Genomic DNA, 72,089 nt, shown 5'->3' with positions numbered 1-72,089 from the left:
ACTTTGGAAAATGCCGTGTTGTGTAACACTTTTTAAAAATATTATATTGACATAGAACTAAAAAAAAAAGTCAGGTTTGCAAAGCTAGGGAAAAGTTATTAGAGCTAGGGGAGCAACAAAAAAAGGATATATATATATATATATATATATATATATATGTGTGTGTGTATATACACACAATTAGACAATGTTGGTAAATGATACAAAGCATGCCAAGTTCTTTTGCAAAATATAAAGTAAAATAAGGTGAATATGTTTTAGAGTAATAATAAAGTGCAAAATGTTAAGCTTTTTGAAATTTTCCTATGAAGTTAAATAACATCTATTGCAGAAAATCCATGTTATATATGCTAGCGGCAGCCAGACAGATTTGAAAGGCACTAACTCTGTTGTCAAAGCCCCAGCTTAAAAGCTCCAACGCTCCCAGCTGAGCTACTGGCATGAGCAGTTTGCTGAAACTCTCCACTGCTGTGTTTCATCATCTGTAGAAGGGATGTTACATTGCTTTTCAAAGAATTGGTTGACAAAAAATAAAATAAAATAAAACAAAATAAAAATAAAAATAAAACATGGTATAGAGTAAAATATCCATGAACATTGGCTACCATTACTAATGATGGATTGTGGGATTGTGTGTGTGTGTGTGCATGTGTTTTAAAGAAAGCTTTGTTACAGACACATAGATAATATAATTGAGTAATTTCTTTCTCTATAGCTGTATTTCCTTGGATCCATAGATTCAAAGCATTGTGTAAGAGTATTTGCATGCCATTGGTTTCAAAAATGTTTTTTTCCACAAATTTGCATTTGTACAGACATTGGTTTCTCAGTCTCAGTGCTACTGACATTTTGGCCCAGATACTTCTTTGTTGTGGGGGGATGTTCTGTGCATTGTGAGATATTTAGCAGCATCCCTGGCCTCTACACTTAGATGTTCATGGCATATCACACCCCAGCTGTGATGATTAAAACTGTCTCCAGAGATTGCCAGGTGTCCTCAGTAGGGCAAAATGCCCCAAAGTTGAGAAGCACTGACAGATCCTCAGACAGGCTCCGGGAGTCTGAGAGCAAAGCATTCCCATGCTTCAGTGTCCAGTACTTAACCACTAAGCACGTACGCAGATTTGCTTGCAGATCAGCTCTGAGTAGCTCTGTGTCCTGAATAGAAAGTGTCCTGTGGTGTAGTTTCAGCATGAGCACGTTTCAGACCTTACCTGTCTTCACATGCCACAGGTAGGTGGGGACATACACCGTAGCGTCCAGTAGGCTGGCTTCAAGGGCCAACCTGCTGCTGTAATGCAGATCAAATAGAGACCTGGACGATTTTCAAGGGCCCCAAACATTGCTTCTGCGTTTTTTTCTTCTTACACAACTCTGAAGCTGTATAGTGTTTCTAAAAGAGCATGGTTTGCTCGCCTAACAAAGTGTACGACAGGATGGATGTGAAACCCTCTAAATCTCCAGGGGAAGGAAGAAGAGGCACATCCTGGTGGGGGTGCAGTGACCTCTGTGCTTCCATTAATCAGTCTGGATGTGACCCTCTTTGCTGGTCTCTGGAGATCCTGGGCTGGAGGAGGAACAGCTCAAGCCATCAAGAAAATCAAGTGGGATCACTGAGTTGTCCAGACACTTAAGGACCAAATCCATGCTTTGGAAGACTGAATAAAACTTAGACTGATTTGGTACCTACCTTCTATAAGCAAACTTTCTTCAAACCCTTTCATTCCCATTGACAATATGGCCTCACTGCACAGATTGTGAGGAAATGACCCAGCCAACCTGTAGGATGGTTAGAATCTTGGAATTGAGAAGTTTCCTGGACTGGCCCAGAAATTTTTAAAAATGTTTTTAAAGGTTAACTTTTACACATAATTCAATTTATTCTACAAATTGATATAAGATCAAAATATTCTTTAAAAATGAAAGACAATAGTAACTAAATTGTAAGGAAAAGGATTATTGAACTTGATTTGTAACCATTTGCCATTTTCTAATGAGCTGGTCTAGTGCATATGCTAATATTTTAATGTTTTCATAGCAAAGATGAAAGTGTAAACCTGCTACATATTATTTGTTCGAAAGGAGGAATAAAGGAGGGAACTGGAATTCAGAAGATTTAAAACATTGGCAGATTTTGTTTGTAATGAAGTCTCCAAGAAACTCAGTGAAACAATCCAGGAGAAACTTATTCTTCTCAATTATCTCAGAATATGGAAAAACAGAAGCAAATGGTTTGTATAAAAATATATTCTTTCACACAATGTTGTACATTCAGAGGAATATGTTTTTCATTTAAACAATTTGATACCCTTATTTCTATGTAATATCTGTGAAAAAACAATTTTTTTAAGGGATGAAATTTGCTGGAAGCTCTATGCATTTGCTAATGAATACAGTGAACATTTTATGTGGCTTTTGTGTTAATACAATTTTTCTGCAATGTATGATCTTGCTGATAATTTTATCTTAAGATTAAATTTTAAACTGATTTAAAATGACTTATTTTGTAAAAAAACCTTGAAAAAAGACTTGAGTTTTATGTTTCTGCTTATGATACTGCATTTTTAAGATTTGTTTTCTTTAATCATGAAAAGAGGTGACATTTAAAGAGTGCTTGGAGTACCTCACGGATTAAATTCTTTGCACATACCATCTCAATTAATACATACAATAAAAATATCATATGAATGTATGTTTCTACATATTTATTGAAATTCTCATCATAATGCATAAATGATTTATACCTTGTATTTTAAACTTAATGTTTGAGGCTGACTCTTAAATATGTTTTATTTTGTATTATTTTATTCATAAATTTATTTATTTTATATTACTCTAATATTTGAGTTAACTTTCTTTAGCTAATCTCTGTAACTGGACATTTACTGGACATTATTACCAGTTTTCCCCAAAACATAATTCAATGAGTCTCCAGCATAAATCTTATTTGATTATTTCAACGTAGAAGTTTCTCTCTCACACAAGCAATAGCATATTAATATTTATATCAGTTCTATTCATAATTGCTAAAAACTGAAAGCAATTAAGATGTCTTTAAATAAAATGGATCAACAATTTGTGGTATTTCTATTTAATAAAATATAAAATTAAATTATATTATAAAATGAAATTAACAATTGTCACAAAGTATGGATGTCTTCAATGTATACTTCTAAGTGAAAGATACCAATCAGAAAAGCCCACTAACTATATGATTACATTTATAGAACATTCTAGAAGAGGCACTGTTATAAAGATGGTATAGAGATTAACAGTGGCCAGAAGTTCCAGGGGTTGAATAAGCAGAAGATATTTTAGGGCTATGAAACTAGTCTGTATGAAATTGTAATGGTGGATACGTTATACTATTCATTAGTAAAAATCCATAGAACTCTACATCACAAGGAGTAAATATTAATGTATCCAAATTTTAAAGGTTAACGCAGGAGGTTGAGAAATCCCTTGTTTGAATGCACAATGTTATCAGAATCTAACTATATTATAAATGTATAAAACAATCTCACTGGGGGGGGGATAGGTGGAAAGGTGCTGACCTACATCTCTTTGGAAATGAGTGGGACTTATAGGCTAGAGACAAAATGGAACTGTACATATACACTGTACTATAGTTGATAAAGTCTTTCCCACAGTGATGTATGTTAACAATTCTGAAAAAACATATACATGTACACTGGCATTGAACAATTACATAAATGGGTGGTGGATGATGGGAGCCAGGCTATTCAGTGTTGGAGTGGAGGGTTACAAACAAGCAAGGGGAAATGCCTAACGTCATCCATATGGTGATGGGTGAAGATTGGATATGTCAGTGGGAACCCATATACAACTTAGTGTAGACACAGATAGGGTCACATACAGAAGTACATACAAATAAGTGAACATACATAGGTTGGTATACATTCACTCATTTCCTAGCTGAGAGGGCCTTGAAGGAATGACACCCCAGTAACAACAAGAACACCTAAAATTTGTTTTCTACTCCCTTTCTCCAGTACACAGAATCAGGGACGTTTGTAAAATAGCTGATTCTGAGACTAAGGCAGAAAATGGACAAGATGAGCCTAGACTATTTTACATCTTGTGGTGCCAGAAAATTAGGAAGTGCTCAAAGGAAAGAAGGAAAAAGAATCTATATTGATAGAGGTATGTCAAAGGGACACAGAGACCCCTGCAATACCAATAATTAAGCTGGAGCAGCTTGAGTAATCAAATAAATAAAGTGGTATTAGATCATAATCCAAAGTATAAAATAGGGGTACCTGGGTAGCTCAGTCGGTTAAGTGTCCAACTCTTGGTTTTGGCTCAGGTCATGATCTCCTGGTTTCCTGAGTTTGAGACCCACACCAGGCTCTGTGCTGATGATGCAGAGACTGCTTGGGATTCGCACACATGCTTTTTCTCTCTCTCTGCCCCTTCCCCATTCACACTGTCTCTGTCTCTCACAAAAATAAATAAATAAACTTAAAAAAAGTATAAAACAAATATCCATGAGTTCAAACTGATATAAATAAACAAATAAACAACAACAACAACAGCCAAACATTATTGAATAGGTGAGAAGTAATAGAAAAATCTTCTGTGCAGGAACATTCCAAATGATGTATGTAAATATTTTATCTTAAAAGAGGTGGAATATAAGTTTCTACACATTAAATGGGAAGTGCACGTAATGATAGTCCAAAAAGTACAATAAAAAAGGGAAGGGAAAAAAGGTAACTTTGCAGTGGAGAAACCTGAGAAATACTAGCTCAGTAAGGTCCAGCAAGGTTAATATGAACAGTTTTAAGTCATGTTGATGCTATTCGCCCTTGATATGATGCCAGTTCACCTCTGCCTTCCTCCCTAGAACCTGGAACCTGTCTAAGCATGAGAAAGAGTTAGATAAATGTCAATTGAATATTATTCTACAATATACCTGCCCAGTGATTTTCAAAACTCTCAAGATTATCAAAAACAAGGAAAGTCTGGGGCACTGAAATGGCTGAGCTGGTTGAGCGTCCAACTCTTGATTTCTGCTCAGGCCATGATCCCAGGGTCATGGGATCAAGCCCGTATCAGGCTCTGTGTTGAGAGTGGGGTCTGGTTAAGATTCTCTCTCCGTCTCTGTCTCTGTCTCTCTCTCTCTCTCTCTCACCCACTCTCTCTCCCCTCTCACCCCCTCAAAAAAATAAAAAAAAATAAATAAATCAACAAGGAAAGTCTGAGAAATTGACACTGCTATAGGAGACATAGCAACTAGATGTAATGTGGTATCCTGAATGGGATACTGGAGTAGAATAAAAAGCTATCTGGTAAAAACTGAGAAAATTTGAATAAAATATGGTCTTCAGTTAATAATAATACATCAATATTGGTTCATTAATTGTGATAAACTAATGTAAAAGTTTACTAATAGGGGGAGCTGGGTGTGAGCTTTATGGGAATTCTCTGTTATTTTTCAGTAAAATTAAAACTGTCATAAAATTAACATCTATTTAAATAACTCACTGAATGGACTTACCAGAACACTGGAGTCTACATCAGAAAGTGTCATAAATTTAAATATAGACCAATAGGGGCGCCTGGGTGGCTCAGTCAGTTGAGCGTCCGACTTCAACTCAGGTCACAATCTCGCAGTCCGTAGTTCAAGCCCAGCATCGCGCTCTGGGCTGATGGCTCGGAGCCTGGAGCCTGCTTCAGATTCTGTGTCTCCCTCTCTCTCTGCCCCTCCCCCATTCATGCTCTGTCTCTCTCTGTCTCAAAAATAAATAAACGTTTTAAAAAAATAAATAAATATAGACCAATAGTAATTTTCTAACATGAAGAACAGAAGGAAGAAGTATAGAATATAGATCTTCAGTAATGTGTGGAAAAAATGTTTTTCCAAAAGATGTGTAATTTTAGACCCAGAGAGAGAAGGAAGAAGTTGGAACAAAACAAATAAAAAAAACTAATGACTAAAAATCCCCCAAATTTGGTAGAAAATGTCAAGTTAGGCAATCAAGAAACGTATCAATGGCAGAATATACATTCTTCTCATATATACATGAAATGTCATTGAAAACACTGAGAATATCTAGAATATTCTCAATAATATATTAGACAAAGAAGAAATTACAGAAGAAATTAAGAAATGTTTCAAACTAATCATAATGAAAATACACCATATCAAAATTTGTGGGATTCAACTAGAACAGTGTTTACAGAAAAACCCATGTATTAAAATGCTTATGTTAGAGAAGACAACAATGGTTGTTATGCTTATTTTTGAAAAGATTAAAAAGTAAGTCAAAGAGTGAATTAAAAAAGAGCAAAAGTCATTAAAATAAACAATTTAAAAAAGGGAAAGAATGATAAAGGCAAAAGTTGGTTCCATGAAATCATGACTAAAATAATACACATTCAGCAAAAGAGAATATATATATATATGTATATATATATATATATATATATATATATATATATATAGACAGACAGATATACCATGTTCATGGATCAGAAAACTCAATATATTTTTTAAAATTTATTTTTGAGAGACAGAGTGCAAGCGGGGGAGGGGCAGAGAGAAAGAGGGGGACAGAGGATCTGAAGTGGGATCTGCACTGACAGCAAGGAGCCCCATACAGGGCTTGAACTCGGGAAACATGAGATCATGACCTGAGCTGAAGTCAGACGCTTAACCGACTGAGCCATCCAGGTGCCCCTGAATATTAATTATTATTTAACATATCTGTAGAATCTTATCTTGAAATATAGACCCAAATGTATAATTTAAATATATAAATTTTCTGGTAGAAAACACAAGTAAACTGGATAATTATCCATTAAAATAAAACTCTATCCCTTACCTTATAGCATGCACAAAAATTAATTCAACATGAGTCATATACCTAAACATAAAATCCAAAACTCTAAATTTTTTGGAATAAAATATAGAAAGATATTTTCATGGTCTTGGGGTAGGCAAATATTTCTTAGAAAGGAAACAAAAGAACAAACCATAGAAGAAAACTAAATTGATTGATTGAACTTACCCAGACTTTAAAACTGGTTCTCATCAAAAGATATTTTTGAGGGAATGAAACAATCAGTCACAGACAAGGATGAAATATTCACGATATATATATCAATATTACATAGTGATGTTTTGTAAACCAATTATAAAAAACAAGAACCCAATGAAAAAAAAAACAGGCATATGGCTTGAACATACATTCAACAAAAGAAGATAGATACAATGGCCAATACATTCATGAAAATATGCTCAACATCATACTTTGCTAATGGGAATATACTACCTATTAAAATCACTTGGGCATAATGTCTGGCAATTGCCCGTATACTGAAGCTCACGGCTATTCTATGATCCAGGAGTTCCACTCCTGTATATTTACCCAAGAGGGATGAAAACATATATGCGCCAAAGAACTTGCTCAAGCATCTTTATTTTGGCTGTATACATAATAATCAAATGCTGGAAACAATTCAAATAACTATCGAGACAAGAATGGTTAAACAGATTCTCTATGCTTATGCAACCCTTACACTACTCAGTAATAAAAAATGAACTTCTAGTACATATTTCAACACGGATAAATCTCACAAACTCTATGTTAACTGAAAGAAACCAGTTATAAAAGAGTACCTGCTGTATGATTCCATTCATATAAAGTTTAAGAACATGCAAAGCAAACCCATGTTGATAGATATCTGAAGGGCAGTTGCTTGTGGGGGGTGTGGCGGCAATAAAAGAAATTTCTGAGTGCATGGGAATGTCCTAAATTTTAACCAGGATGTGAGCTACACAGACCAATGCTCTTATAAAACCCATGTAATTGTACACTTACCAGTATTCATTTTACTCTATGCAAATTTCATCTCAGTAGATGCAGGAATTTAATGCTCTATTCTCTCTGCAACCTACAGCTATCTGTACACTATGTCACATTACCTATTTCTTCAAAGGTAAAAACGGATACAAGTAAGTGTAGTTTTCTTATAATTAAACTGCTTCTTCTTCACATGTTTTCATATTATTTGTAAATTTTGGTGAAGTTTTGATCACCACTTTACATGTACATTTTATCAATACAAATTATTGTCTCTGGACAATTTCCTTTCCGGTTTAATTTAAAATCTGCTTGGGGAGCCTTGGACGCTTGGGGTGGCGTCCAACTTCGGCTCAGGTCATGATCTCACAGTCCATGAGTTCAAGCCCTGCGTCAGGCTCTGTGCTGATAGCTCAGAGCCTGGAACCTGCTTCGGATTCTGTGTCTCCCCCTCTCTCTGTCCCTCCCCCACTCACACTCTGTCTCCCTCTCTCTCTCAAAATAAATAAACATTAGAAAAATTCAAATCTTCTTCATTGGGCATTGATATAGCTACTCTATTGATGTTAAGTCTTTCATTGTAATCCTTCTATATTCTTTAGTTTTAAGCTTGTCTCTTGTAAACAGGTTAATTTATTGAGCTTAATTTATTTTTTAAATGTGGTTGTTTAATTCTTTTGTAGTTATTTTCACAAGTAAATACATTTGATCATTTGGATTACTATCTTCTCCTATGGTTTGTTTTTCTTAGACTGTATTTGCTATGCTGCCCTCTCATGACTTCAAAGTTGAGATCTTAACTATTAAAGTCAAGATGCAAAGTTTCTCAAATTCCACATGTGAGCGAAAACATATGATACCTGTCTTTCTCTGACTGACTTATTTCACTCAGCATAATACCCTCTAGCTCCATCCACATTGTCGCAAATGGCAGAATTTCATTCTTGTTCACTGCCAAGTAGTATTCCATTATATATACAAACCACAAGAGACTCGTAAATACAGAGAACAAACTGAGGGTTGATGGGTAGGGGAGAGGGGAAAATGGGTGGTGGGCATTGAGGAGGGCACTTGTTGGGATGAGCACTGGTGTTGTATGGAAGCGATGAATCACGGGAATCTATCCCAAAAACCAAGAGCACACTGTATACACTGTATGTTAGCCAACTTGGCAATAAATTACATTTAAAAAATAAATAAAATTTTAAAAATAACAATAAAGTCGAGGATGCCTACATGGTAGTGTTTTTCCTTATCCACACAAAGAGTAAAGTAGTATCTACCATTATGAGAACACATAAGATGAGAATTTCAGGAAACTCACTTGTTGACCTCACCTTCTCCACTTTTTAATTTTCATTGATGTAATATTAAAGAGTTGCTTTAATTACTATATTACATTCCTATTCTCATCATTTTTCCCAAGCTTGTATTTGGTGTCTACGAATTACAGTTTGACTAGAATACCCTCTGCTGTTGGAGAGCTTAGAATTTAGGTCTGTGTCTCCCAACCTCTGGATTTTAAAAAAGTGATCAAATTAATTGTATAGATGCTGTTAATCATGCAGATTAGACATCTAAGGCTTTGAATCCATTTCTTAAATTTTATTACATTACTTTTGAATAGTGGTTAAAGCAATTCTAATTGCATGTAGGTCTTATTTTAGGAGAAAAATTGTACTACAGAAGTCACCTACTTCCCAAAATGTAGATCGGCATCCAGAAGCTTAGGCCATATACATGCTCTGCAGCAACATAAAGGCACAGAGGAAGCGAACCTAGACACCAACCAACCACCTCCATGACACCATGTTCACTGCAACTTCCGTGACTGTAACTATCACCTGCACTGTGGACAGAACCGTCCTACTTCAACAGCTAAATGTAATAAGACACTAAGTGTTACATCCATATGGGAGAAGAGGGGTGGAATTTGCCAACGTTGTAAATAAAATTTACCTTATAAAGATTAACGGCTTAAGAAAAATCCCCCAAATTTACAGTATTTAAAATTATAAATGCAGAGGACGAACATCTATCTGCTCTTCTCATTTGTGCTAATAACTCCTCTGGCATTAAAAATAGGAAATGAGTGGTTTCATTTTAAGTCTTGGTGGCTTTTTTTGTTTCCATGCCATGTGGATGTGCTAATTGTTGGGTGTTGGTGACACCAGAAATTGGTTGTTTTCTTATATTTCTAGTGGAGAGAAGATATATGGTGGCTGCATTTAGTCTTCATATACACACACACACACACACACACACATATACATATATACATATATATATACATATATACATATATATATATACACATATACACATATATACATATATATACATATATACATATATATACATATATATATATATACATATATATATATATATATATATATATATATATATATATAGTCAAGTTAGCTAACATACAGTGTATACAGTGTGCCCTTAGCTTTGGGGGTAGATTCTCATGATTCATCACTTACATACAACACCCGGTGCTCATCCTAACAAGTGCCCTCAATGTCCATCACTCATCTAGCCCATCTCCCCTGCCCCCCATCAACCCTCAGTTTGTTCCCTGTATTTAAGGGTCTCTTATGGTTTGCCTGTCTCTGTGTTTGAAACTATTTTCCCCTCCCCCTCCCCCATGTTCTGTGAAGTTTCTCAGATTCCACATGAGTGAAAACATGTAATATCTGTCTTTCTCTGCCTGACTTATTTCACTCAGCATAATACCTTCCAGTTCCATCCACGTTGCTGCAAATGGCAGGATTTCGTGCTTTCTCATTGCCTAGTAGTGTTCCATTGTTTCTATAAGTCACATCTTCTTTATCCATTCATCAGTTGGTGGACATTTAGTCTCTTTCCATAATTTGGCTATTATTGAAAGTGCTGTTATAAACATTGGGGTACCTGTGCCCCTATGAATCAGCCCTCCTGTATCCTTTGGATAAATACTTAGGAGTGCAATTGCTAGGCCATAGGGTAGTTCTATTTTTAATTTTCTGAGGAACCTCCACATTGTTTTCCAGAGTGGCTGCACCGGTTTACATTCTCACCAACAGTGCAAAAGGGTTCGCCTTTCTCCACATCCTCGCCAACATCTGTTGTTTTCTGAGTTGTTCATTTTAGGCACTCTGATCAGTGTGAGGTGGTATCTCAATGTGGTTTTGATTTCCTTTCTCTGGTGGAAGAGAGAGAGGTAAGGGAGAAGTGGTTCTAGATTTTATAGAAAAATAATTACACATGAATTACATGTTTGCTAACAGAGCTAATATATTAAATGTATTCTTGTCTAGGAAGAAAATAAATCACTAAATATATATCATTAATAAAGACATATGAGACCTTTCACATTATGTCAAATTATTACATTAAAAAGCTTGAGAGAGAAAGGGCAAGCCAATAAAACTTGAATATGCTAAGTGATCATTAGAGCTGGGTGTGATAATTGAAATTTGCTTTGCAGTAATTTCATTAAAAATTCATAAGTATTCTGGCCTTTCCTTCTCTGACTGTGCTAGTGAGGAGTTAAACCATGTCAGTAAAGGATGCTTGAGCTCTACAGACAATCCTGACGACTGCTGAGCCAAGGACACAGGTGACAAAGGTGAGAGAAAGATGTAATACAAATTAGCTAAAATGGTTTCTTTGGATCTTGAATTTCAGTCTTTTTCTAGGAGTGTGTGGGTCCCTCCCATTCAGTTTTAAACTCCTAAGGAAGATATATTTTTACTTATAATCTCATATTGCCTTATACAGTGTTTTGTGCAGTGTGGAATACTTGGCAATTATCCTAGACTGATTAATGTTACAAACTATTTCACCTCTTAGGATGATATATTTCATTACCTATTCAATTTTTTAAAAAATATTATATGTGGGAGGAAGATAACTGTCACTGATGTCTTTCTTCTCCCTGGAGACTTCCTGAGAAATTTGAGTACTTGGCACGGCACATATAAACTCTTAATATGTATCAATTGATACAAGAGTTTCAAGGGATATTCTTACAGAGAGGTGTCTGATGTCATTTTATGGTCATTGTCAATCCATGAATTTGTTTTCCAAAGCTTGGGTATCAAGTCTGAGAAATCAGTTATGGTAGGATTTCTTCAAAATCCCTTACTTTGTGTTAGGAGGGGTCTTGTCGAATGCATTTTTCCTAATAGATTTTCTTAAAAAAAAAAAAAAGTCCTGTGTTTTTTAAGGACAACTGACCATGTGTTTTAATCCACTTAAAGTTAGCATACTAAAATACCTGTTGGTAAGAGCTCTTAAAAGCCCCTAAAGCCTTAAGAATTTAACCTACCACTGATTTGAAGCTTTTTCTCAAAGAAATGATAACTATCCACTGAGAGAAAACCAATTAGAATCTCTCATGACTGGGCTTTCCATAAATCCTGAATTTCAGAATGTTTTGATACATTCTAAAAAAATGTAATATTCAAGGTGATTCTTATCTGAAGGCTTTAAAAGATAGATTATAAATTTCACAATCATATAGTATACAAATGCCAATCTATTTAAATCATCCAAGATATGTATCCTAAAAATACTGATGCTTTAAAGGAACAAACTTATAATCGTATGTCATGGAAGCAAAGTTGCATCCATTCATTCATTTCCCAAATGGGTTTGATGGGTTGATGCTATTCATGAGATATAAGCTCATATCCTCAATTACGCTATTTAACACAGACTAAGCAATAATTTGTTTGGTCCAAACTTAGATTCTACTGATTTGTTTTGGCTTGGCTATATGTACTGGTACAAAGGGTTTCTAGATCAGTTTCTATAGAAGGGATATAGTAACAAAAGATAGGAAATTCTACCAAATTTTGTCACTAATTTTACTTCCTAGACAAACACTCATATACAGCCAAGCCATCTTAAAAAGTTTTAATAAGTCGTAGCAATACACATGAGCACACACACACTCTCTCCAATACTCACTAAGCAAAAATTTAACATGAATCCTTTATATTGTGTATTCGGGTTATTTTATTTTTCAACCTCCACAAATTTGGGAGGAATATTTAAAAAAAAACTATTGGGAAAACATCATTCTAAGGGAGGTTTCCTTCAGGGGCCTCATGTAATGAATTAGAAGGTAATCAAATTACTCTCCAACAACCATAGTTAATGTAATTTTACAGGAGCGAAAGAATAAATAAATGAAAGTCCTCAATGCACAGTATGAACTTGGCTGATTCTCAGTCATTTGTTCTTCTTCAAATTCTCCACATTCATAGAGGGCTTGCTCAGGCCCTTGAATCACACTTGTCTTTGTCCATTATCCTCCCCTCCACTTCCCCGGAACTCCTTGTTCTAGGAACCATTATTTTTGTCCCTCACTGCTCACCCCAGCACACAGAGGACACTGGCTGTGGGGATCATCCGTGCTGAGCACACGCCACATTCTGGATTTTCTTCTTGTTCATACAGTGTGTCTAGCAGAGTTGGTGACAGTCCCTCAGCCAAGAACACTGTTCCATCTACACGTGTGTGGTGGCCAGCTGGGGCCACTGAGCTCCCATCTGCATTCCAGAGCCTCCTTGCCTACCTTGTGTCAGCGATTCCTTTCCTCTTGCCCGCTGATACTCCCGAACTTTCCCCTCACTGTGTTTTAAGAACATTGAGACACCTGGGAGGAGAAATTTGCCCACTCCTGTTCCCTTCCCACGGAGAGTCTACATTTGCACTTCCTCCGTCCAGCGCACAAGCCTCCTTCTATGTGCTTGTAAGCTCATGGGCGTTCTTCTCTTTGGATGGCTCTTCTCCCAAGCCCATGCCTCATTCTTCTCTTGTGTAACCTACACGTATCATGTAAATTTCCCTTGAAGAGTCCTTTATACTCTTGTCTTGTGCGCCCTCAGAACACTCTTCATTTGCACGTCTCTATCATGGCACTGGTACCTCGTGCTAAAATTATCAGTATATAAATGTCTCCTCCATGCATAACCCTCTAGAAAAAAGACCATGAAGCCCTAGGTAATAAGGATTATTTTTTACCCATCTTTGTATTCCCTCACTGCCAAATCATGACGGTCCCAATGTTTATTTCATTATGTATTATGAGGACCGAAACTTGGTGTTGTTTAGTGAATGAATGAAGAGCAGTGTCTTCTTGAGGTCAAACAAAAGATTGACACTCTTCTAAGCACTCATTTTACCTGGCATGGAGCTTACGATTTGAAACAGATTGTTGAACATGAATTGCTGTATTTCCAGAGTTAAGAAGGCCATTATTTAACCAACCTGTATTTATTTATCACCAACTACATGTAGGTCACCCTTCCCCGGGGTTGCCTGCCTAATGCCTGACTACTAGCTCTTGGGGTCCTGCACTGGTTACCATTTTGCCTCTACAAAAGAGGTCTTCTTTAGCTTTCGATGATTTTTTTTTTCTAGAGTTTCTATCTGGACTATCTGATCTAACCTCTTGATCAATTCTTTGCCGTTACCTCAAATTCACACCTCTGCCTTTACTTTCTTCCCAAGTTGTCTGCTAAATACCTCCACTCGATGACCAGAAAACCTCTAACTCCATCCACATAAAGCACAGAAAACTCCATGTGAGAAGCTGTGCACCCTGCTGACCAAGGATGCACGGCAGGGGTTTGCTCAGACTTGGGGATGTGTCTTCGGGATCTGAGTAAATTCCAAAATGTCTGTGAGTTGGTTATGTCATAGAAACATGTGAATACCAGTGTCAGTCCCAAGAAAGGGTGCAGTGAGTGCTAAAGTGGATAACCGCACAGGTACCCCTGCCCTCCAGGTGGGTCAGCAAGTGGCAGTTCTTATTAACAAACATTCCAGTGTCTGTCGTCTGATTTCCCTTAGACCTGGAGGGTGTAAAGGTCCTAGAAGGACTTATTCGAATGTGCCCATGACAAAGTATTATATATTTGCATTGCTTTTCAGTTTGAAAAATTGTAGCTGCAACCTTTCACTTTATATTTGTTAAGAACAGCATATCTATTAGATATTCATGAAGAACACCAAATCGACTAGTTGTACAATCATTTCCAAATTATTCATCGCTCTTTTAGTTTTTAAGCTGTTACCCAAATGCATATATTTATTATTATTTAAATGTTTTAATAAAATGTATATATGCAAGATACATTACCCTGTGATTTGATAGACAGTCATAGCAATCACATAGATTGTAGAAAATGCGTGTTCAGTTAATAATTAACATCTTGAACTCCAAAATTCTCCCTATCCTAGTAAACACAGAGTGCCATCTCTAAATGAGGTCGAAAATCATCGCAGGTGATTTTAGAAGTTGGAACCTGAGACTGACTGGGTCCTGTTCTCAACGTGCTGGCCCGTTGGTCATAGCTGCTTAGTAGAGAAGGAGGCAGCTGCCTGGAGCTTTGTGTTAAGAAAGGCCAAAGACAGATGAGCAACTCTGGTTTCTCCAGGTCGGTTCATGCTCCCATGTACACACGGGCTTGCTCGACAGTTCACTCAGTTTTGGTCTTTTTCCTTTGGTGTTGCTTGGCCACCATTTTTGATATCGTTCTTGAGATTTGTTTTTCCTTTTTTCTTTTTTCGTTATTTTGCTTCTTTTCAAAACTGCCTGGTTGTCTCTGGTGCACCCTGCTTCTGCAAAGGGAGACTATTATTCTTGAGTAATTGTTTGGGAAAGCCGCTCTCTGGCCTCGCTCATTGAAACCAACCATGAAAGTGAATGTCGGGCTGAATAAGTCATGCAGAAGAGGCCCTTCGTGTGTGCTACTGATGTAAAACATCCTCAGTGAGATAAGTGGCCTCCCTGCTAAATGTGAAGAAAGAACTCCTCTCTAAGATTGCATCTCTGGTCCTAAATGGATTCACAGGGGCATCTGACATAGGACATAAGAACTATCAACACCAGCTCTCCAATGGCAGGGTGAGTGTGGGGTCGTGGCCTGTGTGTGTGGCTCTGGAGGAGAGGGAGAGAGAGAGAGAGAGACCAGGAGGGGAGAGAGGACAGAAGAGAAATTGTAAAAAAAAAAAAAAAAAAAAAAAAAAAGTGACTTCTTGTCAAAATGTAATGATGTAAGTTACATAGAATCCAGGGATATATTAAGGCATTAATTAATGTAATGTATATTAAGAACTTTAAGAAAAATTAAATATAAAAAGATCTGTTTAAGAATATTGAATTTCGGGGTGCCTGGATGGCTCAGTCGGTTGAGCAACCGACTTCAGCTCAGGTCATGATCTCACGGTTTGTGAGGTCGAGCCCCGCGTCGGGCTCTGTGCTGACAGCCTCAGAGCCTGGAGCCGGCTTCAGATTCTGTGTCTCCTTCTCTCCGCCCCTCCCCTGCTCATGCTGTGTCTCTCTCTGCCTCTCAATAATAAATAAACATTAAAAAACATTAAGAAAGAAAAGTGAAGCCTTACGCCACATATCCACGGTAGTTTGGAGCACATGCTCTGCCCTACTGACTAAAACAGGTAGGCTATTGACTAGAAGAAGGTTGCTATTCCAGAGGCTCATGTTAGCGACCTAATTATGAAATAGCAAAGGAGAGGGGGGGACATCTAATCAGAACCCGTGATGCTACTCTGCTGAGTATTTCAATCCCTCCCTCCCTCCCCTGTCTCTGTGCCTGTCTCTCTGTCTTTCCATCCCTCTGTCTGTCTTTCTCTCCTGGGGAGGACTAGTAAAATCTACCAGGATTTCTGCGATGCAGCCTCCATAACAGAGCTGAGACTCTGGGTGATGGTGCTCTGGGGCATTTTACCGTTGACTCACATTCTACGCGGGAAAGTCAGTGAGACTCTGGGGAGGACTTGTGTCCTTATCGGTTCTTTTACCCAAGAAGCCTTTCTGTTTTGTTATTTTGTTTGTATTTAATTTGTCTCATGGGTGACATATCGAAATCTTGAACTCCCCTCCCAAGGCTCCTGTGAAAACCACATGACAGATCACATCTGCAAACACGGAGAGGCAGATACGGGGAGGACGGTCCAAGTGGACAGTAAATGGAGGCTGATCCGTGGGCAGGGTGAACGTCGCACTGAAGCATTTCATTTACATTTGATCTGTAAATGACAAAATTTCCTCGGAAGGGGGTGTGAGGATTAAGGCAGATGACACGGTTTCAGAAATTAGTTTAGTGCCTGGCACAAAATAGACACTCAAGACTTGCTGACTGTTGTTCTTTTCTTCATCTTGCCTGTATAATTGTATCTCCAAACGCGGTAATGAAATTATCCTCTCTAACACCGTCCCTGGATGACAGAATCAGCCACAGTTACTAAATGCTCCTCCAGGAGATTAAAAAACAAATGTTCCTACTTTTAAAAATCATATGTTTTTACCACAAAGAATATTTTTCAAAACTGATTCATGCTAGTTTTCTTTTACTGGAAAACCTACGTTTTTTTCACTAATCATACCTGGCTATTAAATTTGGGGGGGGGGGGGGAACTATCATTTAATGGCCACTATTTCATCTGTACCTTGTTGATGTAACTATTCTCTTCTATTTGTATTTTTGTGTTTATTAAGTTTGTTTCTATTAAAAATAATATTACAATAAAATGTGAAATAGAAATCCTTTCTTCATTATTTCCGTTGAATATACTTCTATGGGTGGAATTACTGATTCTACTTACATATGCATCAACTTTTAATATGTGTAAGTTTTCGGACACACTGCCAAATTGATTTTATGAAATGTTGTATCAATTTTTTATTCACACCAACAATCTCTAAATGCGGCTATAGTCCCAGCCCTTCCAGTATTAAGTATTCTAATATTCATGCTTTACTAACTTGATATGTTGAAAGATCTTTTATTTTTGCTACAGGTATTAAACTATTTTTATGGCTACTTCTGTTTTTCACTTTCTCCTCTGTAAAATTCTGTAAAAATTTTATATCATTCTGTTTTCCCTATTTTCTATTGGGGATTTTAGTGACGATCATATTTTTGTACATTGAGGAAATTTCTTGTGGGCATATTTGTTACAATGGCGTTATAGTGTTTCCCTTTTAATTTTATTGTTGCCAAAAAAGGGTTTCAAATGTAGTCTTTCCATATTACTGGTTTCCTTCCTTAGAAAATGTTACCTCATCAAGGGATCAGATCATTATTGGACCCTATGTTAATTTAGCATGTGTGATTTAATTTTTACATATGTCCCTATAATGTGATTAAAATTTGCTTAGGTTTTAATAAGAGGCGAAGATATTTTATTTAAAGTTTAAAACACAGGGCACCTGGGTGGCTCAGTCGGTTAAGGGTCTGACGCTTGGTCTCAACTCAGGTCATGATTTCACGGTTCGTGAGTTCGAGACCCGCATCGGGCTCTGCCCTGATGGTATGGAACCCGCTTGGGATTTTGGCTCTCCCTCTCTCTGCTCCTTCCCAGCTTGTGTTTTCTCTCTCTCAAAATAAATAAACTAAAAATAAATAAATAAATCTTAAAACATAACAGACTGTCCTGTGTAATGTTGAGTCTCACTCATGTGGACGTGTCCACACTGCTCTTCCAGACTGATGGCGGCTTCTACACTCTGCTCTGTGCTCCGGTCAGCGGATTCTAAATTGGCTCTGATGTTTGTTGTTCAGTCTGGGGCTCAGTAGCCACTTGAAAACCAACATGAATGCTTCCTTGGGGTTCCGATGCCCTTACCATGGAAGTGCCCCTCACGTAAAATACACAATTTCCGATGTGGCTCCAGAGGCTCTCTCCCAATGGTCTTCTGAAGGCTGTTTCCTGGAATCCACAAAGGCGTGGTCAGACGTGGCTTCTCAATAAAATGCACCTTCTCAGCATAAAGATTCTAGTCAATAAGTTAATGGCAGGAATCGATGAGAAAGATTTGAAAGAGATCTTAATTAAAGAAACAGCCGCTGATACTAATTTTGTTTCCGATGTATTGACAGAGTGCAGGGCTTCTCTGTAGCCAGGGATCAGGGCGATGGTAGGCCAGGCAGTGGCTTCATCAGGAACCGAGCCTCTCCAACATTTCCCGGCGTTACTTCCCGTACAGATAAGGGAATATTTAATTGATCAGGGTGAGCCCAGACATGTATTCACACGATGAGGGAGTCCCCAGTAAATTTATAATTATTTTCCCTATCCTTTACCTGCTAAAGTGTGAGTCAATGATGAGAATTATCTCTCTCTTCTTTAAAAAATTTTTTTTAAATGTTTATGTATTTTTGAGAGAAAGAGAAAGAGAGAACAAGCGAGGAAAGGGCAGAGAGAGAGGGAGGCACAGAATCAGAAGCAGGCTCCAGGCTCCGAGCTGTCAGCACAGACCTTGATGCGGGGCTAGAACTCGCAAACCATGAGATTCATGACCTGAGCCGAAGTTGGATGCTTAGCCAACTTAACCATCTAAGCGCCCCTCCCTTCTTTTTAAAACAGATTTTCCTTGAGCCTTTCTAATCTGTCAAAATACCAAATGATAAAGTAAATCTACAATCTGACTCAGGAAAGATCATTTTACTCTTATTATTGTGATAATGGGGTTCTTAATGAGCCAAACAAATGTGTCATTGAGAAGCAGCCTCATAAACCTTTGCTATTCATACCAGAGCCTGCTCAAAGCTGCACCCGCACATCCTGGTGAGAATCATTCCCTCATCTTAGAGAAACAAAGATCCGAAAATTGCTGGGGCACCAAAGAAATGTAAAGGGAGTGGGGAGGGAGACGGTGGGCCAGGGGATTGTCTGGAGCTGCAGAAAGGAGCCCAGAGGCTGGAAGGGAAGGAGGGCAGGGAGCAGAGAGCCCTGTCCCCTGACGGGACACCACTGCCATCTCAAGTCAACGGCCAGAGTCCCCCAGCGGCTGACTCCGAGAGCCGTTTAAAGGAGCATCCATCTGACATGTCAGCGGTACTCAGCAGAGAGCTAATGGACCTTCACAGATCAATACGCAAACTTGCCCGCTGCAAGGTCTGAAAACCCACCTCTCCGGCAGCTTCAGCGGGGTCAGAGGGGCCTCGATGTTAAACCACCCACTTCCAACTGCCACTCAGAAAGGCACAGATGCTATTTCTCTTCCCCTTGGCTCTCTACTGTGGTCAAGAGGCTGGGGAGGTCTCAGAAGGGCGGCCTGGTGCCTTGCCCCGCGGTCGGGCTCGCTTGCCCGTCAAGGCTTGAACAAAGTCACCAGCCGCCAGGCCCTGGTGACAGCATCCTCTGGGGCTGTGCAGGGGCGAGAGCTGGGAATCCAGGTGTGAGCTGAGGTTTTCCCAGCTACGGTGAAGCATCACCAGCATGTGGGTGAGTGAGCTAGGAACCCTCCAAATGCACCAAGTGTTTAGAATAATTAGAATGTTTTAGTGGTTTGCAGCAAACCTACGGTGACTTAGGAGAGGTCAATGGTGATACAGCTTTGATGGTTAATTAAATCTTTTTCACAGTAGGTGAGGGTCAGGAGCAGAAATTTAGGATTTATTCCTTTGGCATTAGGCTGATAATAAATGTGTGCTGTTGGGGGCGCCTGGGTGGCTCAGTCGATTAAGCATCCGACTCTTGGTTGTGGCTCAGGTCATGATCTCACAGGTTCGTGAGTTTGAACCCCGCCTAGGGCCCTGTGCTGACAGTGGATAGAATCCCACTGCTTGGGTTTCGCTTTCTCTCTCTGTCCTTCTCTCTCTCTCTGCCTCTCCCCCACTTGCGCTTTCTCTCAAAATAAATAAATACACTTAAAAATAAAAAAAATAAAAATAAACGTGTGCAGTTAGGTATGTTATCACTGATTGTTCTGGAATGCTTGACTTGTTCCTCTTGTGAACATGGGCTGAGAGGCCAGGCTGATTTCCATGCTCATTCGCCGACTGATAAGGAAGGGGTGAGGACCCGCCTCTGTATTCAAGTCGTATCTTATGCTCTCTTCTTCCTGGAGAAATTAGAGGAAAATGAATCTGAAGTTAAGACTATAGAAATCTTGGGGCGCCAGGGTGGCTCAGTCGGTTGAGCGTCCGACTTCAGCTCAGGTCATGATCTCGCGGTTCGTGAGTTTGAGCCCCACGTCGGGCTCCGTGCTGACAGCTCGGAGCCTGGAGCCTGTTTCAGATTCTGCATCCCCTCTCTCTCTGCCCCACCCCTGCTTGTGCTCTGTCTCTCTCCGTCTTTCAAAAATGAATAAACATAAAAAATTTTTTTTTCAAGGAGCATAGAAATCTTTATATGTTGCTACTCATTCAAAGATGGACAGAAAATCACTTCTTTATTTGGTAGCCAATCGAAGGGCCGCTGACTATCTTTTCCATGTTCTCGGCTATTGGTTTGTATCCCAGAGCAGAGGCAGAGAGAAGCCACTTCTCCATCGCTGTTTGTAAATCCACGCTTCCCCCAGAGTGTGCCTCCATGCGGACTTAGAATCGGGGGACATGCCTGACCACTGTGCTGTGTGGAAGGAGGACGTTCTGTTTTCCAGGAGAACACACACTTCACCACATGTGGAATGCGTGTTGTGTATGGGAGCATTTCCTATGCTCGCGGGTCTCCTCCTCAGAGCACCAGGGATTGGATGCAAGTGATGTGTGAGCCCACCAGCACCCAGCTCAGCAGGACCCACGAGCTGCGGCAGCCTCTTAAAGAGCACACACACGGACAGGCGGACACCGTGGAAAGCCACCGCCGGGACGTCCCCGCACGCTGGGGAGTGGCCCTCGAGCTCCAGCACAGCCCCGGCTGAAGTCTGTCAGCAGGCGCGATCGGTGGAATATTTGAGAACCAAGGTTTGGGCCGGTTCGGGCAGCCCAAGCCTCCTTCCGACCCCATCGCCTCCCATTACGGGAAATCAGTCTTGCTCCAAAATGACATTTGACTACACGGGGAACAAAGTCCTAATGTGAATGAATAAATTCCGATCCGTTAGGCTCAGAAGTGAGGCGGGGAGACGAGCGTGATAAATATGTTATGTCTCCGTGATAGTTCCCCGTGTGATATTACTCCAATAAATCACGGAGCTTGAAGGTCACACAACATTCGAACACTCTCTCCCTTTCTGCAGAACGTCTGCCTCTTTAACTCAGCCTGAAACCAAGTGAGAAGTTAATGAAGCGCCTGGACGTGGGGGACATGCTCCCCACAGGGCTGGTGGGAGGCAGATCTGTCCCCAAGGGGGGCGCCTCCCCCCCCCTCCCTTAACCCACCGACCACAGACCCCCAACTCGGAGGGACGGGGTAGCAGACGTCACATGGTACTTGGGGGGTACCGTGCTTCACAGGGACAACCACCCTCTAATGACACGTAAACCTCACGCCCAGATTTTACGTTTAAAAATTGCATTCCGTGGGTAAATGTTGCCAGCTAGAGGAGGCCGCTTTCAGTACGTTAGCATTGTTTCTACTGCTTTCGGGATTCAGTCTGAGTAAGTCGAAGAGGGAAGAGACAAGTGTCCGCTGATCCTTAAGAAGAAGTCATCTCCGAGCATTTCGGTCCATGAGGAAGGGAGTGGGTGCAATGGGAGGGGGTCCATCCTTCTGGGAGGTTCAGGAAGATACATAGGAAGATACATGTGAGTGTTTTCCCTTGTTTTTTCCAAAGCTACAAGGGCTGAGGGGTAAAAGATGCTGCCAGCATGCGAGTCAGTCAGCCAAACTCACCCGATGAGGGACGTTTCTAGAATCCAGCTCAAGGAAGGCTCTGGACAGTGAAAAACGAGCCCTGTTCTCCCTTCCGGTTCTGTCACAGACATGGAATGTGGATCTGGGCAAACATTTCTTTCCTCAGAGCCCAGGAACCCCACCATTTAGAATGTGGCAAATGGCGGGGCGCCTGGGTGGCTCAGTCGGTGGAGCGTCCGACTTGCGCTCAGGTCGTGATCTCGCGGTCTGTGAGTTCGAGCCCCACGTCGGGCTCCGTGCTGACAGCTCGGAGCCTGGAGCCTGCTTGGGATTCTGTGCCTCCCTTTCTCTCTGCCCTTCCCCAAACTCCCTTGCTCTCTCTTCCTCTTTCTCTGCCCCTCCCCCCAGCTTGTGCTTTGTCTCCCTCTGTCTCAAAAATAAATACACGTTAAAAAAATAAATAAAATGTGGCAAATGGCAATAATCACTATCAGCATGTTCCATAAAGAAAATGTATTTACTCTTATATCAGTGCAGAATTAATAGCTATAATTTATATGTGTGTATACATAAACACACACACATCATGTTGAGCTCTTCATAAGAAACATATCATTTAAATGCAAATTGCTATTACTGTTTTGTAAATAATTCGAGGATGAATAATGTCTGTCATAAGGGAAAAAACCTGTGTCTCCCTCATGCATTTTGCAACTTGGGATAATTAAGGTGTGTCTACAATTTGTGTTTACACTGGATGATTCTTTTTCTTAGGATTTCTGTTATTAAATACAAACTGTTATTTGGAAGGCTTTAATTGGATAATTTATTGCAGACCACTTGAATTCTAAAAGTACTGCTGAAGACACGAGCTGAGGGTTCCGGATGGAACAGAGCACGGAGTGAGGCTGTACAGATACATGTGGAGCCCTGTGATCACATAGGCTGCACGAAATTTATCTCCCCTGTGGGGAGTCCGTTTGTTGGAAAGAGTAATAGCACATTTTCCAAAATTCAACTCTTTGAGGTTATCCTGCCTGGGGTGATTTATCGGTGGCTTTGTCTTCAAAGCAGAGGCCATTCAAGTTGGGGAGTCTGGGATCTGTCTCCACTATTACAGGGCAGAAACACACATCAGGATTAGAAGTGATCAATCAATCAATCATAGATCGATACAAAAAATAAACACAAGACCAACTCCCCATCAGTTTCATTTATATAAAACCACGTAACGAGCTTGACTGCTCACCCATGGCAGAAATAAATAAATGGAATCCATGCTAAAATGCTTGCATTGACAAGATGACTAAACCCTTATGAAGACCAAGCCGGAAACCTACATGGGTGCGTGACAGAATTGGTCCTGATTAATCAAACCTTTTTCTTGTGATGACAGCTTGATGGGCCGTGTTCCACTCCAAGTTCACAGATCAGACTTGAGGCCATCAACGTGTCTCCTACACAGTGGTGGCCATTGTGTCCTCTTGGACCACTTTCCCCGACAAGACTCCCCAGGTGGGCAGAGTTCTCAGGAACAGAGTAAGCTCATTCTTAGGGAGAATGTGAGCATCACTGGAGGGTCAAAGAACTGCTCCCCACACGATTCACCCACACTCGCACACACCTTAGAGCCTGAGAGGTGCCCTCAGGACACTCCCGCCATCCAGGGAGCCACTGCCCCCTTGGCACTCAGTTACTACAGGGGTCACCATGTGCCTCTGGGGCTCCTAGTGGAAAACAAATGGGTGACAACACTGGGGACCAGACTCTCAGGACTGAAGCCAGAATGACCTCCACCAGAGACTCAGCCTGCGCAGAAGGCGCAACCATGATGCTCCCGCGACAAGGGACATGCGCCAGGCATGAGGCCGGGGTTGGGGCTTCGCTGCTGGCTCTGTTCCTTAAAATCCTGCTGGGGGGCTGGTGATTACTGCTCAATTTCAGATGAGGAAACCAAAACTGAGGTTGGGGGACAGGGTCAAGGTCACTGAGGCATCCTGCAGCTGGTCTTGGACCACACAACAATTTTTAACGAGGTGTGCTCAATTTCGTTAGCGAGTGCAGTGAGTTCATCACAGTTTTTAAGAAACCTGCAGAGGGGCGCCTGGGTGGCTCAGCCGGTTGAGCAACGGACTTCAGCTCAGGTCACGATTTCGTGGTCTGTGGGTTCGAGACCCGCGTTGGGCTCTGTGCCGACAGCTCAGAGCCTGGAGCTGGCTTCTGATTCTGTGTCTCCCTCTCTCTATGCCCCTCCCCCTCTCATGCTCTGTCTCTGTGTCAGAAATAAATAAACGTTAAAATAAAAGAACCAAACCTGCAGAAACACTAAACCACAGTACAGGGTATTGATTCAGTTAAAATACACACTTGCACGTAAACCCACAGAGAGAGACACATATACAAAATGCCCCCAATAAAACAGTTTATTGCATTTTATCGGTTTATTTATTCCTTCTTCATTTTGTCTCCATTTCAACTGGTGAAAGTAAACTAGTTCATTCACGTCTGTCAATGTGTGAAAATGTGTTTTTCGCCCTTTGTATACCTTTCAAGCCCCTGAAGAGACAGTTCAAGTGTGTATTTAATGTTTTTATCATGTAAATAAATGATTGAATTGAATGCTATGAGTGAGGATTTTTTTTAATTCAAATTCAAGTTAGTTAACACATATGTAGTGCTGGTTTAAGAAGTAGAATTTAGTGATTCATCACTTACATACAACACCTTGTGTTCATCCCAACAAGTGCCCTCCTTTTTTTAAAGTTTTTATTTATTTATTTTTGAGGGGGCAGGGGCAGAGAGAGGAGAGAGAGAGAGAGAGAGATCGAGAGAGAGAGAGAGAGAGAGAGAGAGAGAGAATCTTAAGCAGGCTCTGTGCTGTTAGCAAGGATCCCGACGTGGGGTTCAAACTCACGACCAGTGAGATCATTACCTGAGCAGAAATCAAGACTCAGACACTTAACCGACTGAGCCACCCAGGAGTCCCCAAATACCCACTTAATGTGTAACACCTACTTAGCCCATCCCCCCACCCACTCCCCTCCATCAACCCACAGTTTGTTCTCTGTATAACAGTCTCTTATGGTTTGTCTCCCTCTCGGTTTTTATCTTATTTTGTTTTTCCTTCCCTTCCCCTATTTCATCTGTTTTGTTTCTTAAATCCCACATACGAGTGAAATCATATGATATTTGTCTTTCTCTGACTGATTTATTTCACTTAGCATAATACACTCTAGTTCCATCCATGTTGTTGTAAATGGCAAACTTTCATTCTTCTTTTCTTTAATGCTTATTTATTATTGAGAGAGAGAAAGGGGCAGAGCACAAACAGGGGTGGGGCAGAGAGAGAGAGAGAGAGAGGGAGACACAGATTCTGGAAACAGGTTTCAGGCTCTGAGCTGTCAGCACAGAGCCCAACATGGGGCTCGAACCCACAAACCATGAGATCGTGACCTGAGCCAAAATCGGACACTCAACTGACTGAGCCACTCAGGAGCCCCTGAAGTTTCATCCTTTTTGATGGCTGAGTAGTATTCCATTGTGTATATGTATAAACCACATCTTCTTTATCCATCTGTCAGTCGATGGACATCCGGGCTCTTTCTGTATTTTGGCTGTTGTTGACAAGGCTGCTATAAGCATTGGGGTGCATGTGCGTGTTCAAGTCTGTATTTTTGTATCCTCTGGATAAATACCCAGTAGCCCAATAGCGCAATTACTGGATTGTAGGGTAGCTCTATTGCTAACTTTTTGAGGAAGCTCCATACTGCTGTCCAGAGTGGTTGCACCAGTTTGCATTCCCCCCAACAGTGCAAGAAGGTTCCTCTTTCTCTGTATCCTTGCCAACTTGTGTTTCTTGTGTTGTTAATTTTAGCCACTCTGGTACCTGTGAGGTGGAATCCCATCGTGGTTTTGATTTGATTTGTGTTTTTTGATGATGAGTGATGTTGAGCACTTTTCATGTGTCTGTTACCATCTGGATGTCTTCTGTGTCAGAGTGTCAATTCATGGCTTCTGCCCGTGAATGAAGATTTTTTTACGCACCGTTGTATTATCTCCCCACTGCCAACAAAAAGTGCAGAAAGTGAGAGAGCTTTCCAGAGAAAACTCCCTCCAACCCCACTGCCAAGGGGCCTAGACATCAACAAGCAAGCGGATGGAACCCCAGAGCATGAGTCTCCCGAGACGTGAGACAGTGGTCCACACTTTGGATGTCATGGCTGTGGTCTGAGCATGGAGAAGTTGCCAAGCCAGGGAGCCTCGAGTACCAACTCACAGCACGTGCAGCCTGCGTAGCTTCAAAGCTAGCACCCGCTTCAGGTGAGAGGACACACCCCTTCCTGGCGGTGTCTGAAAACAACACAGACAAGGCTCTGGTTGTGCGACCAGGCACAGGAAGGTGGTTGGAGTTCGATTGTTTAGAATGAAGAACATGCTTCTTCTTTTCATCCTGCGTGAGGTTTGCAGGCCTCTGCTTGAGAGCGGGACACTGCTCTCCAAGGATCCCCACAGGGACCACGATCCTGCCTTTTGGTCCCCCCTGTCGGACCCTTGGCACATCTTTGCCAGGTGGCCTCCTCAGGGTGGCTCTCGCAGGGTGCGGGCAACGTGGAAGAGAGAAAGGGCAAGGGGCCAGGTCACCTCTGTGCTCCGATGGGGAGCCGGACACCTCGGTGCTCCACTTTTCCATCTCATTGTGTCAGGTAGGTCAGCAGCACAGACAGGGTGGCTTCTGCTCAGTCTGCTTCTTCTTCTAGGGACACCCCACAGGTGATCCTGCGGGGGACATCCCCCAGCTCCTGACTGCCGTAGCATCTGACTGCTGCGTCAAGTGAGATGCCAGGAAGGATCCAGATGGTTGTGTTGTCATATTATCTCCACTGCTGTCCCATCCCACCCTGTTCTATTCTGATACTTGTCTTTGGGGTCACTAATAACAAACTTCAACCAAGGGCAGCAGAGATGAGGAGGGTTTTCGTGAATCAGCTCCTGGTTGTGCCTGAATGGTGGCCTCGATCTCTCTTGGGACACATCACGTGCTTGTGTTCTCTGGCTCCTCTCCACACAAACACCTGTTGCTCAGGTCCACAGCTGACTCTCCAGCAGCATCCTGCAGTTGGCAAGCGTGTGGTGGTGGCTCGACATTCTGAGCACTTCTGAGCATATGACACCCTCAGAGCTCTGACGCTGCGCAGCCACTTTTCTGATGGCTTTTTCTCTGGGATGTGTTTCTGTACCAGGGATGTCGGACTGGGGGCAGAATGCCTAATAAGGTGAGTTCTCGATAAAGAATAAGTCACCTTTTCTTCACTACACGTATGATGGATGGTTTCATCCAATTAACAGAAAAAAGTCTCCTTTTGTCACACAGCTGACCACTGGGCCAGTTGTGGGCAGAGGCTGATGTCAGTAAGGAGAAGTGAGAGATTGAGTTCGTGTGGAGAGTGTGACACAACCAAGTGACTTGTCATGAACTTGGTGGTCCCACTTACGGCTTTTACAAGTGAATTTCAAGAAGAGGAGAGCGGTTGCTTCTTGTTTTCACATTCGGACTGAGCAGCGGCAAAAAAAAAAAAGTATTGTTCACATCTTGACTGAAATGATGCCTGATGGCTCAGTCCAACTTCGGTTCAGGTCACGATCTTACAGTTTGTGAGTTCGAGCCCCGCGTCAGGCTCTGTGCCGACAGCTCGGAGCCTGGAGCCTGCTCCGGATGCTGTGTCTCCCTCTCTGTCTGCTCCTCCCCTAGTCGCACGCTCTCTCTCTTGCCCCCGCAAAATAAATAAACATTATAAAAGTAAATGCATACATGGGTTAAACTCAGGTGTTAAAAGAAAGCAGAATATGACAAACTACAGAAAGGAAGCATTTGTTTTAAACGAATGTCCTATAAAAGAGAACATCTAGGTTTTTATTTAATTATTATTTTGTTTTTATTTTATATAGAGAGAGAGGATGTGTGAGTAGGGGAGGGGGCAGAAGGTGAGTGAGAGGGAATCTTAAGCAGCTCCACACTCAGCACAGAGCCTGACACTGGGTTCAATCCCGAGACCCTGGGATCATGACCTGAGATGAAATCAAGAGTCAGAGGCTGAACCAAGGGAACGACCTAGCACTCCAAAGCTTCTAGAGATTTATTGATATCTGTGACCCATAATTTTCCAGCAGTGTGTAAAACCTGTGTCTTATCCATTCGAAGATTGTCATATTCTTGTAGCCAAGGCTCCTCAGGGTTTGGTCCACCCTGGTGCCTGGAGAATAATGACATTGACATGATTATTGAATACACAACTGAGCAACCAAAGGAAAATCAGGAGAGGCCTCTGCCATCTCATCCCGGGAAAAGCGGGCACACAGCGAGACGGTTCCTTTGCACTTTTTTTTAATCAGTAGCCATTCAACATTTGTTACCCTCCATTCATGTGGTTCTAGTGACCGTAAGCAGGCGGCTGAAAGATGAAGATATTTGAACTGGCCAGCGGGACCTACCCTCACTTCAAAAAGACTGAAGATAAGGGGGAAGACATTTTTGCACCTTTGAAGTAACTCTCTCTCCAGAGGAAAAAAAAAAATCTCCAAATATCGCCCACAGCCTCTTATCAGAAACCAGTAAGTTTCTCATCAACTCAAACATCAAGTGCAGACTTGCTTCATTCACCAAAAGCACTAGAAATTCCTCGGGAAAACAGTTCCCACAGATGCCTCCTTGTGCAGTGAGCAATGGGGGACTCCTCAGTATTGCAAGCAGAAGTCCTTTACTTTTTCCGGAAATGACGATGAGGTCTGGCTCAAGGAGGAAACCCGCAGAAGAAGATACAGAGCAACTGCTGCTTCTGCAGAGCCTTTCGGCCTGTGTGGACCACTTCCCTTTGGAAACCAGTGAATTCCAGCAGCTGAATGTTGGAACTCAGGTCCACCGGTTTGCCCACCGGCACCTCCAACAGCCATGCCCAGGCGGACCCGTGGACGTCCCTCCACGGAGAGCTCTAGGTCCCATGTGCCTCAGCAGCACCTAAGGGCTGGCGCTGAGGATGTGTTTCCATCTGCCCTCCACTTCCGAGCTCCAAGCTCACTTGGGGATGCTGCACAAAGGCAGGGTGGGGCCTCCTGAATTCCACTTCACCTGTCGATGTTCCTCTTGCTCTCCCGAGTCACATGCTGGAGGGAGAAGGCCTGGCTGCCAGAACGCACGTGGGGGTGAGGTCCACAGGCTTGCTCTGGACCCATCAGATTCTAACTGTGTCCACAGTGACCGAGATCCAGCGAGTCATTCTCTATCCAAGATGTCAGCAAGACCTCTGCTCTTGTGCGGGATGGAACGGGTCAAGGACACTGGCCTACACGTATCTGTCAGCACAGTATGCGGAAATGGGGTATCCGTGCGGCCACATGGTGACTCACCCCCGTCTCCACAGTCAGTGGCATGTTTCTCCTTCTTGCATAACTTCCGTGGGCCCCCGTCTCTGGCATAGCACTGGGTTCTGACACAGAGATGGGATTTTCCAAAGTTACTCGTCTTTAAGGTGATGGCATACCCAGCCATGAGTGCCCCTGTCAGGTGTCCCCCCCGCACCCCCTCCCTCCCAGAGCTACCCCTGACAAATTGGATGTAATCAAATGCCTGGTGTAATCCCGATACAACTCTGGGGATAGAACTCTGGGCAAGGTCTGGATAGAATTTTTTTTTTACATTTTTTTTTTCCAGACAGCCAGATTCTTCAAAATTACGACAATCAGACACCGGTGAGGAAGGAAAATAGTGATGTGCTTTACAGAAACCACTTAAATGCCACACGTCTCGATAATGTAATGTCTCCACAACTGTTTCTGTTTAAAGCTAATAAAAGTAAACATACGACATCCCCGTCCCTTCCTATCAATTTATTACTTTGAGCGACAAAATGACAAAATGATTAGCAGTTAATAAGGCCTCGGCTGAAAAGATTGACTGACATCGCATTACTCAGTTAATTTCCGCTTCTCTGAGTTTTTTTTTTTTTTCCTCTTCCTTCCAGCACGGAGGGAATTAATATTATCACATCAAAGGCTTTCCTTTAAATGGGGAGAAAAATCATTTAAAAGGACACAGGCTGTGATTATTCACACTAGGTTATTTGCACCTTGCATATATAACAATATCATGGAACAACTTCATTGCACTGCCGTCACCGTCACTCATTAATAGAAGAAATTTGCTTCCATTTTATCAGCGCCATTGTGCAGCACGGGTGGGGGAGGGGCAGTCGTCCCCAGATCTGATAAGAAGCGTATGCACACGGAGCAAGGACCGCTCAGAGCGACACAAGACGGATTTCTGGACTAATGCTCAGTATGCAAATTCTCCCCTTCCTGCCAACCTTCCCACAGCTTCTTCCCACTCTGTCTCGAGTCCCTTCCCCAGTGTTCCTTTAAGAACCGTCCACGCAGGGAGATAAGTGCCAACCTCCGTGGGCTTTGGGATGTAATTATATGACGCAGCCTTGGTATTTTACTTCCTCCCATGCTGAGCTTGGCAGACAAATTGTCCCAGGGCTGATTTAATACCTAAAGAAGTATGTCATATTCCCACAGAACAGTTGTGTCCGTGGCTGAAATTACGAGGGACCCAACGCTCGGCCCAAGTACCAGCCCACGATCTGTTAGCATTTGGGGCTTGACGGCTGGAGTTACTGCCCTCTCTAACTGTAACTGTGTTAGCGCTCGCGACAAACCGCTCGCTTGTCAGACGCGATTCTTTCTTCTAGAAAGATGAGGGGCGTGTGTGCTGACCGGTGGGTGGAGGGGCGCGTCGAGGGCAGGGAGACACATAAAAGATGAAGCATCCATCACGAAGGTCGGGAGGCAGGACTTGGTTACCAAGGCTCCAGGTGGATTAAGTCCCGGGCGTCCTGGGGGAGGATGGGGAGGCCAGCAGTCAAGTGAGATTGGAACAGAGTGCCCCCATGTCGAAAGGCTGGAAGACAAGCCTTGTTAATTCAGGAAACCGCAGAGTGGAATTAGTCCAGGCCCTGGCGGAAAGCAGCGGCACCGTATTGTGCCGGTGAGATAAATTTCCCCTCGCCGGCCGACACGCCGGCCACTGACAGGACACTGCTGTGCGTGGTTCATTAAAATGTCCAGCTCGCAGGAAATTTTAAAAATTTATAACGCTTCCTATGGATGGCGGGGTCAAGTTCAATGGGCAGGAAAAAGCAGTAAAATAGCTCGGGGAATTATTCACAGATTACTATTTCAACAAGTTAGCATTTTTAGCAAAAATTAAGACTGTCGTAATGTCTTCTGAATTAATAATCACAGAAATAGACCAAATGTATTCCCTTCTTGGTACCGATCTCTGTGCCTGCTACGAGCACGTCAATAAGATGGCAGGTGTTGTGCCAATAGCACACTTTTAATCAGATTTTATTCAAATAGCACCTGAGAAAATAATGTAGTTTCTGGTCACTGCCAGGATGGCGGAGAATGCCTTCTGAGTGGTTCTAGAGTCGCAATTTAAAAATGGGTGAAATGGTGGCTTAATTATATTTTAATGTTATGACAGGATTTCCCTAGTGTCTGTGGACTTACTAATGGTGCTCTAAGGTCAGATAAATATTGCCTTACCATGGGAATACGCAGTTTCCTCGGTGGACTTGACTCATGTAGGGATGTGAACGCTTTCCAGGATGTGTAAGCTCTACTTATCTATGCTGGTTTACATCTCCTGACACTTTGTCTAAATGTTCAACTACAGTGGCCATGTCTTGCTTCGGGGTCTTATAATCACTGTTGAACAGAAGTATTAAATGGAGTGAGTCAGTCTAGTTGGGGAGTAAGACTCCACGAATCACAGAAGAAAAGGTAAGTCTCCGTTTATAAACCTTCTGGTTCCTGAAGACTCCTCTTGGGTTCATATCCAAAATATAACAGAGACATCTGTAAGTCAATAGAAAAAGTAGTAACCTAATTTAAAAAAATTGACAAATGACTTGGATAGACATTTCTCCAAGAAGACGTATAACCGCCAAAGGCACATGAGAAGTTTTCAACATTATTAATCAATGCAAATCAAAACCGCAGAGAGATATCACTTCACACCAGTTAGAATGATTATTACTGGGGGAAAAAAAGATAACGAAAGTTGGCGGGGACATGGAGAAGAGGTGCCCTTGCTCACTGTTGGTGGGAACCCAAACCAGTACAGTCTTCCGGAAAACGGCATGGAGGTTCCTCGAAAAATTGACTGGAGAACTATCATATGATCCGGCAGATCCAGTGGGATATAAGCTACAACAGGCTTCTGGATATTGATCCAAAATAATCTAAATCAGGCTCTTGAAGAGATATCTGCACTGGCACGTCCACTCCAGTATCATTCACAATAATGCAACGATGTGGAAACGATGTAAGTATCCATCAATGGACAGATGGGTAAAGAATAAGCCGGTCACAGAAGGACAAACACTGACTGATTCCATTTGTCTGAAGAATCTAAACTAGTTGAACTCATAGAAGCAGAATGAATCATGGTTTCTAGGGACTGGGGACAGGGGGGCAGGGGCAGTTCAGCGACTATGAAGTTTCAGTTATGCAAGGTGACTAAGTTCAAGTGTCCATCAAGAGATAAATGGATGAAATATATTATATATATTATACTATGTAATATCGTAATAACATTGTGTGGTGATATATGGCACTATCCTATTATGGTAAGCATTGAGTAATATACAGAATGGTTGAATCAATATATTGTACACCTAAAACCAATGTAATATTGTATGTCAGCTATGCTTCAGTTAAGAATAAAAAAGCTAGGGACGCCTGGGTGTTTCAGTCAGTTAAGCGTCTGACTTCGGCTCAGGTCATGATCTCACGGTTGGTGGGTTCAGGCCCCACGTCGGGCTCTGTGATGATAGCTCAGAGCCTGGAGCCTGCTTCGGATTCTGTGTCTCCTTCACTCTCTGCCCCTTCCCTGCTCATGCTGTCTTTCTCTGTGTCTCAAAAATAAATAAACATTAAAAAAAAAAAAGAATAAAAAGCTGACAGAGAGAGAGAGAAAGAGAGGAACCTCCCCAAATGGTAAAGTCTTAAAGGCAGAACAGAAAGATTGCCCACTGTCAGGGCACAGAGTTACCTGGCCCTGGCTTTGCTCTCAGGTGAGCAGGTCATGGAGGCTGCCTTTCTCTCAGGGCAGGGGCAGGGGACAGCTGGAAGGAGTGGACTCTGTCACTCTGGCATTGTTCTCTGGGAGCAGAAGAGTCCAGGCTGAGACCCATGCACTTCCTCGAGCAGACGGCCTCACGCCCAACCTCTAATAAACAGATAAATCTATTTAATTCAAAGGTACAGCTTTGCAGCCAGATGTCATAAACTTTCAAATGGCTTAACGTGTAAGCGGTTTGGGCTTGTTTATGATCTGGAGAGGCTTTCTACTTATCCGGGGTAGGTAATGAGAAGACTAGTCGTGCAAAATGACCGTATAACTTCACAGCTGCTTGAACACATAGAAGCCATCGTGGAGAAGACGGAAGGTTTCTCTGAAGTTCACTGTGAGCTGGACTGTGGAAACTCTTGGTGTGTATGTCCCCTTGGCTATTCCCTTCTGAAGAGAATGTCACCTCTAAATGGCTAAGTCCAATGATAACGAGGACACAAAACTCCAGAATTCACTGGGCCCGGGGCTGACTTGGAAAATACTTGAAACTTTGGAGTTCAGGGTAGAAGGACCAGACTGGGTGGTGTTGTGGAAACCCCGCATCCGGGAGCTGTGGGCAGAGAAGCGGATGTCGAGTGTGGATGCCCATGTGGCGCTGAGCGTGATGGAAAGGGTCTCTGGAACCCAAGAGAGATAGGATGTCCTGCACACTGCACTGATGCCTCCCTGAAGCTACGGGCTGAGCCCCAGACCGGGACCAGTCGGGGCATCAGTCAGAAGAGCAGAGAAAGATGGGCAGGATTGGGTCCTGCTGGCAAGACACAGACAGGGTAGTGGTTGTGGCTGAGGGAACAGGAGTCAGGGCTTGCTTTGTTCGCTTGTTTTCAACAGGAGCTACTGGGGGGATCTTGGATTCTTGCTAGAAGGTGCCTACTGGTGACAGGGGGGCTGAGGGATGGCGCAAGCGAGTGGAGGATGGTCAGAGGGAGGCAGGGATTCGCCAGGCACCAACCTGCCTGGACGGTGCCTCCCTCGCTCCTCCCTGGTGCTCAGCGGGACCAGTGTGGCCCAGTGCGTGCCCGTGTCCTTCTGGATGGGAGCTGCTCAGGAGGCCACAGAGGGGAGAGGAGGCAGCAGGAGAGTGCCATCACCCCCATGCCTTGGCATCCAGCTTATGAAGGAGACAAGTGAAGTGAGGGTGAGCCCATGGAGGCAGAGGGAGAAGGTCTAAGGAGTGGAGATCATCCAGGGCTCCGCATGACCATGGGTGCAGTTAATCAAGTCTGCCGTGAGGTGGCCCTGCGGTCAGAAAATCCACCAGGAAAGGTTATCATCAAATAACACACTTCAGGGGGGCCGGCACACAACAACCCTTCATTTAGCGTTTAAACTAGTGATGATGGGCGCCTGGATGGCTCAGTGGGTGAAGCACCTGATTCTTGATTTCAGCTCCGTTCACCATCTCGTGGTCCACGACACAGAGACTTGAGTGGGGCTCTGAGTTGACTGTGTGGAGCCTCCTTGGGATTCTCTCTCCTTCCCTCTCTCTGTCCCCCCTCCACTCACACTCTCTTTCTCAGAAATAAGTAAACATTAAAAAACAAAAACATACAAAGAAGGTAGATCGTGGGAGAAAGAGTCAAGGCACCAGGTGATGGTGCCCAGCGTTCCCAACCCACTGACCACAAAGATCACCATCAATTTACTTTCAGTCATGATCGTCGCACCGGACGGTGGGTGACGGTTGCTGAAAGGACAAAAGATACCTGAAGAAATGCTTTGTGGCCCATTAAATGTACCTGTTCAGACGCGTTGCTGAAAACCTTTAGGGTTACAGATGCCTAGATATGCTTACGGGTAGTTTCACAACAGTGTTGACCAAGGGTCTTATTCACGCTAGTAAATTCCCCAAGACCCACTTCCCCCTTTTCCATTAGCTAATTTGCTCCTGCCTGCCTTCCCAGGAATGCAAATCAGCCTTTCGGGAGCCCCCGAGTGAAGGCGCATTTCTCCTGCAACCTGCAGTGTTCCCACCGGACCCACCGGGCATTTCTCAGTCTTTTAAGCTGTCATTTGTGGTCCCTGGGTATCCAATCTGTTAAATGAATTAGCCCTCTATTGTTCTGACTTTGAGCTGTATGACCTGCCTGTCCCGGCGTGGCATTTTCCACCGCTGGCCCCCATCCATTACCCGCACGCAGCAGGGTCCAGCGGCTGTAAATCATGGGGGAGGCGGGTTGCCCTTTCTCCCTCCCCGAGCTGGGCACCCCTCGCTTGCACTCACTGCCTGCATGTCAGCTCAGCCCGCCGAGAGGCTGGTCTGGGGGCCACGTTGTTTGGCTTTAACGGAATTATCCACACTTCTCCTTTTCTCTGAATCTACCATAGACTTTAGAGATAGATTTAAGATCCAAATACTGGGTATGTCAAATAAAAGTCCAAAACTCATAAAAGTCCAATTATGACAGCTCAGATCAGTCAGGAATGCATTTATTCCCATTCTGTGTGAGCTAGGTGGGCGAAAGATGGATAGGAGAGGAAGCACTGATCTGGAGCTCACTGCCGGGCGTCCCCCGAAGCCAGCCGCCCTGGGCCTTTCTCTTCTGCTTCTGTTTCTTCCTCCGACTCTACAATTGCTCCCATCTGATATTTTCATTTTCACCTCAATTGCACCTTCGTGGGGCTGCATTTCGTACACCTGCCCAGAGGCACAGGCAGAAAGATCTTATAATAAACGTAAGCCCCTCTCTGAGGGCTCACTCTGGGCCAGTCTCTGCCCCGAGAGTCTGATATACCGTCACATGCTCATTGCTGGTACCCCATGGGGGGCAGGCGATATTGTCACCACATTTTACAGATGGCCACACTGAGGTCACACTCAGAGATCAGCTGCTTGTTCAAGGGCACACAGGCGGTCAGGGCTCGGGGGAAGCTCCACTCGCTTTGCTGAAAACATGGATCTAACATTGAGATGGTCCTTCTGGCCACCAGCTCAGCAAGCTGGCTTGATGCGTGGGTGAGTGTCGCTCTTCACCACCTGTAACTCGATTCAGGCCCCAAACACTTTGATTTTTTTTTTTTACGTTTATGTATTTTTGAGACAGAGAGAGACAGAGCATGAACGGGGCGGTGGGGGGGGGGGGGTCAGAGAGAGAGGGAGACACAGAATCCGAAACAGGCTCCAGGCTCTGAGCTGTCAGCACAGAGACAGACGCAGGGCTCAAACTCACGGACCGCGAGATCATGACCTGAGCTGAAGTCGGCCGCTTAACCGACTGAGCCACCCAGGCGCCCCTGAACACTTTGATTTTTAATCTGGGTACTTCACACCAAAATACCTTTGCCTTTTGTACTGATTCAGGCAATTACCATGCATTAATTTGCGACGGTGTATCAGTTGAGAACAGGGAATAGAAAGCAAACACGCTCTTGTGATTGTATAATCACCATCCGATCTGTCGTGTCGTATGGTGTAAAGAAACGTAATGTGCTCTGTTGCAGGATGGTCCACGCTAGAAGTTGTGCCCTTTGCCCCACTGAGACAGGAGGAAAGACCCTCGGGAGCAGCGAGTGGTGCCAGAATAGGGAGTGAGGATAGGGCAGAGTCAAGAGATAAAGTAATTTACTGAGGCTGGATCTTGGATGTAGACCTGGTAGGGCATGATGTTTATGCAATCTTTGAGAAAAACATGCCGCAGCGTCTGGGAGGCTCAGTCGGTCAAGCATCTGACTCTCGATCTCAGCTCGGGTCTTGATTTCGGGGTCGTGAGTTCAAGCCCTGCATTGAGCTCCATGTTGGGAGTGGAGGCTACTTAAAATATGTGTGTGTGTGTGTGTGTGTGTGTGTGTGTGTGTATATGTATGTATTTATTATATATATATACGTATATACGTGTATATATATGTATATTTTTTTAAGTAGCCTCCACTCCCAACATATATACACATACATCCATGAGGAAGTGAAGGAGCCCTTGGGAGGGGCTCTGACATTTATATGTCATTAGTCCCAGGTCCTCTGAATGTAGGAGGGAGACACGTGCTGATAAAGTCAGGGGTGGGTGGCAGCCATGTTTGCCAAGACAGGGAGTATGGGCTTGTCATGGTGGTGATGGAAGGTCGCTAGAGCTGTGCAAACAGGGCTTGGCATGATCATATTTGTTTTCCAGAAAGATTTCTCTGAGGTTCTCCAGAGGAGCACAGCTACACTGGAAGCAGTGCGCGCACACACACCCCTGTACAAACATCCGTACCTAGACCCGTCGTGGGCACGCACCCCTGCACGTGCTCACATGTACACACCACAGTCATGGGCTCACATTCGTGCATGTACACAGGCATGCACATACCACTACATACATGTGTGCAAACAGGCACGCACGCATACAGGCATGAGGAGGTCCCATTCACGCAGAAGGAAAATGATCAGAAGGACGCCAGACTTGCTGTGGTTGTCAAATAGAAGAGGTTTCAAGATCCCCTCACTGGCAGATGTCCAAGAGAATGCTTTAAGAAATAAAGGGAAGGGAGTGGGCAGCGTGCACGTTCTCGAATGTCTGCTCCCCGGCGTCCCTTGCTCTGGGGGCACATGCTCATTTTTGTCACTGATTCACCAAACAGAGAAATACCAGGTCTCTGCTTCAGACAACTAAAATTGGTTTCTTTCTTGTCATTTTGTCCACATGAAATTACCATTCAGCTTAAGATATTCAGCGTACGTAAGCCCTAAAGTATTTATTTATTTATTTATTTATTTATTTATTTATTGCAAAAGTAATAAACTCCTGCAAATCGTGAGAAGAGTTGCCACCTCGAACTCACGTCTGGAATTGCTTGTGTGATGCTGTGTGTTCCATAATTGTACCTTGTTTTAAATTCATATGTATTCATTTCATAAAAATAGTCTGTATTTTATACTGATAAATTTATCAATAGAAAAAAGATAGCACGCAAAGATATAAAAAATTACCTGCCAAAATAATGATTTATGCCGGTTTTGAAGCTTCCCCTCTATTATTCATGTGCATAGACTTTTTTTTTTCATTTTGACATTTACTTCACATTATAAAAATGTGTTCCTCTATGCCAATATCTTCATTCGAATAGCAGGTATGGACTGGAGTACCAGCTCTGGGTCTGACAGCCTCAGTCAGGATGCAGCCGTGCTCGTCAACAAGGACAGATCAGAGAGGTCAGGCGGGTCTGCAACCACCAAGTGAGGGAACACATTCTGACAGAAGCTGGAAGCCTCGTAGGGAGAAAGCAATATAAGAAAGTCTCTGCCAATTGCCGATCGGAAACAGAGCTGTTTTGTGTTGACTTGGGTCATGCTTGTTTGAAAGATCAAAGACAGCGTGCTGTCATTAATATTAAATTGGAAGAATAAATGATTTGACCTTTGAACAATGAGCAGGGAAGAGGAGAGCAGGCAAAACAAAACCTCGGGAGGATGGTGTCCGTCCCTCATTCCTGTTTCCCTACCTGGAGCTCAACGATAGCTCTAAGTTCAAAGAGGAAAGTGCATCCTGTGTAGAAGACGCTGACGTGGGGTGGGTGCAGTAGGGGTGAAGGGACAATAGGTCCAGTGAGGGGCAGGAGAGGCATGGAGAGGGGACAATGGAAGGAGATAGGGCCATCAGTGAGGGGAAAAACCTAAATCTTGAACCCAGAGTATTTCCCGTCGGCTCCAGGCAGAGAGGCTCATGATGGAGCTTTACTGTGACCACACATTCTTTCCATCTGAACGCATACCCATCTTGGCATGTTGTACTTCTCTCTTTTTTTTTTTTTTTAATTTTTTAAAATTTATTTTGAGAGAGAGAGAGGGGGAGAGAGAGAGAATGCACAAGCAGGGGAGGGGCAGAGAGAGGGAGATAGAGAATTCCCAAGCAGGTTCTGTGCTGACACAGGGCTCAAATCCACGAACTGTGAGACCATGATGTGAGCCGAAGCCAAGAGTAGGATGCTTACCCAACTGAGCCACCCAGGTGTCCTGGTATTTCATCCTTCCTACCAAAGCTCTGTTACCTGACCTGTGCGGGCACCCAAGCCCGATGAAATCTCCAGCACCACCTTGAATGTGTTCATATGTAGAGTGGGGCTAGGCCTCAATCCACGCACTCAAGGGTGAAAGAGATAGAATTTTGTCTGGAAACTAGTCTAATCTCTATCTCGAATCTGTTCTCGAAGCTCAAACCTGTGTCAGATGGCACTGTCCCCGAGTTGTGTCTGCTTGGAGGGGTTACAAAGACCAAGGGATTGGGACGGTCTTGTCCTCAGGGCTCTGTCTTTCTAGGGTGGTGTTAGGGGAGGGGGACCTCAGTCCATGCAGGCTGTTGGCATGTGTTCCCTTCCATCAGACCCCTCTCCAGAAGACTTGTTGTGTCTTTGTTCTGGTGGAGACACTCCATGCACCCTGGGTCTTTGGGTTCTGGTCCGTCCACCATGAAGTACCATCGGGAAAACATACATGATGCAGTGGGGGTGCCATGATGTCTCCTACCCCCCAGCACACACTCCATATCCTCTGGTCGTTCAGCCGGCCTCCTCCCCATAGAGACCTACAGGCCCTCTCCTCTGACTGTGCTCCGGTCCCCCATGTCTACTCTCAATGGTGACTTCCGGAGCGAGTATAAACACGAATCCACTTCCTTTCGGGTGGCCAGAGGAAAAAGGGGCAATGCAACATAACATCTCTCCTCCTGGGCATCCATCACGGCTGTGCTAATGCGGCTACCAGAGTTTTTGTTGTACAAATGCCTCTTTTGCGTTTTCATGCTGCACCCTGTATTTCTGACATTGCCTTTAAAGTCTAAATTATGTTTCGTTCTCAAACACCCACAGGTTTGAGGAACGTGACTTCCAGGTGCTCCTCCAAGTCACTGATGATGCTAGGACACACAGGGGCCAGCGTCCCCCAGGTGGTAACTTTACTCCTGGTACCTTTTAGATGCAGTTACTCACTAGGACTGGAAGGACTAATTAGATGCATTTGCAGTCTATTTTTATTTACTTTTCTACTTTCTTCTCCACTTTATTTTTCCAACTTTATTGAGATATAACTGGTATACACAAAAACTACACATAATTAATGTGTACAATTTGAAGAGTTTGGACAGATTGATACACTTATACTGTCCTCACCAAGATCAAGGTCATGGACCATCTGTCACCTCCAAACATTTCCATGTATCCCTTTGTGTTGTGTTCTGTTTTCTTTTGTTTTGCTTTGTGTTTTGATTGTAAGAGCACTTAACATGAGCTCTAACCAATTCACAATACCTTGTTAACTGTAGGCCTGATGTGGCACAGCAAATCTTGGGAATGTGGCCCTCCTGGGTCACTATAACTTTATATTCCTTGGACAGTTGTTCCCATATCCCTCCCCCTCAGACCCTGATGACCACCTTCCTTCTGCCTACTTTTGTGTGTTTGGTTATTTTATATCCTTCATACACGGGGAGTCATGGAGTGTTTGCTCTTCTGTGTCTGACTTACCTCCTTTAGCATAATGTCCTACAGGCTCACCCATGTTGTTTCCTGTAGCGGGATTTTCTTCTTTTTTATTTTATTGTTGTTTTTTAAACGTTTATTTATTTCTGAGAACGCAAGTGGGGAAGGGCAGAGAGAGAGGGAAAGAGAGAGTGTAGGGGAGGTTCAGAAAGAAGGGGGGGACAGAGGATCTGAGGCAGGCTCCTTACTGACAACAGAGAGTCCAATGCAGAGCTCAAAGTCGTGAACCATGAGATCATGGCCTGAGACAAAATTGGAAGCCCACTGGATTCAGCCGCCCAAGCGCCCCTCTTCCTTTTTAAAGGCTGAAAAATATTCCAGTGTGGATGTGGACCACATTCTATGACACATCCTCAGGAGGCATGTACTTTGTCCTGATCAGAGACTCAGGGTAGCTGGTGACAGAGGCAAGGATTAGAGGATATTGCTAACAACCAAGAGAGCTATGTGGATCCCCAGATCACAGTGAAACCCATGACTCCAACAGAGTTACAGTTAAAAATAATAGAGTTTAAGGAATTTTAAAGATGTTGATCAAAACACACAGAAAATACATGTGTAGGCCCCCAAACTCACCTCTTTACCCTCCTATGAAGCAATTTTAACTTTTTTTTTTTGTCCCCACCCTATGAACAATCTGGTGATTGGCTTCAAATGCCCACCTACACGGCAGCTAGGCACAGGCTTGGGTCACTGCAGCCCCAGCCCCAGAATGCCTCCTGGGAGTCAAGGTGTCCATAGGATCTGGCTTGGGATCTGTGATGTTTAGATTTTGTGTCAGCGTGGGTGGGCGTGTAGTACCTGGTTATTTAGTCAGACGCGAGTCTAGATGTCACCGTGGATGCATTTTGTAGATGTGGTTGACACCTGCAGTGAGGTGGGTTTTGGGGAAAGGAGATCATCTTCCATGATACAGATGGGCCTCTTCCAATTCTCTGAAAGTCTTCACAGGAAAGCAATTTTCATGGAGATTAGTGAATAGAAATCCTGACTGAGTTTGCACCCTGTAGGTTTCCTGATGGATTTGGGACTCACCAGCTCCCAGAACTGCATGAACCAATTCCTTAAAATAAATTTCCATTTTGTTCTCTATATCTATCTATCTATCTATCTATCCATTATCATCTATGTATCTATCATCAATCTATCATCTAGCTAGTTAGCTAGCTATCATCTATCATCTGCTATACCTCTAAACCAATGGATTTATATCAGTATCTATATGGACACATGTCTTGCTTGTTCTGTTTCTCTGAAAAACCTTTACTTATCTACCAAATATCTAATCCCAATATTTCTAACGTTTTCCACAGAATGCATCAACAACCTATGTCACCTTTTTCCTGGGCTGGAAGTATATGTTTCTCATCTTTAGCTTTTTCTTCATAGAATTTATTTGCACCTGAGACTACATTTCTTTTGGTTATGTTACATACAATCCTGTACTAAGCTATGTGATATTTTCCTCGTATCATGGCACATCATATCGTCCCGTATCACACGCACCATAATGCTGTGTGCGCATACTCACCGTCTCTCTCCACAGCGAGACAGAAAGGTGGAGGAGGACAGGGAGTGTATCTGTTCTCTTCTGCCCCATCCCATAAACCTCTTCTTGGCACATTATAGCGGCTCCATAAATATTTGCTGAAAGGATACAGGATGAGGTTTACAGCTCCATGCACACACATTCATCTAAAGTATAGATCATATTGCACTGAAAAAAAATTAAAACCTGAGGAAGACAATCATAGGGCTTTCTGCCTTGTCTGATAAATAGGCCCTTCTAAGCCGTGAAAAGATGTCATTGTGTTAATGAAAAATAAAAACAAACCCTATAATGGGGTGGGGAGTGAGGGCCCCCGCTAGGAGCAGGGGGGTTCGGCCCATTGCGGTTTCGCACAGAGTGAGTGAGGGGAGCAGACTATGTCCCAGCTCCGGCCTTCCCTCCCCTGCAGGGTCAGGATTAGGGGGTCCAGGCCTGACCCCGGGGCCTTGGTACGTGCCAGATGCTCCAGCTACTTGCTGTGTGGCTCTCGGGTTCTGCTCCTCAGTCTCCTCATCCAAAAAGGGGGTAGTCATACCACTTGCCTCAGAGGGGTGGGGGAAAATTCTGGAAGATAGCATCTGGCCGAGGTTCAGGGCACTGCCTGGTATGGGGACCTTCCCAGGGAAGAGGGGGTGCCACAGATGTCAGGGGGCAGGAGCACCCACCACTTTATCACATACCTTCCTCCTGTCCTTCCATCTCCTTATCTCACATCCACCTGACAGTGACATCCAAACTCTGGCCACAGAAGGGATGATTCATTAATGGTCACTGGGTCTGAAAATAGCCCTGAGATTTTCAACTATAGTGAACCTTGGTTTACAAGCATAATTCATTCCAGAAACATGCTTGTAATCCAAAGCCCTTGTATATATACAAGAAATGATTGCAATACTGTAATATAATGCAAACTAATAAAGACAATACAAAATATAAAGAAAAATAAACAAATTAATCTGCCCTTACCTTTGAAAACCTCCAGGGCTGGTGTGAGGGAGACAAGAGACAGGAGGAGGGTTATTGTGTAGGACGACTTTCACCATCACTAACGATCACTGCTATTGGCTCAATGGAATCTCTTTCTGCATGGGAGCCATTGGATACACTCACATGGATGTTGCCTACAGAACAGTACCAATAAACTCTTGTCATAGACTGTATTTCATGCAACTGGCCATAAGGTAGGAAAGGGTCTACATCTGTAGGCGTCATGACCTAGAATGAGGCAAAGCATTCTTAGGCTAACTCTTGGATGGAAAAGCAAAGGACTGTCCTTAGGTGCTTGGAAGTGACAAAAAATACACTAGCGCCAGTTGTGGGCACCTTCCAATTTTGTGAAAAATCACTGATTTCTGCCAAACATGGCAGCCTGAGACAGAGCATCCAAGCGTGGGAGATGATTACTCCCAATTCCACAGTGAAAGACAGAGAGAAACAGAGAGAGAGAGAGAGAGAGAGAGAGAGCAAGTAGGGTGGGGGGGGGGGCAACCATTGGCTCAGTTGTGATCATGTGACATTCGGTGTCACGTACGACGCATATTGCAAGACATCGCTCATCTATCAAGTTGAAATGTATCAGAAATGTTTGCTCGTCTTGCGGAACACTCGTAGAACAAGTTACTTGTAATCCAGGGTTTTACTGTATTTATGATTTCTTGTCGGTCCATGACTGTGCAAGGGATTGGAGGTTTCTGCTGGCCCACCTGGGCTCCTGCACCTGTGATAAGCTTAGGCTGGTTGGACTGGGCTAGCTATGAACACGTATCCAGCAGAGTGTTGTGGATCCCAGCCGGGGTTGGCAGGGACGGGCGTGCTCCGTGTTGAGTGTCTCTCTTCCCCCTCATGGAATTAGCGGGCAGATACTGGTGCCCCCATTCCTCCATGAGGGCAGAGTCTCAAGGGAACAAATGGAACGCTTGGAACCTCTCCAGGCCTGGGCTGGGAATGTGCACACCTTCACTCCTGCTTCCTTCTATCGACCAAACCAACTCAGGCCAAGAAACTGGATCCGTGGTCCGAAGACAGCACAGAGTAGCCTGACGAAGGGCCGGACTTAGGGAGGAGGGAGAGCCAGGACAGAGTGCAATCCTCAGCTATAGTGGGTAGCAAAGGGCCTCCGCAGCGGATACATATCGTGGGAGACACGATGGAGCCTGAAGGGACGTGAGTGTGTGGTTTGCAGGGCAATTCCCATTAGGATTCAAAGCTGGAGAGGAGACCATCTAGGTCAGCATTCCTGAACCTCGGCCAGCACCAGGCTCATCCTGCATCCAAACATGGGAGACAATCACCCACAATCCTGCAGCCAGAGAGAAAGAGAGAGAGAGAGGGGGGAACCATTGGCTCAGTTGTGATCATGTGATGTTCGGGGTCATGTACTAGTCGTATTGCAAGACATCACTCGTTTATCATGTCAAAATGTATTAGAAATGTTTGCTCATTTCGTGGGAAATTTGCGGGACAAGTTACTTGCAATCCAAGGTTTTCCTGTAATTGATATTGATATCAGTTCGATTTCATGATAGGCTGATGTGTTGGTAAATGTTCTTCAGTTTTTGCCCCTCTGTTTGCCAGTGAACCTTTTGTTTTTGAATTGAACAAGTCTCTTCCACTCCAACAGCAGAGTGGACCACTGTCGTGGAGAAAATCCTCGGCTTTGTGCTCAGCACTTGGAGAAGTGAAAGATAGTTTGGCATAAGTCAATTAAGGGGTATATGATGAATTCGTCAAATAGATAGGGGATGGATGGATGGACGTACAGATAGGTAGATAGGTAAGTATATATACAGGTAGATGACAGATAGACAGACAGGTAGGTAGATGGATAGATTCATACAGAGAAGACTGCAGACCCCAACGTCAATCTTCAATACTTGTTCAATTTGTGTCATTGTGGAGATCTCCCCTGGAAAACTCACATAGAATCATTTATCCTTCTTTTAATTATGAGATACACGTCTTCGAAAAATACTTTGGTGTTTGATGTGCGCGTGAGTCAATCAGAAAACCATTGCAGCCTCCGTACTAAGATGTCTGAAGCCAGAAGGAGCCTGCCCACCTTCACGCTTCCCCAGTTCTGCGAAGCCAAGGAAGAATCTGGCCCAGACAGCACATTTTTTTAAACCTTTGAACAAAGACACATAAATGCATAATGCTGTAATATTCAAATACTTTCTCAGCACAAGCTTGCAAATCTGTTTTCAGTGTGATCTGATATTTGACTTCTTGAAAGAAATATATAAATAACAAATTGACTAGGCATAGATATTTATCTTTTGTCTTGACATATGCAAAGCAATAGTTTTTAAAGTAATAAAAGGCCAGGCTGAAAGTTGAACTATAAAGATGTGACATTTGAGAAAAGATGCCAAAATAGTGGGTGACCGTAAAAAAAAATTAGCTGTGTTTTCCCAACGCGAGGAGGGCTTGCCTTAAGAGACCACCAGGCGCTCTTGGTGAGTCGCTGCTCGATGTGCAATGCCTTACTTTCATTTAGAGTCCTTTGGGCAGCCAGTTGCACGTTTGGTGTGTAGTTAATCCCAAGTGTTAGTTGGGGATTGAAGGCTCTCAGCCTACTGTCAGTCAGCCCCTTGTCCAGCATGGGAGCTTCTCCGTATATTCTACCTTAGTGTCCCCCAGGTGAGGACAGGGTCCTGTCTTACCCACGGGAACACTGCGCCGCAGGAGGGGAGAAGCCCTCTTCCCAAGATAACTGAGAAATGGGTTCCAGGCAAAATCTCAGCCCCTGACAGAGACGTACTTCATGCCCTGAGAGGTGCCTCTTCTCCAGCGTATGGCATTATCTCAAGGCTGGGCTTTGATACCCCAGGGCTTTGGGGAACCCCCCCCCCCACAGATGAAAAGTTCTGGTGGCTCCCCTGTCAGAGAGCCACAGATCCTCCACGGGCCGGTCTTGCAGAGCCAGGAAAGCAGGTCGTTTCGAGACCATGAATCAAAGTTATCAAAATGAAAGTGTAGGCGCAACTCCACATCCGAGCAGCATGTTTTTCAACAAACACCATCGTGTGTCCACTAGGAAGGCCCATCCAGCACCCTGCCCTCCCGAGTCCATCGTCCAAAAGAGCGGCACATGGCAGATTGCAGGACGGTTTCTATTAAGACACCTAGCAGTTACAAAACCAAAAGAAAAAAGGGAGTGCACAGTAGGCAAACTTCTGCTGAACGGAGGTGATTCATTTCCCGACGATGACAAGTCAAGGGGGTATTTTTTGCCCTCTTAGAAAGATTTCCAGTTTCGCGTTTTCCAGGGAAGGGTCTTGCTTTTATCCCGAATTCTTTGCTTTTATCTTGAAAATGTAAAAGGGAGGGGAGGATACTTTTCAAATGAATCCATGCCGGTATCGATTCATACTCCAAAGTGGGTGCTGTCAGTGTAAACAGAGGAGAAGGTCCTTTGCAGGGAGCGCTGGCTTGGGGTGGGTTTTCTGGTGAGGGAGGGGGCATAGGCCGTGAGCCAGGGGTCCTCCACTCTCTCCTCTGGTCACGGCTGTGTGACAGAGACAAAGAGGGGCACCCTCCCCCACCCTCCCGCCTGCCAAGGTCGGATCTGCTCAGTCCAGTGCCCCTAGTCCTGCGGTCCCCAGAGGCCCTCCTATCACTTCCCGCCACCAACTGGGTCACCTCTCTGCCCAGCAACCCCCGCCCCCCCCCCAGCCCTGCTGTTCAGAGTGAAGAAGAAATTCAGAGCTGTTGAATGATGATACGAGGTAGTGAATTAAAAAAAAAACAACAACAAACCATGAAGTGCTAGGAACAACAACCAAATAAAAGGTGAGGGCGGGTGTGGGAGAAACGGGGGCCTGAAGAATGCGGGAAGATAAATAGGGCCCACACTTTGTTTCATTGTCTGAAGCAGTTATTCATGCTCCGTAAGCAGAACAATACTGGAGAAGAAATGATTAAATACCAGCTCTGCGAGCAGCAGACGCCTCATTGTGGCCTGGGCTCACCACTGAGCGGTTCTGATAAAGGCAATATGAGTTGATAACTGATACAGTTTGCCAGGAGTCATCTGGGGCCTCTGACAGCTCGGGCGCTTTAATAAAATCATTAGAATGTAAATGTTTTTATTGCGGAATAAAGAGCCTCTAGCGAAGTTGACACTGCTCTCCCTCAGCTGAATGGGGGTGCCGATTAGCATTCAAATGATATCATGATAGGCTGGTTATCTTTATTAAAATTTTTCAAATCGAGTCTTCATTTTGCATGATTGAGTTTTAAACAAATGCAATATCCAGTCGGCTGTTGAGCTGGCCTGAACACTCCTGAAATAATTAAAGTGTTCCTTTTATTTTTTTTAAACATGTGTTTCATAAGAAATGAATTGGATTTGCTATTTTAATATGACAGTATCTAGTTAGCTTTGCATAAAAACAGGGATGTTATAGCATAATTATTGAAAGTGTACAGCTTTTAAACATATGTTTCATAAAGCTGAATTCAATTTTCTGAAATATGACAATACCAGTCACTTGGTGAAGTGTAAAATCAAGAGATGGCTTGATTACTGAGATCTATCCTGCAAAAGTCTTTGTAATTGACGGCGGCTCGTGGAGCGCCGAGGTGGTGTTTCCGAAGAAGGAAGGGTCCTTTCTCTGAACATTTACACCTGCCCCGACTCGGAGAGTAGAGAGGGTCTCCGTGCATGCTTGGACTGCAGGCACTTGACTATGGAGGCAGAGATTACCCAGAACAAACTAGACCATCATAAAAAGAAGAAAGAAAGAAAGAAAGAAAGAAAGAAAGAAAGAAAGAAAGAAAGAAGAGAAAGAAAGAAAGAAAGAAAGAAAGAAAGAAAGAAAGAAAGAAAGAAAAAGCTGAAAGAGTCTTTGGTGGACGTGAGCAGACCTGCTCCGTCTCCCCGTGGAATGGATCCGGCAGTGGAAGGCTGGCTGGGGACATTTCACTTCACGCGTCCAGCCATTCTTTTCCCTGACTCTGAGGTTCCCACTGACCGTTCTTTTCTTAAAAATCACATTCTGGTACAGACTCCACGACTGTTAGCAAGACTACCGTGAGGGATTCTTGGTGATAAGGACTCGAGAAAATCAGTGTGACAAATATTCCTTAAAAATATGTGGCTGGGCGGGGTGTTGAATGGAAACCGATTTGACAATAAATTTTATATTAAAAATAAAACACGTGCCTGGAGTGGCTGAGGCCTCGATTCCAAAAGGGAGAGCACTGTAGAGCTCATGTCCTTCAAGCGTAGACTTGGAAAAGCCGGCCAAGGCCAAGGACAATCCTTATGCCTCACGGAGAGGAGGGGTCAGGCTGCTCCCACATGGACCTGAGCTGTTTTGGCTCTTTGCTTTTTTGCTGAGATTAAAAAAAAAAAAGGATTTTGAGAAAAATGACAATATATTTTGTCAGCCAGCATTACCATATTAGCAGACTCTTAAATTTTGTGATAATATCTGTCTAACCAGAGTATAAATTCTGAATCAGATAGGTTCAAATGACACGTATGCTAGTGTTTGTTAGTATGATGACGAAAGCTAAGGTCAACGTGTGCCTAAGAAGACAGGAGTGCAGGAAACTTGACATTCGATTCTGAATCAGCACAAGTACCACACGTAAGCTGTCATTTCAGAGTGGAGCACACAGGGTAGGGTGTTGGGCATTTGGGGCAAATTGGAACGAGTATTTTTCTCTCATGAAATTGGTATCAAAGGAGGTGTTGGTGGTGGACGTAGAACAACGATTCTTTAACATGGTGTTTGGAGCAGTAGGTTTTGCACAAGAGTCCTTAATGTCATCGCAAGGGACAGAACCGTGAAGGTTCCGTGAGCCATGTGCTTGCAGGAGCAGTCCCTCGTTCTGCCCCAAGAGCCGCTGGCATGGTCAGTTTGCATGTCTACCTCAGGGACAGAAAGCAGGGAGAATGGCCAGGAATCACGGAAGAGTCTCCGATGAGAACGTCCCTCGTGGCAGCTCCCCCGCTGGAGAGGGAGGGTAGCCCAGCACATTAGCAACTCACAGTTGGACTAAGAAACAAAGATCTGAGGTGATAAAGGGAAAGATCACCCTACTCCTGGCTGTGATGGAGAACGGGGAATTGAAATAGAAACCAAACCTCTCCAAAACAGGCTGCGGCATAGGTTGCAAAACAGATAAAGGAGCAAAGCAAAAGGAAAGTCATTGCAAATCTGAGCCCAAACCCCTTAACACCGGTGTGCCTGACCCAGCGCTCGAGGATGCAACCACAAACCGATCTGGGGGGAACTCCGCATGGACTTATGGTCTCTACAGTGGGACCATTGTTCCAGCAACATCTAGGCTTACACATTCTGACCATTGCCTACCCAAGTAGCCTATGAGTAACTCCATCCTTTCGACTTTATATGTGGTCCTTCCTAGCATACCCCTTTGGAGACTCTCTAACTTTCCCACGGGACACGATATTCCTTGCTGCAGCAAGTTATACGCCTGATGTTACTGACTAGTGGTGGCCTTCCACTGATGGCCATTGGTGTCACTCCATTTTAGAAACCTTAATTCTTCCCATTTTCTCAGAATTTTAGAGGAGGGAAGATCCACAAATGAGCTGGAATTTAAAAGGCCTCCTCTGGTACACGGGAGAAGGGAATCACCTTTAGGCTTTACAACACTGAGGTCAAACAGTCTTGCCAAGCACTGGGATACCCCAGGTAGATGGGTGAGTAGGCTGTCCCCATTACCTGTGCGTAGGAGTTATTCTCCATAAGTATTGTTAGTCCCGTTGATCAAATCCCTTCTGAGAGCTGAGTACTTAGCTCTGTGTTATAAACAGATGCCTAAGATGTGAAGAAGCCCATGCCCTCATGACCACAGAGCATGCATTAGATGCCAGGGCTCCAAGTCACTACTGTCTAAAGGTGCAACAGAGAAGAGGTAAGGGCAGCCTAGATTTTAGCCTAGAGGCATAAAGTCTACTGAACTCAGCAATAAATGCATAAAGAGGGAGACAGAAAAGACGGGTCATGTTGTGGAATCGGTTGACCAAACTACTGGAAAGTTCCTTACCAGACTGTATGCAAGTATAGCATGTAATAGATGTCCGCCTAATTGGTGTTATACTGTCCCCACTACCTGATTAAGCCAGTCAGGCTTTCAAGTACTTACCTGCAGCCCTTAGTTCTTCTAATAGATTTTTCTTTTCTTTAGTTTTTAAATCATTTGACTTTTATCTGGCCATAAATCATGAGCTGAGTTTCATGACTCATTTGATTAATATCTACCACCTGCTGTGTTAGCAATAGTTCATATTTAAATCAGAGGGTTTTAATCACCAAAATTAGGGTGTGATTTACTTCAGAATGGTGGCTAGTTTTGCCTTTTTCAATCTTTATTCCAGAAATTTGATTTTTTAAATACAAAGCCAAGAAGTGAATGATAACGTGAGGAAGTATGCCCTGTGTCTCTTCCCTGCATGGGTTCTGTGCTCTCTACATTTGGACTCTCCCACTTGGGACATCATGGTAGCTATGGTCCTCACCAATTCAACATTTTATTCTTTTTTCTTAAATTGTGCTGCCTTACACTGTTAACTTTCAGAGTAGAATGAAGTAGAATGATCTTCACTGCCCAGGACTGAGACAAGATTAAATGGGTGCTGCGTGGCCCACAGCTGACCACAATCCGGGGGTGCAAATAATACATCCCCATGCAGTTGTCAAACACAGAAAGCAAGGAGACAAAGACGGACCAAGTGTAAGGAAGGCTCCCAGACTCAGGAACTTCTCCTCCAACAGAAAGGCGACTGTTCCCTTCAGAATATTCTAGTCACACAAAGGCCAAGTTATCTCAAAAGGAGCCACTGTGTTTAATTTGACAACAAAGATCTGAGCTCTCAGCGTCCTCTACTGATATAGATCTTTCTCATTCCACTGTGCACAGGCATAGGGCTCCACTGCAGGAGAGCGAGCCCCGTGGTGGGGCTCAGCGTTCCACCGCCCCTTCCTCTGGGAGGCATTGGAGGGACTGGCCTAGAGCTCTGTGGGTTGGGCTAGAAAGACCATTAGGATTCCAGTCAATGTTTAGAGTTTATGATAATTTTAAGTGTGAACTCCAAATGTGCCACTCCTGGTTTACGTCAGCTGATACGGGTGCTTTGGTGTTCCTCTTTTAGCCTGAGAATGGGAGAGAGAAGAAGCCACACAGCTTGCACATGCCTCTGAAGGTGGAGACTGAAGCAGAAGACCTTCTCTGCTTCTTACCTTGAGGAAGGAGAATGCATAGTCAATGCGAGGGCTCGATTTTGTTTGTTCCTTTGTTTGTTTTATCCTTGTTCACATGATTTCCATACATTGGATTCTGAAATCAGTACAGGCGTGTGCACAACGTTCGTGTTCCACCCCATTGCTAGGTCTTGCATGAAAGACTCTGATACGAAAAACCCATTTCTCCTACCTGAGCCCTATGCCTACTCCAAATGAGTATCAGATTTTCCATATTGAGATTATCAAACATTGGCAGCCTCAGTGGTAACAACACTAAACAAATTGTCAAGGGAAGGAGGAAGTTGTGTGGGTTTTTTTTCCCTTTTTTCTTTTTTTTTCTGTCTCTTAGCAGCTGGACTTAGAAAAGAAGACAGGCATGAAATTTGTGGGTAGATCTGTTTCAACAATGGCAAGAACTACCAATTGTGTAATCCAATTTCAACAGGGGATTTCTCTTTATCTTAATAACTAGTGAAATGGGTGGACCTCAAATTTCATTTCAGTTTGGAAACAGGCCCAACATTTTGGAGATGTTTATTCCAAACTCGGCCAGCTCTATAAACCTCTCCAAGCTCTCAAATCTTTCTGGGAATTGCACCAAAGCAGATTTTTTGGTGAGATTTCTAATACTTCCGGCTTCTGGAACAGCCTCCCCCCTAATCCTTCAGTTATTCAGTGTCTAATCCAGACCAGAAAAAAGAGCATGGCAATTCTGGAGAAGACAAATAATAATCCCATAAGAAGTTATGTCTGAATTGCAAATAAAGATTCAAAGAAGTCCTGACTGTATCCAAATCAAGCATCTCCCTCTGACAACTTCGAGGAAGCTCTTTACATGTTTGTGTGCCTTACTCTTCAAGCATTAGGAAAAGAATATGTCCCAACACGGCCAGGTTCTTTAAAAGGAGGGAGAATATGAATAGGTGGGAATTTTAACATTGGGTTGCTATTTTTGCAAAGTTTTTCTTCACCTCCTGTAGTCTTCTGATTCTAGAGATAAGCAATTCTATGGAGCCTTCTTCACTCCCCAGAGACCTCCTTTTGTCATGTGGAAAGGAATATTAAGAATGAACCCTCAATGTCAGTCACTTCCCGTGACAGCCAAGTTCATGCTCCCTTGCTGTATCTGTGTTTAATTTTAAGGTGTTTTCAAGTCTTTACTGACTGAATCGTGTCCAAAGACACGAGAACGTTGAAAGCACAGAGCTGTACAAGTACAAATAAAGATAGGACTTATGTAATTGGGAGCAGTGAGGAAACAAACACATTGCACAAGGCAGGGATGAATCACGGGATGACAGAGACAGTTGTGAAGGCCTAGCTGTGGTCCTGTGGCACGTGGGGAGAGTGGGGCTGTGCGGTCCACGGGATCAGCTGGAAAGACTCTGAGTAGACTGGAGAGGCAGGAGAGAGGGTATGCAACCCCAAGAGCCACCAGGCATCACTATCAGTTCCTAGGGAACTTAGAGCTCAGGGCATGCAGGGGAGAGCCAAACCATTCGTGCTCCTGTGGGCTCCAGGCACATTCCACTCTGAGCAGCATAACGTGCATGGGGAGGGCACACCCAGTAGCCTGTGACCCTGGGAGCTGCCTGTGACCCTGGGAAGTCAAAAGGAAGTCCTGATGTACATGGAGCAAGGTCACCTTGGGAAAAAACACCCAAGGCAATGCACATGTGCAAAGAGGAGACTAGAAGTCTTCCTTCAACATTTGAAGAAGCGACCAACATTGTATTTGATAATAATGGCTCCAGGACGTAGCTTAGAAACATCCTAGTCACTTTGGACTTGTGAGAGCAAAGAAATGATAAAAAAAAAAAAAAGTAAAAATACGGACTTAGGACAATCCTATGATTCATCTGTATTGAAGAAGAGGCATCTATATATTTAAAGAGCCTGTAATTTCTGTTTAGATGAGACAAATGGATTTTGTTGTTGTTGCTTCTTCAGTCAATGGACACTTCTTGAGAACCTCTTCCACCTGCAATCATGCTGGGTCAATCATGAGAAATAAAGAGGGATAAAGTCACTTCTCATTCCTGAGGAACTGGGAAGACAGAAACAAGTAAACGCACCATCACCGGACAGCGAGACAGGGAACTCTTAGATCCTATGAGGTTCCCCAGGGATTTCTGGCTGAGGCAGAGGAAGGAGCAGTGGGTTGGAGAAGCCCCACTGGCTTAGTCTAGAGCCACATGGGATTTTCTCTGAATTTTAATCACCCGTGAACTCTGTTTTTTCCCCCAAACATACTATAAAGTACAGAAGATAGTAAGACTTTCCAGACCCCCAGATATTATAGGTGGTAATAACTTGCCTTATTTGCTTCGGGCTTCTCTTTTTTATTGTGGTAAAATATATCTAAAATATGTTGTATGAAAACCAACTTGATGATACATTTCATATTAATATATATGTTATAAAATAAAATCTGCCATTTATTCATTTTTAAGGGTGCAATTTGGTATCATCGGGCGCCTCCACGCTATTGTTAAGCCAACTCACCACCCAACTCCAGGGATTCTCTCAACCTGCAAAACTGAAACTCTGTCCCTACTGAACACAGACTCGCCCTCCTCAGCGCCCCCAGCCACCCACCCCCGGTCTGCTTTCTGTCTCAATGAACCCGGCTCCCCCGGGGACTTCATCTAGGTAGAATGATGCAGGATTTGTTCTTTGCTACCTGGCTTCTTTCATTCTGTGCAATACTTTCAAGGCTCATTCATGTTACAGCATGTCGAAGATTTCCTTTCCTGTTTTAGGCTGAATCATATTCCATCACGTGTCTGGACCCCATTGTTTTATCCATCCATCCATCCATCCATCCATCGGTGGACACTCAGGCTGCTTCCTCCTTTCGGTTGTCATGAGCAATGCTGCTGGGAACATGAGTGTTTACACCCACAGTAGAAGTTGGCACCTGCCTCCTCCCCTGTCCAGAACCCCTCATTCCTCTCTTAAGAGGACTCCACCCTCCTGAGGTTACTCTTTATCTCTCCCAAATATGTTATGGAAATTGTCCACGTATGTGTGTATTCATAACTATAGGTAATACTTTATGTGTTTTAAAATTAGCACATAATCCGTATTGTCTAGTTTCGCAACCAATTCAAGAAGCGTATGTTTGTTTTTAAAAGTAGGAGAGAGAATGAAAAGAAAATTTGGATTTCCGGAAAGTTTGGTTGAGAGTTGAGGTATCAGTTTTGCTAATTATGCCCAAAAGTGTATTAGTTTTTATTTCCTTGCAAAGACCTTACTCGGTTCCAGAGACACATGAACTTAAAGTTAATTATCAATACAAGTTTTTAAATATAAATATATTTATAAATTATTTATAAATAAATAATAAATATATATATATAAATAAATAAATATATTTAAAAACTTGTATTGATATGTATATATACACACACATATACATATATACATACATATACATATATACATACATATACACATATACACACATATACATACATACATATATGTACATGTACATATGTACATATGCACATACATATACATACATATACATATATGTATATGTATGTATATATATGTATATGTGTGTATATGTGTACATATACATATATATGTATATGTATGTATATACATGTATTTAGTGGGCAGGGGGGCGGAGGGTGGATAAGGAGGGTGCATACAGGGGACAGACCCTTTTAGAAGGAAGCATAGAGGGCAACAGAATGCGGGCCACCTTGCTTTAATTAATGTAATCCTAGCTGCAATCCTAGATCCTTTTTTTCTCACACAGAAGCCCCATCTGGTGGCCGGGCGTCAGTGGGACGGGTGTCCCTGCAATCCCGGAGGCCAAGTAAGCAGCTCCTGCCTCTCCGATGAATGCCCCCGGGCGTGGGCATTCCAGCAGGCGGGAGGTGGGGGGGAGCCAGCTGGGAGGATTGGGGCTGGCCCTAGAGGGACCTCGTGCCGCCTCCGGCCCCATGTGGACGGTCCCCACCCTGGTCATGGCTAACCCCGGGGACGGGGTGGGTCAGCAGATGGGGAAACAGGGTGCTGCAGGGCGGCTGTGGGTGTGGAGGTGAGGGGGTGGGCCAGCAAGGTGGTCTCATCCTCACTCACTCTACGGGCCTTACTTCAAACACCAGAGGGAAGCCAGACGTTGGTGGGACCTGAGGGGACCAAGGTGGCCCGGGAGCCTCCGGAACACCTGTGTCCCCACAACGTCGGAGCAGGTGCAGATCCCTCCAGAATAGCCCTCTTTCCCTCACGTATCTGGTGCTCTCACTGGCTTCCTCTTTCCTGCCGGATGCCCTAACTTCCATTTTCTGGATTTCTCTTTCCCTTCTCTTCTCCTTTTTCCTTTCCTTCCTTTAGCTTTTCTGGTTCTGGAAGGTCCGAGTGCTGGTGTTGGGCCGGGGGAAGGCCCTGTGACCCTTTTCCTGCCAGCCGTAGGCCCAAATCCACAGACAGCGGTGACCTCTCTCAGGATATCCCACCTCACTGGGAAACACTGGGGCACCCTAATGCCATGCGGGCTCTTGTCTGGGCCCGGCTGAGGAGACCAAGCCTACAAGCCCCACATAGGAACACGGTGCATGGGGCTGCGGGGCCAGCTACAGACTGACATCGCACGCACGGCACAGCCCCTGAGCAAAGCCCCTTTGGAGTCCAAGAAATTCTGCTTCCCAGAAGTCTGTTCTGCCACTCAACCCGTCTGGCTGCCAGCATAAACCACAGCCACACATGACCCCACCCCCCCCCCCAAAAAAAAAAAAAAAAAAAAAAGAAAAGTTTTCTGTTTCATGTTAAAAAGTATAAATATTGCATTATTGATTCAGAAAGGAAATGTGCCCGGCGCGATCTCAAAGCCCAGCTGAATGAACCCCAGGACAGCGCATGGGACGGGCGGTGAGCACAGTCCTGGAATGAAAACAGATGTTGTTGTTTACGAAGGGGGAAAAGGCAAAAAAAAAAAAAGAAAGAAAAGAAAAAAAGAAAAAGGTCGCATTTGTGGCCTCAGTAACAGCAGGATACCACCTGGACAAAAGATTTCGAAATGAAAATGTGCGATCGTGTCTGTTGCAGAGAAGGGGGCAGAGCAGGGACAGAGCTAGGTCCGATCGCGCCGAGTACAGGATGCGTGTGGAGCCCCCGCACAGTCGGGAGAGGAAGAGAGAGACACCTGCGGCCTGGTGTCATCTGGGGACGGAAGGCGGATGGAAATGAGCGAGCCGTCGGATCAGCCAGCAGCTGGGTCAGCCGCTCCGTTTTCATGGGCAGAGTTCCTGCAGGCAAAACTCACTTCCTGCCTCACCTCCCCTGCATATTGAAACACCCGCCCCCCCACCCCTGCTCACGTCAAGCCCACCAGGTACTTCTTCCCCCGAAGTTTGAAAGATTCTTCGCCTTCACTCGTCTGTCACTGCTGTCATCGGCACTTAGAGTGTTTCACCTGGAGCCTGCGATGTGCTTACTTGGGGCTTTTATTCTCTCCACGTCAAAGTAGTTTGATCCTGAGTGTAATTTTGCAAAGAAAAGCCTCCCAGGGGAGAGCTTTAGGAGATGCCTCTGTTTTTAACCCTGCTTCCAGAAAGAATTAGATGCAAACACTTCCACTTAGTTCATTTGCTTCTCAAGTGAATGGATCACGTCTGATATCTGAACACGATATGGCGGAACGCTTAGGAGATGAATTTGCAAATCACAGCTTGGCTCCCAGAGGCTCGGGCCGCATTGACCAGATGGTGACCAGATTTAAGCAATCGTAGTCTCCTGGTCCATGACTAAATTTCCTGTGCATAGTTGCTGTCCATTAGCGTACGGAATTCATACTAGAACAGTGTCTCGAGACACGGGAGAAAAGTTGGCAGCTTTTTGGAGGGTCCTGTTTGGTCTGCATGAGGCATGTTCAGCTTTTGCCTCCACAGCCAGGCCTGGGCCCGGGTGACTGCCCATGTCTTGCCGCTGTGAGTAGGACTATTTTCTCGAGGGAATAAGCAAAACAAGGGGAAATCAGGTATTTCTCTCGGTCTTGGCCTTCATGTTCGAGGGGGTAACTGAAGATCAAAGGTCTCTTGGCTGTGAGGAGAAAGACCATTCTTTCCAATCTCTGTCATTGGCTCTGTCAACTCTCCTGCCCCCTGCCCCCGGCCCTCCAGCACCCAGGCCTGTCCACGATCACCATGGAAAAGAAAGACCACCAACCTCCTGTTTCACGCTGAGCCCCAACTCCAACAGAACTGACATACCTCTGCACCCCATGACCCACCTACCACCCAGACCTGCATCTCAGACCCAGGAAAGGATTTCAAAGGGAAAACAATCATCCTGGCGGCTCCCTAAAGGGCCACCCCCTTAATGTCATACTTCACTGTAGTGTAAAAACAAACAAACAAACAAAAACAACCACAAAAATAATCACATAAGATGTCAGCAGTCATTATTATTTTATTTTAGAGAGAGAGAGAGAGCATGAGCAGGGGACAGGGAAGGAAAGAGAGATTCTTGACCTGAGATTATGACCTGAGCCATATCAAGAGTCAGATGCTCGACTAACTAAGCCACTCAGGCTCCCCAGCAGTGATGATCAAAATAGCATTTTACATCGACCAGACCGAGTCTAGACTCTTCTGAAGTATTCTGGAATTAAAACAGCCGTCTTGTACATCGGTACTCTTAGGTAAATGATCTAAGATACCATAAGATACCATAAAAAATAGCATTTTACATCGACCAGACCGAGTCTAGACTCTTCTGAAGTATTCTGGAATTAAAACAGCCGTCTTGTACATCGGTACTCTTAGGTAAATGATCTAAGATACCATAAGTAATCCAAATAATAGGACTGATGTGAGGAACTGAAAGGGACCCCAGATAAACCAGAGGCTCCATGGGGACAGTAAACCAGCCACACGCACATTAGCTGACCAGCAGCACCACGCAGCAGCCCATCGTGCTATTCTGTGGAACCACCAGCTTGCTCCTGGGGAGCTGCTGCTGTCCTTGTGGGTGACGATGTGAGGCTGGAGTCGGGATTCAAGCTCCCCCCAACCCTAACTAGGTCCAGAATGAGAGCGAGACTTCAGGCCTCTCTGGAACCCTCCGCGGGCCAGTCTTGCCCAGGAAAGACTGACACGCATTTGGCATAGTTTAGTCGGGTTTGTGCCGTGACCCACCTCGTTCTCCTCTAAAAATTAGGTTTTAAAAAGCAGCTTTGGGGGCACGAGACATGAGGAAGAGGGCAGACGGACTGTCCCCGGAGAAGCTGCGTGGCCATGGCAGAGAAGTCTCCGCGGGCGCTGCCCTGGGTCTCAAAGCTCCTGCTGTGGATTCAGCCCTCGGCCCCCTCCTCCCACACCCAGGGGCTGGGAGTCCTGGTATCCCCCAAACTGTAGGGCTCAGGCCCTGATTCTTTTAACCATCTGCCCCGGAATGGGGACACATGCATTTTGTAACAGACAAAACAAAGCAGATCAAGATCCTGGGACTGCAAGTTTTCATTTCTTTAGCTCTTACGAATCCCAGGTTGGGACGAATGCACGGCTTTTGATTGGAAGTCTATTTGCCTTAATAACCTTCTGCTTTTGTGTCTTTGCTGCCACAATACTTCGCTAATCATCATTCTGAGCTCCTCTCGCTCTGGCCCTGGGTGAGGACGCCTGCCTCCTGCCAGGCTGCTGCACGGGGCTCGTTCTGCTTTGCCAAGAGTGAGAAGTGACCATGGGCATTCTGGGAGGCTTGGGGCTGCTCAGGAGCTAGCTGGGCTCAGGAGCTAGCTGGGTGAGCCTCGCTCACCCTCCCCGTGGAAAGAAAGGGGCCTGGCTTTCAGTGGCACTGCTGTGGGTACGGCTCACAAAGGCACAGGCATAGAAAGGGTCTGACCCCCGGGGGTCCGTCAGTAGGTGGTCACGGCCACTTTCCGCAGAGAGTGACCTTTGGGGAAGTACCCACTTGACCCAACTTCAGAAGTGACCACAATAAGCTAACACAAAGAGGGACGTAAATTGGCAGAAAAACACAGTGTAATAGACGCACTCACACCATGCTCAAGGGGACTCCAGGGACCAGTCGATCCATGCCAGAAGAATGGTGCAAGCTGGAAGGGGCCCCGCAAGATTAATCACCACCGCGATGCAGATGTAGCACGTTAGGTGAAAAGATAAATGTGTAAAAGCTGTGTCAAAACCCATGGTGTGGCCCACATGGCAATTCAGGGTCAGTAATTGAACTTCACTCTAATTATCCTGGGGAGATAATATTAACTTATAGTCCAGTGTGAGCGAGCGATTCCATAACTCATCACTCGATGGGCTGCGCGTCGCATTGTGTTATTGAAATATGATGGCTCCATTTTTACCCTGTCATAATGACAACTGATGTGCTTTTTTTCCTTCTCTGCGCCTCTGGGGATGATGAAATAGTAAGCAAACATTCTTTCTGGGGAGAGAGCGCCACTTTATCATGCCGGCCTCAGCTCTGGAAAGGCATTGGCAAACTCAGACGCGGTTTCCCAGAGCGTCGGCGGCCCTGCCAGGCGCCGGGCCCCGGGCCTGGCCCACCACCCAAGGCCCCGGCCGCGGAGCACCCTTGGTTCCTCACTGCTGGGGATTCTTCAGCATCCAGGCCTCTGTAATGTACTGTCGGTGCAGGGTGGAGCCTTCGGGAAGGAGCAGAGATTTATTAAAAGTGCAAGTCTTGTTTAATTCCTGTGTTTACTGACCGGGCCTCGGAGCTCACTGGTCCCCACATCCTGGGAAAGATCGTTCTGCAGCTGTGCCTTCTGATGTGGGGTCCCTTCTCCACCTTGCTCCCCACGCTGAAATGTTATCTTTGTTTTCTTCACAGATTTGTAGTTACATCCTAGGAAGGATTCTTTTTTTTTTTTTTTTTTTTTTAAGTTTGTTTGTTGTTTTTTTGAGAGAGAGAGAGCATCAGGGAAGGGGCAAAAACAGAGGGAAAGAGAATCCCAAGTAGGCTCCACACTGTCAGCGCAAAGCCTGACACGGGGCTTGATCCCATGACCCTGAGATCATGACTCGATCTGAAATCAATGCACTGAGACACCCACATGCCCCCCACTAAGACGCACTCTTAATACATTATAGACAAATGCAGGGTTAAGAGTATCTGCCCTAGGGACACTTGGGTGGCTCAGTCGGTTGAGCGTCCGACGTCGACTCAGGTCATGATCTCACGGTTTGTGAGTTCGAGCCCCACGTCGGGCTCTGTGCTGACAGCTCGGAGTCTGGAGCCTGCTTCGGATTCTGTGTCTCCCTCTCTCTCTGCCCCTCCCCCACTCATGCTCTCTCTCTGTCTCTCACAAATAAATAAATGTAAATAAAAAAATCTGCCCTAAACTTTCAGATAAAGTCGCATAAAATGAAAACAAGCACAGTTTCTGGGTGATTTGAAATGAGGTTAAAGAATGTCTTGTAGGGAGTTGGAAAGCCAGGTGGTGTACCCAGACATACGGAGGGGGCAGGAGGGCCTGGGAAGAAGTCAGAAGCCCCCCTCAGGTGACAGGGAAATGGGGGGATAGCTGAGGCCCTGGCATCGACACCCCCCACCAAGAGGGGCGGAGAACAAAGTCAGCCCCAGAGGAGGGCCAGCAGCTGCGGGGCGGGGAGGGGGGCTGGGGTGAGCCACAGCTACCAGAATGGAACCCAGCAGAGCAGAGGCCGGGGCCCCTCCCCAGGCCTGCCCGGCTGGCAGATTAATGGAGGTTTTGGTTCTCAGGGAGATGGTGGTAAATAACAGCATTCAGAAGCCCTCCGCCCTCCCTCTGGGGAAGTTTATACACATTTCGACAGTTTGCTATTTTAATTGGGAACAGAAAGCCAGTGCAGAAGCCAGGATCTCGGGAAAAGAGGAAGTTGGTCTCAAATCATCCTCATTTGGTCCTTAACCTCGTGGTGCTCAAGCGTGGCCTCCGAGGGCACACGTGTCTATTGTTGGTCGGGCAGAAGTCAGCTGTCCCCAGGAGGAACGCCTCACCCACTTACATTGTTTGGCCTCAGAAGAAGCTCCAAGGAAGGATTCCAAGAGGGGAAATGCAGTCCCTGGCCTGGCAGCTCCCAGGAAGAAAGCACCAAATCACCTGGTTCCTGCCTTTCGGGCCCCAGCCAGGGGACTCCCAGAAATACACAGCTGAAGGCGCAGGCCTACGGCAACTCATGCAACAGACTGAGCCGGAAGCTGTCCGTGTATTCGGTTTGTGGTGAGGTAGAGAGTCCACACCAGCTTAGTAAAATCTGTTCAGCCCCTCGAAGGCATCAATCAAATCTCAGGGTCACCATAGTGAGAGCGTCTCTCCTCTCAATTATTCTGATCGCGGACTAGATAATCACAAGCACATCGCTCATTCATAATCACCGAGTGCAGGCTTCCTAATGGGGGAAATGAAGGGCTTTCCATCTGTTTCTTTTTGGGTTTTATGGCCAGTCACCTGAACACAGAGATAAACACATAGAGCAAAGCACCTGGGCCTTAGAGATAATAACTGCTCAGACATCCGGGCCTCATCGTGGAAAATCAACTAAAATACCGATAGCTAGATGGACACTGATGCGGATCAACAGAGTTCACTCACATAGAGACAGAGGAGGCCGGCCTTTCTGAGAAGGCGCGTGTGGGTCGCAGGTGATGGGCGGTTATTTTATGCATCTGTGGCCCCCCAGACTCCGGGACTTTGCAGCATAGTCCTGGACGTGGGAGGATCCACGGGAGGGGCCAGGGGCGTGGACTTGAGCAAATCTCCTGGCACCAATGGCCAGTCCCAAGCAGCACAATCCAAAGTCATTTCCCAACTCTGTTGACTCAAAGTCGATTTCACGGTTTCCTAAGTATCATGGTAAAACATCCACTTTCTTTAGAGATGTCCTAGTCAGCTGGGAAGACAAAACAGCACTTTAAAAAGACATCCAGTCCGTATTTACATGAGGAATCATGACAGCCTGGTAAAGCATTACTGTCTGTAAAGTATTATATATTTTAAGGGTCCTGGTAATTTATGTTTTAAAATGTTCTTTCTACACATTCGCAGTATATAATGGAAGGTTCCTATGACATTTATAAAGGAACAGCTATGATCTGCTAGCTAAATGGTATGCAACGTTCTATAAATTATAGGCTGAAATTTGCTCTAATGTTCAAGTATTTCTGTGACAGATTTTTCACCAAGAAAAATTGGACAGAAATGTGCAAAGGTATAATCCGTTATAACTGTGTTAAAGGCATGACTAGAACATTACTCTCAGAGTACCCAGGGTGGCAAATGGGACGGTATTTATTTGGTGGTTTATTCTACTAAGACTAGACTTTTTTATTTATATAGGCTCTAGTTAAACACTATAGGCATCTTAGTAGATGATATCAGGCAATATTCTTCAACTTGTATTGAAGATAATAATGGTAAGCTTAAATCGCACCCCTGCCTCCTGTCATTGCTTCCTTCTAAACAGCCCTGGTTCTAGCTGGGGTCAGATCACCTGGAGTAAAGGTGTTTCTCAGCTTCCCTGCAACCAAATGTGACCCTGTGACTAAGTTTTGGTGAGTCATGTAAATGTCCTGTGGCAACCTAGGGGAATGCGTTTACAGGAGGTGGTTTCTGCCCCTGGCATCTCCTCACCTCTCGCCTCCAGCTTGCCTCTTGACATGTGGTCTGATGATTAGAGCCTCCTGGAGCATGCTGTGGGCCCATACCCGGGGGGGTGGGGTTCAGGAGAAGAGTCACCGAATCCCTGATGCCTGCTATGGATTGCTGCTACCCAAACCTCGATAGGGTTTTGGTAACAAACTTTTTGTAAAGAGTCAGAGCACAGAGAATTTGGATGTATAGACCATGAAGTCTTTGTGGAAACAACTCAACTCCATGAGAGCTGTTGGGTAACACAGTTCTTACATTTTTTAATGTAAGATTTGTTTATTTTTGAGAGAGAGACAGAGCGCGAGCAGGGGAGGGGCAGAGAGAGAAAGACACTGAATCTGAAGCAGGCTCCAGGCTCCGAGCTGTCAGCACAGAGCCCAGCGCAGGGCTCGAACTCCCAAACCATGGGATCATGCCCTGAGTCAAAGTCAGACGCTTAACCAACTGAGCCACCCAGGTGCGCCGACGACAGCGCACCATAGACAGTTAAAAAAGAAATAGGTGTAGCTGTGTTTCAATAAAACTTTATTTACAAAAACAGGAAGGAGACTGGATTTGCCCCCACAAGCCATATTTTGCTCGCCCTGTATGGGAGACATTAAAATCTCTCGCAAACTAATTTCTTTGTCAAAAGACAAATCTCTTCATCTGGCATGATGTCCACAGGTAGGCACTTAAGAGGCTTCGATATCTTGGCTGTTGTGAAATAAGCTGCCATGAACAGGGAAGCACAGACATCTCTTCAAGGCAATGATATCACTCCTTTGGGTATAGACCCAGACATGGAATAAGACCAACACAGGGAGAAGAATAGTGCGTGGCCTCCCTTGATATGGAATCTAAAACAGTTCAACCCATGGAGCCAGGGAGTTGAATGATGGTTACCAGGCACTGGAGGTGGGGAAAGAGGGAACAACTGGTCAAAAGGTAAGAAGTTGCAGTTACGCAAAGTGAATGCCTTTGAGAGGTCGAACGCATGGCATGGTGATTCTGGCTCTAACACTGTCTCTTGCACGTGAAATATGCTACAACAGACAGTCTCAGCTCTTCGTACCATGCATGAAATAAGGTAACTATGTGAAGAGATGTAGATGTCAATTAGCTCGACAGTGGTAGTCATCACACGGTGTGTATGTATACTGAAACGTCACGTTGTACTCATTGAGTACATGCAATTTTGAGACTTCAATTATGGGTCTTTATTAAGCACAGCCAAATATGGTCCCCATGGTCACACAAGCCCCATATGGCCGTCTCTGCTTGGGTTTCTTCTCTTCTCCTCCTTCCCTGCTCGGCTTTTTTCTCTTCTCCTCCTACTCTGCTCAGTTCTCTCCTCTCTCTCTTGCTCCATGGGCCACTCCTCTGCCTCTGGCTCCCCTCGGTCTACTTCGCTGCCTTCACCATATTCCTGTCTTCCTTCACAGTCTCTCTACCTAATCAGCAGCTGCCTTGAATATCCCTTGATTGCAGGGGTCTAACAAGGCTGTGGAATGAAACATGTACCCAACACAGAAAGTGTCCCGCAACTTACACACACCGGACTCTTGCCCGTGAGGGCTGTGTCCCCAAAATTTTGTATTGCTATTCAGGAGACCAGAATTCAAAAGAAGAACCAAGCACTACCACCTGAAGGAAATAAGCACCAAGAACTCAACCGTGATGTGACACTCCAGACCTGGACTGGGCTTCATGAGATAATTATAATGCCGTCCTTGCTCCTACCATACTGAGCAGAACGTTCAAAGTGTATAAAATCAGGCAGCCAGCAATTGTAGCCAGCTCTGGCAAAAACATCAATCTCCTGTTCTAGGATGTTTTGATCCATGCGTATAGTGCAATCTCAAATGGATTATTTTTCTCTGCTCTCTTCCGGCCAATAGGTACATAGAAGTGGGACTGGCCATGGTTAATTGAGTGTCAGTGTTCTGCATCTGACTTACTGGCAAATTTCACTTGAACAAGACATAGAGGGAAGTGCACACCTGAACATTTATGTTTGTTGATAATTGTACAAATTTTCTTACCTCTGTTTTCAATTCTTCAACAACCACAATTTTGCCAAAGTTCTTGTCTGTGAAAGTCCAAAGAAAATCTCATATTTCAGGGCAGAATCAGGAATGGAGGGTCCCGCTGGAGACTCCATGAGGACAGGAGCTGGCTGTCCTCTGTCACTGTGTCCACAGCACCTGAGTAGGTATCTGAGAGGTATCTGTCTGCTGAATAAATGCGAGGATTGATGACATAATTCAACCAATTTGCTGACCTTATCATGCATTAGGAAGTAGTGAGGGAAAATATCTGGATGAATTTGATGGATTAGGCTTCCACTAGAGTTGATTTAGTGATGTCTAAGTGTCTAAATGATAAGCTGTTTCCAAACACAAATGGAGGAATCAGAATGTGAGTTAGAGCTATAAGGATGTGAATGATTTAGACACAGACAGAAGAGGCTGAGGGAGAAAATAAATGAGTCTCAAAGACTGTTGACTGCATCTTAGGTTCTCCCTGGCAGAATCAGAGCAAAAGTTTGGGAGATGATCCCAGGATGAGCCATTTGGGAAGTGTGGAAGGAAGAAAAGGAAGGGGGCATCAATCAATAGCGTTCCACAGGAGCAAGGGGGGCTCATGCTGCTTGGGGTTGCTAGGGAGCTCAGTTCCAGAGTGCTGTCCCTTGGGAGAGAGCTAGGACTTACCTTCTAACTCTCTCCATCACTGGATGAGGGCTGTTCCTGGCTCCCAGGTTGTTAATAGAGAAAACCCTCTACAGACAGCGCCCATGGTACAAACAAGCATCATTGAGGAGACCAGTTGATGTGGACGGGTTAATGAGAAAGGCATCCATGCTCTCTGCTATCATTATGAACAGAAATAAAACCCAATTCTTTTGGAGGATTTGCTTACCGAAAGTATATAAAGGAAAGACTTCTATAATGTAAGGGGGATTTTTAATTGTTCTTTTTAAACAAAGACACACGTAATCCTGGGACAATCATTCTTTTGGTCTTTATGGATTGCCTAAAACTCAGATTCCACAGGATCAAGAGTACTTGCCAGAAATACAACAATAGGAAAAATTCAACAAAATCTAGAAGAAGTTTACAAAATCCAAACTCTTTATATCACAGAAAGTATACAATTGCTAGGTATGCAAAAATTGAGGGAAAAATGATCCAGCATCAGAAGGAGAAAAAAAAAAATCAATAGCCTACCCACAGAAGACAGAGATGTTGAAAACTATTATTCTCGTGTTTAGGCATTCCCAGGGAAAAGGGGGACAGAATGGATAAGCAAAGAAATGTGAGCGATTCTGGCAAGGAATAAAATGCTTCATGAGGACCTGGAAATCAACATTAGGCAACCCAGAATTAATCATTCATTCATCTAACCGACATTCCCCCAGAGTGGATTCTGTGCAGAGCTCTGTTCTGGAGCATGGGACACAGGGCTGTGAGACAATTCACATTCTAGTGCCAAGACATGGAATATATATTTACATAAATATAAGGCATCATGTCAGGCAATAATTACATGGCCTGTAGGAAAAATAAACAGGCTGTAGAGATGGAAGTTTTCAAGGGAATGCTATTCCAGATAGCAATTTCCTGGAGACAGAATAAGACCTTACCACCCGCCGCCCCCCCTCCCCCAAGGACCACGGGCCCCTGGGGAAGACTTGTGTCAGAATGTGGGCAGATAGGGAAGCCTGGGTGGCTCAGTAGGTTGAGCTCCCGACTTCGGCTCAGGTCGCAATCTCACAGTTTCTGGGTTTGAGCCCCATATAGGGCTCTGCACTGACAGTGTGGAGCCTGCTTGGGATTCTCTCTCCCTCTCTCTCTTCCCCTCCCTGCTCACACACTCTCTCTCAAAATAAATAAATAAACTTAAAAAAAAAAAAAAGAATAGGGTGGATAAAGCCAGAGCTAGGGGGAGCTGTCCAGGCTCCTGGGGCACTGCTGAGGGGCTGGGGAGGAGTTTTTTTGGGGGGGGCAGGGGAGCTGCCCATCACCGTGCATGTTCACTCCCACCTCTACTGGAAATGGCTTCTCCTTGCCAAGGTAAAGCCAAGGCAGCCTGCAATCGAGACCTTTGCCCTCCAGACGCTCTGGGACCAGGCATACAGATCCCTGTGGCAGAGGAGAACCTGGAATAAGAGATCCAAGGGGCTTCTAGAGTAGAAGCTCCTCTCCCCTGTCCCCGGTTAAACAGGGAAAGCCTCAGGAGTGGTGAGCCGAGTTGAGCAATGACCCTTTTCTCCATCAGTTCCAGTGAAAAGGGACAGATGGACATGTACAGGAATGTCTTATTGCCCCCTAGGACAAGAGTCAAATTCTCTTATCCAAGGGCAGCTTCATTAGTTTACAATGGCCAATGTCTTTAACTTTTAGTTAGTATTTAGTTTAGTTAGTATTAGTTTAAAAAAAATTTTTTTCATGAAACACAGATGTAGGTCTTTGAAAGGAAATTCATGCTTACAGTACAAATATGTGTGTAATTTCAAACATTTTGGAGCAAGGTGGGCTAGGCTTAGAAAAAAAAATCATGTCCCCCCACCCCCAGGACACCTGAGCGTTCCCCCCTTTCCCCCTTCATGACTCCTTTCCACGGGGGTCCCGCCCACCAACACACAAGTACATGCAGGGCTTCCTGTCAGTGCTGCTGCTGAAGTTGTGCAAGAGGTAAGACCAGATCCTGGAGACAAATATCAGTGGCTGGTGTGCAGGATCAAAGAGGCGTCGGGGTCTTAGACACCATGAAGGGTTGGGTGAAAGGGTGAAGGGAAAAGACCAGAGGGGAGGCGTGCACCTGGAGAGGAGGCACAGCCACACACACAGGCAAGCACATGCACGGACGTCCCGCACATGCCAAGTAGGGAAGAGGGAGGAATACAGAGAAGGGAGCCATGCACCAGAGTTGCATGGTTAATCAGCTCTCCCCTTCTTTCCTCCTCCATTTCCTTCATCAGCTGTATTCATTTGGGAAACTATTACCTGGATTTTACAGCAAAGAGTGGCTAAAGTTTTCCTCAGAGTCAGAATAATCTGACCAGTGGAAGGAAGGTAGGGCTGTATTGGGGGCGTGGTTTCCTTCTTGTTCCCAGCCGCCCCGCCATCTTGCCAGTTCTGGGGAGGAAACACTAGGGTGGGCTTTCTGTCCGGTTTTCCTTCACAGAGAAAAGCAGAAGACGTTCCTGTGCGATGGAAAGTAGAGATTTTTGTATGAGTAATTTAATAAGGGAACATATGCAAGAAACACATACTCACAGATTATCTCCAAACTCCGCATCATCTGGTTTGAGCACATCTGTGACTCGATGACTTGTTCATTTGTACGCCAGGCCTTCTCCAGGGCAGGGCCCACACCACAGTCTCAGCAGCTCTGCAAATGGCATCACAGGTGCTCAATCTCTCTGTCTTGGGAAGCAAGTGCTACAAAGAGGGGAAAACAATCAGTTGTAAGGGAAGAGGTAAGTCTCACGAAAAAATCCATTACTTAGAAAATACTGGTTGTCTTGGCTTTGAAGAGGCCGACTTGCTTTAAGAAGTGTTTTAGTTGCATTGGGTGGGCCAGACCATTTTTTTAAGTTTATTTATTTATTTATTTTGAGATGGAGAGTGACAGAGAGAGTCGGAGCAGGGGAGAGGCAGAGAGAGAGGGAGAGAAAGAATCCCAAGCAGGCCCCGTGCTCAGTGAAGAGCCCAACTCGGGGGTCAATACCATGGCCATGAGATCATAACCTGAGCTGAAATCAATAATTGGATGCTTAACTGACTTGAGGCACCCAGGCTCCCAGAGGCAGAACATTTTGAATTCACTCTTGGGGAAGTTGATTCTCAAAGCTCAACCCAGAAGGATCCCATTCATGCAGAAGTTCTGTGTCTTCTAAATTCCCGACTATTCCTTGGCATTGTACAAGTCTGCCAGATGTCCTGTTCCAGAGGCAGAGTGCTAGGCCCCAGCATAGAGTGTTTGTGAATGATAGGCAGGTCTAGAGCCAGAAAGATAACTCAAATAAGAATTCCACCAGCCTGTGCATTGGAGAGTTGAATTAGTTTCTCACTGGCTGCACACCAGGGCAATCCCTTTAAGCTCCCTCCGTCTGTGTTTTCAGCCATAAAATTAGGACTTGGAGCTCGGTGCATCCAGGACTCTCTCAAACCCAGAACCATCTGCCACAACTCACGACCACCTACAGGTTCTCAACATGAGAAGCCCACCTACACTGTGTTTTCCCCATCATCACCAGGGATTCCTTGAAGCAAGAAACGTCTTCAATTCCGGAACGCCAAGGGGACAGTCCCAACCCCTGATGGGAGCCATGTCTCTGTTCTTTTCCAGAGATTCTTCAAATAGTTGTTTCTCCTCAGGTCCTTGAACTGCTATAAAATATACCTGGGAGTCAGTCTTCCATAGTGTGTGCCAACCTTGTGCTGCTTACAATACAAAACAGGATCTCGACTAGGAACTAGTTGAGAACATGAAAACGGAAACCCGTCCATGGTTCCAAAAATGTTTTCCTCCCTACATAGGAATAAAGTAATAATTTAAATATGATTCTTTATGCCATTACAAAACTCTTCTGATGTTAATTCTATGTAGGTATTTTATAACTTTTGAATTACGGTTTCCTCTCCGAATGCTCATTTGTGTGTAAATTCCTATTTCTGAGGAAATACATCAACCACTTCTAACGTAGTTCCTGAACCATCAAGAGTTTATGTTTAAACATTACAAAACGCAAACAGATCATCACAGGTTTTTTTTTTTCTTTTTTTAATGTTTATTTATTTTTGAGAGAGAGAGAGAGAGAGCGTGAGCAGGGGAGGGGCAGAGAGAGAGAGAGAGACAGAATCCAAGCAGACTCCAGGTCCTGAGCTATCAGCACAGGGCCTGATGTGGGGCTCAAACTCACAGACCACGAGATCATGACCTCCGAAGTCGGACGCTGAACCGACTGAGCCACCCAGGCGCCCCAATCATCACAGGTTTTGGAAGTGACCAGTGATTTTTAGAGACATGTTTCATGCAACACATCTAAATGAATATGACGATTAAAGAAGACAATAAAATAACAGAAACCCTAGCACACAACACCCACTGCTGAACACCTGTGGAGGGAGGGAGAGCACTGGAAGCAGAGAAGAAGAAATGAGATGTACCAGATCCGCATCGTATCATCATTTTGCCCACTCGGGAGGGGAAACGCACTCACAACAGTTTAAGGTAAAGTGATGTATTTATGTCACGAGTGGGACCCGCCACCGCTGTGGTCACATGTCAGTAATTACCAGGCTCTGGGACCTCTGCGGGGAGGCAACGCCAGCGCGACACGCACGCCTCTGCTGTCCGCGGCTTCTCCAGCCGCTGCACGTGCATCACAGACACTGACCATGTCCCGCACGCCGAACAGCGTGTCCCTTTTCTGCTCACATGAGCCGAATCGGTTTTCTCTCCTTGGAGGAAAGCAGCTCCATTTACATTGACCGACTGGTTCGTATAAAAAAAAGCCTGATGTCAAGAAACCCATTTGCTCTTTAATAAAAGTTATCCTAACGTCTGAAACGGCTGATTTATGGGGAGCCTGTCGTCGCCTCGACCGCCTGCCACTTTCTCCTCGCCATTAGAAGCCCAAGACAGGTCACGACATTTAACGCTGGGCCGGAATAATAATGCCGCGCAGATCCCGCTCCTGGACAACACGCCGTTTGTCTCATTTAAATAATGAACGCGATTGGTGGAAATTGCCGTCTGTAACCCTAACCCACGAAAGAAATGACAAACACACCGCTGTGAATAACGAGCTGCACGTTGACAGGTACCACGACCTGCTTGCTGCAAATGGCCGGTCCTCTATTTACTTATTTAACCTTCACAAAGCAGATCTGATAAAAGTCCGGATGGTTTGGAGACAGAAAAATGAAAATATTTTGCTGAACATGCTCTGATAAGGGGCTCTGCTGATGCTGGTGGTGGCGGGGGTGGTGCCCTTCTGATCGGGGGCTGCTCTACGCGGACACCCCCACCCGCACCCAGATATCAGCCCCACTTGGACGTGCAGAGGGGCAGGATATCACCCCAAGGTCACCTTCGCCTTGAAACCTGCAAGGCTCCGGGAGCAGCCAAGCCACGCTGCCGTCTGCGGACCACACTCCCTTGCCGCCACCCCAGGGCTCGGCTGACCGCTGACGGGGAGCTGGGTCACCTGGCCACTGACCCTGGGACTACTTGCAGGTGGCAGGTTCTGGGGAGGCCGGGGGTGTGGGGGCAGGACGACTGGGACGGAGCTCCTTTTTTGGGTAACGAGGTGCAGGTAAAAATGAGGAGACTCACCCAGAGTGGGCAGAAGGGGCAAAATAAAAGTTCCTTTCACACAAGGTTTTTGGGAAGAGGGTGAACGCCTAGGATCACGTTCTTAGGAGAGATCTGGAGCCCTGGAGGCTAAGCAGGGTGACTCCATGACCTACATTCACTGGACTGGTTTTGGGGATGGACTCCTCTGTTATGGGGAGCCAAGCTGCCCGCTCACTACCCGGCCCCTCTCTCCAGCTGGTGCCACCCCTGCTGGGGCAGGGGTGGGGGGCGACGGTAAGGCTGGGGCCTAAGACCTGAGCCACAGTGTTCTGTGGGTTCTGTGGGGACGGTTCCCGGCAGACAAGCTGGGGGCGGATTGGCCGTC

Source organism: Leopardus geoffroyi, chromosome A1 (genome assembly GCF_018350155.1).
Source record: "Leopardus geoffroyi isolate Oge1 chromosome A1, O.geoffroyi_Oge1_pat1.0, whole genome shotgun sequence".
Classification (NCBI taxonomy): domain Eukaryota; kingdom Metazoa; phylum Chordata; class Mammalia; order Carnivora; family Felidae; genus Leopardus; species Leopardus geoffroyi.
This window is presented reverse-complemented; position numbering follows the sequence as displayed.